This window comes from Arvicola amphibius, chromosome 2, assembly GCF_903992535.2.
Source record: "Arvicola amphibius chromosome 2, mArvAmp1.2, whole genome shotgun sequence".
Lineage (NCBI taxonomy): Eukaryota > Metazoa > Chordata > Mammalia > Rodentia > Cricetidae > Arvicola > Arvicola amphibius.
In genome coordinates this window covers 107,918,957-107,991,045 of record NC_052048.2, presented here as the reverse complement: position 1 = coordinate 107,991,045, position 72,089 = coordinate 107,918,957, and the positions used below count along the sequence as shown (strand labels likewise).

Genomic DNA, 72,089 nt, shown 5'->3' with positions numbered 1-72,089 from the left:
ATGGAGGTGAGCTGGAAATGGAGGAAACAGACAGACTTCTCTAGAAAGTGGAACTGTTCCTTTAATCAGAGCCACTGAAGGACCACAGTCTCTCCCAGGGAGTAGAAACTGATCATGTAGCACAGAGGGTTGGGGTTTTATAGGGCAGACAAAGGAACTTTGGGGATGAAAGATTCCAGCTGTAGGTTACTTCCTGTACAGTCTCAGAGTGGTTGAGACCTACTATGTGAATCCTCTTATTAGAAGATTCTAGAAGCTTAACACAGCCCACAGGTGTTATCGGGCAACTTTCTGTTTGGAGTTTCTCTGTCCACCTATGGCTGTGAGGTCAAATGGTCCACTATCCTTTTCAGAAAGTCAAGGAGCCCAGCGATGGAAGGGAAGGGGAGGAAAGAGCTAGTCTTTTAAATTATTTCTTCTAATTTTTAAATTTAAACTTTGTGGGGTGTGTGTGTGTGTGTGTGTGCGCGCGCGCGCGCCAGTACACACAGACATAGGTTGGTACCATGGCACATCTGTGGTTGTCTGAGGACAGCTTGGCTAAATCAGTAAACCCCTTCCAGCTTGTGGGCCTACAGACCAAACTCACTCAGGGCTTCAGGGTTGGCCCAAAGAAGAACTTGGTTCTCTCTGTCTCTCTGTCTCTGTCTCTGTCTCTCTCTCTCTCTCCTTCCCTCCTCCCCTCCTTCCCTCCTTCCCTCTCCCTCTCCTTCTTTTACACACAGCATTTAACCATCAATTAACATTTATTTAGAACTTAGTGCTATGAACTAGGTCTCAGTTTAGAAACTGTATTTTCTTTTAAAACAGTTTTAAATGTATTTTTTAACAACGTCGCACACACATATCCTATTTATCCACATTCCTTTCTCCTGTCCCCTTCCAACTCACTCAGAACTCTTTCTTCCAAACACATCCTCCTCCTACTTTAAGATTTTTTACTCTTTTAAAATAACCCACTGAGTGCAATTAGGACTCTTGCATGTGAATGGGTGCAGGGTTACTCTCTACAGGGAAAGCAGACTTCCAGTTACAAGCCCCTCCCTTTTCCCTTTCTTCTGTGGTCCAGACCATGCACCTGCTTCATCACTCAGTCCGCAAGGTAATTGTCTTCTTTGTGGGATCTGACCTGGGCACCAAGGGTCTTCACGGGAGGTTCCAGGACTGCTTGAGCAGCTGCAATCTGATCATAGCTAAGCCTGGCACCAAGAAGGCTCTAGAGGCCTAAAATTATCTCCAGGGTACCCAGGGAAGCCCAGAGTGCATTCTGCCTGGGGATCTCCAGAGAACGTTTTGTGAGGAATATCTGAAGAGTACAAGGATAAAGCCAGGGCTCAGCCTTCAACCTGCCCACCCCCTTATAAAACTCATGGTGTGAGCTGGGAGGGAGGTGTCCAGCATCTCCTCTGCTACCCCTCAAAGCTGCTCCTGCTGTCGCCAGTCAGTGTGTGACTTCCAGGTTGCTTCGCTGAAGAGCTAGAGCATAAGGGGTGTGGGTTAGGGAGACATGAGGACTGTTGAGTGTGACCCTTGGACCCAGTATGAAGCAGCGATCAACATACAAGTGTGACTCCCTATTCCAGGATCCAGCACCCTGGACAACCTTGGGCTTCTCGTCACGGATGGTAGCGTAATGCTTGTACTAGAGGACTATAAGTTACCAACCTCTGTATTGCTCTGAGAGTGGGTGTGCCTATGTGCAGCCACAAGTGCTTAGGGGCGGGAGGGGCTGGTACTGGGCAGGTGTGCGTGTATCTCGGTGGGTGAGACCTTGCTGTTTGTGTAAGAAGAGTTCGGCTTTTTATGTAGCTCATGTGCACGCGAATCCTGTGAGCGTTCTAAGTTCGCTAACAGTCTACAGGTCAATTTGTGAGAGGTGGGTTAGCGGGTGTGGGCGAGGGTGCTGCACTCCTGCTCCCAAGGCTGCACAACTCTAAAAAGTGCTTCCCAAGAGTCCTCCCACCGCGACCACCCACCAAGGCTGCGTCCTGGAACTGAGATCTTTTTCTCTCTATCTCTAATTCCTCCTCTCCATCTCTCGTATTCTCTCTCCTATTTTTACCTCCATGTCTTTCATTCTCCATTTCTCTATTCTCTTGTTCACTTTTTTCTATCTCTAGTTCTCTTGTCCTCGCTATCTCTCTGGTTCTCTCGCATTTCTCTCTTCAAAAGCCCTCTCACGCCCCCAACTCTTCAGACTCTCACTATGTAGTCCAGGAAGGACTGGAATTTTCTATCCTCCTGCCTTCTTCACCCTCCCGTGCACAGTGCTGAAATTGCAGGTATAAGCCACTACCTCCAGATTCTCACTTTGCTTTTTTAAAAAGTGAGGTAAAAGCCACATAATGTACAGTTCACCTGTCTGAATGCATCAGCCCTGAGGTATATACCGCACTCACTGTGTTAGGCAACCATTATCTCCATCCGATTTTAAAAACTTTGCATTATTCTTGAGGTACCAGTAGCAGTCACTCCTCCTTTCTGTCCCTCTAGCCCTGGGATCTGCTTTCCACCTCTGTGCACTGCCTGTGAAGGACATTTCCTAGGGACAGATTCAGAACTCACATGGCCTCTTTTCTGTGTTCTTTTACTTAACATCAGATTTTCCACCTCAGTCATGTTGTGCCATGTATTCTATTCTTTTGAGATTCACAATGATATGTTACATATCTATGGCATTCATTATTGCCAAGACTTTATTTTACTAATATTAAAGAAAATGTTATATTCAAAACAAAGAAAGCCATAAAACAACAGAAATTTTAAAAATTAAATTCTGACAGACTAAAACCCATTAGCAAGTACTTCCCATTCTACTTTACCCCATTTCCTGGCACTAATCTGCCTTCTCTCCCTGTGGATTTACCTAGTGAGAACATTCAAAACAAAAAAAAAAAAATCACACACTATGTGCTCCTCCCTGCCTGGTTCATTCACTCAGTACCCCATTTTCTAGGGTCCTTACACTGCTGCAGGATCTGTACTGTATTCCATTACTGAATGACATTGTTCAGAGGGTCCCCCTTTTTTAAACCATTCACCTACTGCTTCATCTTGCAATTTGAAGTAACTGTGCTTTGCATCAAGACAAAGAACCAGCAGGGGAAGCAGAGAATAAGGATCCTGTTAGGACACAGAGGAGGAGAGCTCCACCCCCCACCCCCTGAAAATTGGGGCAGATGTGACAGATGCCACTGGGGACAGAGAAGAGAGAATCACTGTTCTGCATCAAACAGATTGGTGATGAGAAGATCCTGGTAGGGATCAAGAGAGAGAGGAGAGGCAGAGACTAGCTTGGCTGTCAGTGTGCAATGGGCATTTGTGAAAGCGATCAGGAGTTCCAGGTCTGCTTGGACTAGATGCCAAATTCCAGATCTATATGGTGAGAATCGGTCCCCCAAAACATAATGTAACAGAAGTCGTGGACAAAGAGGGAATAGCACTGGCAAAAAGCCAGAGGCAGAAGGCTCAGCTAGTGTCAGAGGATGCAGCTCCACGAAGCTGCTGTCATGCCACTCCACAGCTCAGCACTTAGAGCTCATCAACTCAGTTACACACCCCACAACATCACTCTCACAGATTGTTGCTCATTGCTCTGCATCTCAGAGATGGGAGCAGTCAGTCCTAGGTCATGAAACTAGTGAGCTGTTGTGACTAAGCATAGCCTGCACCCCTCTTCCACTCTCAGTGAAGGGGCGACTTCGCAGCAAAGCTGCCAGTCAGACGGATATGCTACTTAGACCTTGAAGGGTTTGGATGTGTGAAAATAGGGAGAAGAGTGGAGAGCTTGATATGAGTAAAAGCAGAAAAGCGTGGAGGGGATAGAGAGTGTGGGGTTGATTGTATAGTAACACCAGTAGTCATGTAAAATAATAATCATTCATATTGTTTATTAAATTCCCAGTGTGCCAGGATCGGCACTGATCACTTAAGATGTCATTTAAACCTCAACACATTATTGTTTTTTGTTTTACACGGTCTTGTTATGTAGCCCAGGTTGCCCTTGAACTTATGAGTTTACTGCCTCTACTTCCCAAGTTCTAAAAGTATAGTCACATACAATGAGTAACACATCCTTTTAACTGATCACTTGAATGGGTATACTACTTTCTCCGGGAAACCTGCCCTGACAGCACTCGGGGATGACATGCTTCTAAACAAGTGGTTTAATTCCTGCTCTATCAGGTGCAACCAAGATGCTAGGATCAAACTACACCACAGTGTCTGAATTCATCTTCATTGGCTTCTCCAACTTCCCACAGCAGCTCATGCCTGTCTTCTTTGTGGTGATCCTACTAATGTACCTCTTCACACTGCTGGGCAATCTGCTCATCATGGCCACCATCTGGAGTGAACGGAGTCTCCACACGCCCATGTACCTCTTTTTGTGTGTTCTCTCCATCTCTGAGATCCTCTATACCTTGTCCTTCATCCCACGCATGCTGGTTGACTTGCTCTCCACCCATCATTCCATCACCTTCCTGGCCTGTGCCAACCAGATGTTCTTCTCCTTTATGTTTGGATTCACCCACTCTTTGCTGCTTACCATCATGGGCTATGACCGCTATGTGGCTATCTGTCACCCACTGCGCTACAATGTGCTCATGAGCCCCCGGGGCTGTGCCTTCATGTTGGCTGGGTCCTGGGCTGGAGGCTCAGCTGTTGGGCTGATAGTGACAACCTCCATTTTCCACCTGTCCTTCTGTGGACCCAACCAGATTCAACATTTCTTATGTCATGTGCCCCCTATGTTGAAGCTGGCCTGTGGAAGTAATGTGCCAGTTGTAGCTCTGGGTGTAGGTCTGGTGTGCATCACATACCTCCTGGGATGCTTTCTCCTCATCCTCCTCTCCTATGCCTTCATTGTGGCAGCCATCTTGAAGATAGCATCAGCCGAGGGTCGGCACAAAGCCTTCTCCACCTGTGCATCCCACCTCACAGTGGTGATTGTGCACTATGGCTTTGCCTCTGTCATCTACCTCAAGCCCAAAGGCCCCCACTTTGAGGAAGGTGATACTCTCATGGCCACCACCTACACGGTCCTTACCCCCTTCCTCAGCCCCATCATCTTCAGTCTCAGGAACAAGGAGCTGAAGAATGCCATGAAGAAGGCCTTCCTCAGGAAATTATGTTCCTCAAACAACTGAGTGGTCCTTACGGAATGATTGGCAGATGTGGTTCATCACTTTATCAATGCCCAGTAAATGTATAGAGCTTCTCTTTGGTTTATGAGTTCTCGTTAAGTGTTTACTGGGATGTAAAATGTCTGTTGAGATATAGTTCATGTACTATGTAGTTTACTCATCACAGTGCATATTTCACCTGTTTTAGTATGTTTGGAACTAGGAAATCATCAACACAATTAGTTTGAGGAAGATGTTCATCACTTAAAAAGAAAACCAGGATGGAGAGATGGCCTAGCAGTACCAAAGTTGAGTTCCCACTGTCAAATGACCCACAATTGCCTGGTACTCCAGATTCTTGTGGCCTCCCTAGGCACTGGCATATATTCATATAGACACACATGCATACATAGAAATATAAATAAAAATAAAATAAATATTTTAAAAGAAAGGCAATTATACTGTTAAGTTGTTCCTTAGTTCTTTTTCTATGTGTATGTTTATTTGTTTTGTTGTGCACATATTTGTGTGTGGATGTACATGCACATTCACGAGGGCCTGTGACAGACATGAATAAAATGGTATCTAACCCGACATGGTAGTGCACACCTTTAATCCCAGCACTGGGGAGGCAGAGGCAGATGATCTCTGTGAGTTCAAGGCCAACCTTGCCTACAATGCAAGTTCCACGGCAGCCAGAGCGGTTACACAGAGAAACATTGTCTTGAACTCCCTCCTCACCAAAGAGCCCAAACCCATACCCAAAACAAAACAAAACAAAAATACTGGATATCTATCTCAATCTGACTTCACCTTATTTTAAACAACAACAGCAACAAAATATTGTTATTGTTTTTGAGACAGAATCTTTCTGTTATGTTCCTGGTTGTCCTGGAACTCACTCTGTAGACCAGGCTGATCTCAAATTCATAGAGATCCATCTGCCTTTGCATCCCAAGTGCTGTGATTAAAGACGTGCCCCAAAATGCCTAGCTTAAACCAAAATTTTAACTTAAATTTTTGTGTGTGTGCCCATCTATAAACCATGGGACAAGTTATGCAAATCTACTTTCTCCTCCTACTTTTTCGGTTCTGGGGATCAAACTCAGGTCATTAGGTTTAGTAGACCTTTCTATTATTTGCTCAGAATTTTTTTTTTTTTGCCACTTTCATTTTATTTTAGAGATGGAAATGGCTCTTTTGTGGAGCGTAGAGATTATCAAATCAACTAGGCTCTCTGCTGGTCTCCTGAGGTCTGCAGGCCTCTGCCCACCCACAGCACTAGTGTTACAACAGAGTATTAATGCACCCAGTTCTCTGCCCATCCACAGCTCTAGGGTAACAACAGAGTATCAATGCACCAGTTTTTTTTTTTTTTTTTTTTTTTTTTTTTTTTTTTTTTTTTTTTTTTTTTTTTTTTTTTTTTTTTTTTTACATGAGTGCTTGTATAATAAGGACTTTACTGGCCGATTCATCTCTCAAGATCCCCATTTTTTCCTCCATTTTCTATTTCTTGAAACTCCCTTATCTTCCAGTTGTACATAGCAACAACCCACTCTCTATATAAATTTCTTGGATATTTCACTCATGAGAGGTCATAAGAGGAATCACAGTCTTTTCCACCTACTTATTCCCCATCATACTATTTCAAGGTTCTCCTTGGTCAGTTTTTTTTCCGTGTTGCACTGCTATATTATATTTTAATCATCCATTAATGATTGATGAGCATTTTAGCATTTCTAAATTTGTTGCTGCTTTGGTTAATGTTGCTGTATGTGGCCATATGCAAGTTTGGTTTCTTATTGTTTTTGTTTTTTCAGAATGTTTTTTTTTTTTCTTGAAGTTGGATTGTGTCAGACACTATGTCTGATGGTTTAGGAACTCCCAGATTATTTCCAAATGTAGAGTCTGCACCACTCTACATTTATGCCGACAAAGGCAGGGGCTTTGATTGCTCCAGGTTGCTGGTGGGAGTGGGTACACAGTAGGGCAGGGTAGCCTGTTGGTTCTTTGTAACTGTGCCTGAAAGAGGAGGTGGAGAGCCTGGAGGATGTGTGTAGCCTGATCTACCAAACAGCAGTCAATCTCTCTTCCCCTCCCTTCTCTTTTCCTCACTCTCCCTCCCTCCTCATATGGTATACATATGGAGTTCCTAATGTGAGGTAAGTGTCACAATGATTTTTTTTTTCTCCACTGTGGGCTCAGAATCCAAAAACCAAAGACTATGAATGGAAACCTTTGGAGCCAATCAATAATTAATCTCTCCTCCTTTTAAGTTGTTCTGCTGGGAATTTTGTCACAGTTAGCACCCTGCCCTTTTTGGACAAAGCAGAATTTCCCTTAAATCTTAAAAGGCCTTTGTAACCCTGTGGGGTACCCAGATAACAAGATGTGAACTCAACACTCTTTCAGTTGGCTGAGAACAAACCAGTCCATTAACCACCCTCTGAATAGTATCAACAGAGCACTTCTATTTCTTTTTATTTTCCTTTTTTGAAAAAACTTATTTTTAATGGTGACTTAATGGAACATGCCTTTAATCCCAGCATGCAGAGGCAGAGGAATCTCTGTGACTTTAAGGCCTGGTATACATATGGAGTTCCAGGCCAGTTAGAACTACACATTAAGACACACACACACACACACGCAGACTGTGCCCAAGAGGTGGGGACTTTGTAGTTTTAGAGAATGAGATGGAAGATTTCACCTGCAGATCAGCTCCCCTGCTGTCTCAAAGTGGTGATATCAGCAGGGGTCATTGTTGATCACCTTACCAGAAGGTTTCACAGCTGTTCTACTGGAAGCCTACTTTCCTGTCCTGAGTTTCTCAGTCCACCTGAGGCATCAAGGATCTTGCCTTAATATAACCCTTTGTTTTTCCTCTGCTACAGTTTGAATCTGAACAGTTTCTTACAGGTCTTTCCATGCTTTGAAAGGTTGGCCCCCTTCTGGTGGTTTTACTTTAGAAGGTTCCAGAAACATTGAGAGGCAGGACCTAGCTGAAAAAAGTAGGTCACTGAGGGTATACTATCTCTACCTTCTTTCTATGCTGCCTATGCTGTTTTCTACTTCCCAGTGCATACATGACATGACCAGCCTCTTGCACACACTCCTTCCATCACAAACTAAGCTGGTCTGCCATTCCCTCCTTACATTATTCTTGCCATCACAGGGCAAGGGCACCTAGTACCACCTTCTCTCCTGTTCTCTTCTCATTGCTCTTCTCTTCTTCTCTTCCCTTTCCCTTTGCTTTCATCTCTCCTTTATTCTCTTCTCCTCTCCCATCTCTGAATTTTCTTCTTCTGGTATTGGGTCTCATTATTTGAGACAGATATCAAACTTTCATTGCTGCCCATTTTAGCCTCCAAAGTTCCAGGATTTTGGGAATATACCACCAAATTGTCTCCTTTCTTTATTGTTCTTCACTACCAAGTTTGTTTCCTGGAATACATCTTAATGAACCCTCACCTCAGGTCAATCTTGACTCATAAGGACCATGGGGATTCATAGTTAGAACACTTTGTTTATTTGGAAATTTATCACAGATATTTTTCCTGTTGTACGTGGATGTTTCTTTCTTGCCCACCAGTTTCCAAATAACTGACAGGGAGACTTAATTAATTACAAATGTTCAGCCAAGAGCTCAGACTGATTACTAGCTAACTCTTACATTTTAAATTAACCCATATTTCTTATCTATGCTTTGCTACGTGTCTGGGTACCTTTTCTCAGAACAGCACATTCATCCTGCTTCTGTCTGTGTCCCCTTGATACTCCTCTGACGCCACCCTTCTTCCCACCATTCTCTGTTTGGTTCTTCCTCAACCTTATCCCATCCAGCTATTGGCCCATCAGCTTCTTTATTAAACCAATCACAGTGGCATTCACACAGTGTAGAGGAATACTCCAAGAGTATTAGAAGGTAGAGATAGTATACCCTCAGAAATATTAAGATTGTCGTCAAAGTGACATTCAATCTTTGTAAAGTCTTAGGAAAGTTCAGATTTCCTGGTCAGTCATTATGTTATGTTATTTTTTCAAATGAAAGAATTAATCTTATGAAACTAAATACTCGGAAGTCTGTTTTGCTGCCTGAACCTTTTCAGTTTTCTCTCTGTATGTCTATCTGTTTCTCTCTCCATTCCTCCCCCATCTTTCTCCCCTCCCTCTGTCTGTCTCTCTCCCTTGCTCTCATTTTTGGGGGAACTGGGTCTTGTCCATACTAGGAAAGCCATCTCTATTTGAGATACATCCTCAATTCTTATGTTGATTCTTGATCATCGTCCTTCACTGCATTATATTAGTCATTTATTTCTAAATTTATTCTTTGTCAGGTATCAGCCTTGATAAAAATACCTCTTGCCAGGACAGAGTCTTGGGGATTTAGAAATATAGTAAAGAATATGAAGACATGATTGAAAATAGTAAATGAAGAAATATATAGGATAGTATTGGGAGGGAATTCCAGTGAGTACTGAAATTCACTCACATTTAATTTCCAATTGCTTAAAATACCCTTCACCCCAAAAGGTAGGAGTAAGACAAAAACTGCAAGGAAATGAATAGACCAGTTGAAGATCATGATGGGCTACAACCATAATTAAACATTCTGTTTCTAGAACAAAACAAGTTACACACACACACACACACACACACACACACACACACACACACCCTAGACCAAAACATTCTGTAGGCAAACCACTCCTTGGATGGAATTCAAAGTTATCTCCAAAAAGGAAGTGGACCCTTAGTTGGATCCTTAGACTTTTATTTGAGATAGGAACAGATCTACTTCTCTATTCTTGGAATACAAGGTCTGGCTATTAGCCACACATGTTGACCATAACCTTAAGAGAGCAGAACTCTCTGGTCTGCGGCTAGGTGGGATCTTTGTTTGAGGTAGAAGCACAAGAACCTTGAAGGAACTAGAGGTAAGTTCCAACTCTCTGACTTTTGGTCAACATAGAAATAGGTTCATATTTTTGGGCCTCCACAATTCTTTCCATCAAGTAAGCTATTAATTTTTTTTACTGTAAAATACACATTTTTCTTGCAGTACTGGCAATCAGAGTCCACATATTAGGAAAGTGTGCCTAAGTAACACTTCTAGCCTGTGCGCATTTTGATTATTATTTGAAGTTTAAGATTTCTCTGTTTTGCAATTTTATTGTGCATTTTAATCAACAGATAGTTGCACATATTTCTCGGGTGCTGTGGGATTTTTTTTAGTATGTATAAACTTTGTATATAATCAAGTCAGGGCAATCAATAAATCTCTGAATATTAGTATTGTTGACCATTTTCTCATGTGACTGCTGTCTATTAGTATGTCTTTTTTGAGAACTGTCAATTCATTTACACATCTGGAAATTGAATTATTTTTAGTTTTTCTTTCTATTGTTTAGTTTTTAAAGATTTATTTTACATATTAATTTATCTGTTTTTATGATTTATTTATTTATTATGTGCATTGGTATTTTGCCTGCATGTAAGTATGTGTGAGGGTGTCAAGTGCCCTGGAACAGAAGTTAGAGGCATTTGTGAGCTGCCATGTGGGTACTGGGAATTGAACCTAGATCCAGTGCTCTTAACCACTGAGCCATCTCTCCATCCCTGATTTATTTTGTTTTTACTTATGTGTGTGTACGTACATGTGCCTGTGTGTGTATGTAATGATGAGTCTGTGAAATACATGTCATCGTACACATGTGGAGCTCAGAGGACAGCTTTGTGGAGTTGGATCTATCCTTCTCCTTTACAAGGGTTCCGGACATCCAACTCAGGTCATTATTATTAACCACCTTTAACAAAGGATCCATCTGACTGTCCAGTCTCCTCCCTCCCTTTTTGAGACATATAGTCCAGGCTGACCTCAAACTCACTCTGTAGCCAAGAACCTTAACATAAACTTTTAATCCCCTGCCTCTACCTACCAAGTGCAGGAATTACAGGTGTGCACAGACACATCCAGTTTATGTGGTATTGGGAAATGAACCCAGGGCTTTGTTCATGTTAGACCATCATGATCACCTTGCCAATTGAAATATATCCCCAGACAAAAACAAAAATTGGCAATAAGGCACTTCAAATATAAAAAGACAACACATAGAATATAAAACATTTGAATATTACATATCTGATAACAGACTTGAAAGTCAGAAGAAGAACCATTCTTGTATCTCAAGAGCAAAAATACAAGACCAATTAAAATGGATAAAGCATCTCAATTCATATTTCTCTAAGAAGATATAGAAATGACCCAAAGGCACATGGTAAATTCATTAGGTAAATGCAAATCAAAACTACAAGATGGTACTGTTACATAGCCACAAGATATGGCTATAATCAAAAACAAAGGTCTGCGCACCATGAGTCATGCCTGTAATCATAACACTCAGGACCCTGTGTCAAGAAGAATATTTTGACTTTGAAAACAGCAGGGACTATATAACAAGACCCTGTCTCATTAAAAAAAAAAAAAGGGCAATAACAAGAATTGGAAAAGTTATGGAAACTTTTAAAGTCCTGCTAGAAGGAATATAAAGTAGTAGAAACACTATGGGAAACAGTCTGATCATTTCTAAAAAGCTAGAGGTTCCATTGATACAATAATTCTACTTCAATATATAGATCTGAATAAGAAGGAAGAGATGTGTACATGGTCATTAATAGCAGCATCAATCCAAAAGAGTGAAAAAAATACAAATTCTGAACTATTCAACAATAAATAAATAAAAAAGATGCAACACAATAGAACATGACTTAGCAATTAAAGGGAACAAAGTACAACACAGGAGAGCCTTGATGATATTATGTTCAGGAAATAAGCAGGTTGGGAAAACCCTAAATCCTCTTATGGCCCCACATTTGTGAAATGCCAAGGACAAACAAAGTTATAGAAAGAGAAGTTGGGTTCTTAGTATATACAATTGGCAGGTAAGGGAGTTAGGAAAAATAGAGAATAAAAAGAGGGGAATTGTGGGTGATGGATCTCTTAGTAAAGTGCTTATTATGCAAGTGTGCAGATCTAAGTTCCATACTGAGTGCCCATCTTAAAAACAAACAAATAAAACCCAAAATAAAAGAACTTCCTGTAATGGCACTGCTTTTGTAACACCAGTGCTGTGGGTAGGCGGGGAAAGGTGGCTCTCTGGAACTTGCTGGCAGCCAGTCTAACTGAATTGATGAGCTCAAGGGTAAGAGACCCTGCCTCAAAATAAAAGGTGGCAGAGACCAGCAAGAAGGTTTGGCAGAGAAAGCAACTTGCCAAGACTTATGACATGAATATGCTCCTTGGAGTCCACAGGTGGGAGGAGAAAAAAGACTCCCACAACTTGTACTCTGGCTTTCATTCATATGCATATGGTGGTGTGCTAATAGGGACATGAACACAAAAATTAAATGAATGCTTAAAAATTAAAGATATGAGGGGGTCCCTACAGGTGTCATGGTAGGGAGGTAAATGATCCAAGAAGAGGTGAGAATGAAAACTCAGTTCAGCCGAGCTTACTCTGCCAGGTTGGATTAAACTCCTAGAGAGTCTGATGCCTGGCTGTTTATTGCCAGCATATTTAAACACAATAGCATTTGGGAAAATATCCAGGCAAAAATCACGTCCATTCTGTAAGCTTCCAGTTTGTACTATTAATAATGTCCTTTGCCTTATAAAAGCTTTTCAATCTCATGAGGTAACTTTTATTAATTGTTGATTTTAGTGCTTATATTATTAGTGCTCTTTCTGTCCAGGAAGTTGTCTCCTGTAGCAATATATCCAAGGTTATTCCCCACTTTCTCTTTCATTGGGTTGAGTGTAACTGGTTTATATGTTGAGGTCTTTGAACCACTTGAACTTGAGTTTTGTGCAGGGTGATAAATATGGATCTATTTTCATTCTTCTACACATAGACGTCCAGTTAGATCAGCACCATTGGTTGAAAATGCTCCTTTTTCCCCTTTTGTTTTTCTGACTTCTTTATAAAAAATCAGGTGTCCATAGATGTATGAATTTGTGTCTGGGTCTTTGATTTGATTCCATTGATCAACACTTCTCTTTTTATGCCAGCAACACGCAGTTCTTTTATTACTATAGCCCTGGAAGTACAGCTTGAAATAAGGGCTGTCTGTATGTAGAAGAATAAAAATAGATCCATATTTATCACCTCGACATAAAACCAGGCAAAGGACAAAGTCAATAGGACAAAATGAAAGCTTACAAAATGCAAAAATATTTTCCTTAACACCAAATTTGATGGAGAGTTAATATCCAAAATACATTTAAAAAAACTCAAGAAACTAGACACCAACAAACCACTCTATTCACATACCCCATGTAAGTACTCTGTAGCAAGAACTCTTGAAAGATCCAGAGCTGCCAGCATGAAATGTAAAGTTTTTGGTGCCAATGCTGAGTCAGGAAGCCTTCTCTTAAAAAAGTCACTCCTCTGCTTGCCGTCAGCAAACAGAGCCTATCTGAAAATATGTGGCTACCAAGAAGCTCCAATTGATTCCCATTTTTGTAGGTCTAGAAGCCTTTCCTAAGCTTTCTTAGGCTTTATGTGAATGTATGTTGCCAAACAGTGGGCTCCATTATGTAAAAGGAGACTGCTTTTGTTTCCTGGCCACCTAGACCCAAAATAATCACAAAAATACATTAATTATAACACAGTTTGACTAACAGCTCAGGCATATTCCTAGCTAGTTACTACATCTTAAGTTAACCCATTTTGTTATGTTTATATTTCACCATGAGGCTCATGGTTTGTTACCTCACATCTTGCTTCTTAGGTGGCTACATGGCATCTGCCTGACTCTGCCTTCTTTCTCCCTGCATTCAGTTTAGTTTTCCTGCCTAGCTGTATTCTGCCCTGCCATAGATCAAAACAACGTTATTATCATTGGTTAACTTTATTAACCAATGGTAATAAAATATATTCACTGCATAAAAAGGGCAATCTCATATCACACATCTTTGAAGAAGCTCACTATGTCACTGTCCTTTTGGGGCTGTGAGTCTAGTGGGATACGGGACATTGATGAATGAGTTATTCACATGACAATGTGGAGGAAGAAGTGTCAGAGCCCTGCAGGACATCCCTGAGTGCCAGCAGCATGAGTTGCTCATGGAGACTATGCTTTGCAAGGCAGAGTGTCACAGTACTGTCTCTAGCAGTTGACTCTGGGACTTCTGTGCCCTGTGGAAACAGAGGGCCACCTCCATTACTTAACTGTAGGTCTTGCTTGCTAAACAGACTCTCAAATTTAGGCTGGAAACTAAGCAGAAAAACTACCTGGGGGACCATCATTGCTCTGGTGCTCTGGTGTGGGTAGCATGGTTTCTCCATCTTAGCCTGGGGCTGTGTATTCATTAGCCTCAGTTGCTTGCATCTCTGTGGCTGGTCCTCAGAGGCTCTGTAATTTGTGCAAATGAAGTGGAGACTGAAATTGTCAACTTTTAATGAGTCCCCAGGGGCCACTGAAAATCCCCCTGCTATGAGCTCTAGAAAAGCTTGGATGGAATTGGCTTCCTGGGGACTGTTATAGAAAGGAAGTTTGGGAGTCTGTAAGAAGATGTCCCTTCTGACTATTTAAAGCCAGTGAAAACAACTGAACTTTGTTCTAATGTGTCCTCCAGGACAGAAGCCCAGAGGCTTTGCCTGATGGGCACAGAAATTTTCTAAGCATGGTTAGAGATGGCAGGTTCTTACAGAGCACTGTGACTGCTGGCACATGAATGCCAGGGCATCACCTCAGCTGGAGTCTCCTGGGGCTTTTGTGTTTAAACTGTGACCCAGCTGAGAAGTATTTCTGTTCATGCTTTTCTTTTATTGTGTGGTGTTAGGGATGGAACTCAGGACACAGCATTTTGGCAAACACTTAATATCAAGACACACCCTGAGTTATATTCAGCTACTTAAACATGGATCAATTATCATGGACTGGCCTCAACAAAATATCTTTTGCCAGAGTAGGGGTGTGAGTTTTAGGAATATTAGTAAAGAATATGAAGACATGTGTAAAAATAATAAGACAGAAACCATAGAAAGTACTGGGAAAGCATTCCAGTAAATCCTGAAATCATTTGTGTTTATTTTTCCGTAGCATTTATACCCAATATAAACAGGGAGTGGAAAGTATATAAAAAAAGACTTTATTAACATGATACAAAAGACAACTCAAACAGTCAATTGCTTTAACACTTTGAGAGATCAAATCATTACCATTCTAGTGTTTAGGCAGTAAAGCTGCTTTAGACAATGTATCCTGAAGGCAACCACTCCCCAGGTGGCCTCATCCTTACAAAAGAAAGAGCAGAAGTGCACTCTCATATCCTGACCACCTGTCAGAATGGCATGGATCTACCTGTAAGAGCTATCTTAATGTCAAAAGAATCAACTAATTACATCCTGAGTTGGCACATGCAACTATACTTGCCAACAACTTAGAGCAACCTCCAACTCTCTGACTGGCAGACAAGGTGGAAATAGGCTCACATTTTTGGGACTCCACAATTAGTAGCCAGGCATTACTACAATAATCAGATTGGGATCAAGAACAACTATGATCCCTATATGAAATTTTGCAGTACACAGCATGCAAGAACAGAGAGGAATGGGTGGGGATCGTTTTCTCCAATAGTGTAGTTAATGATTAGTTACCCATGCTCTAATAAATAAATGACTTTGTATCCATGTTCACTAAAGCAATCCCAATAAAACTCAATGAATCATTAAAGGAAAACAATACCAAAAACCAGACATGGCATTGCCACTGTGAGGATCCCAAGTGAGGATCTGCCTACTGTCCTTTGAGTTATTAAAGGTGTTCTAGGAAAATAATATATCATACACTCTGATGAAACATCTATATCTTAGAAATGTCTTGTGCTTTCTGTCCTCTCCAGCTGCTGTGAATATTAAGGGAAATGTGAGAAGAAGATCAAAAGAAAGACAATAACAAGTACCTCAGGAGAGCTGCAGTACTGAAGTGAGGTTATTAATCTGTGGTACGACAAGACAGTGTAGTAAGAGGACAAACCTCCCCCAAATGCAACGCCTCCACTACAATTCTTCAATTAAGGACATGAGCATTTGGAAGACCAATAAATCATCCTGCCTTCATTTTATGGTAAAGAAAAACTAGGTTCATTTTTGTTTATAATTAAATTCCTGTTTCTCAAAGATTGGGCCATGCTTCTTCTGTAACCTTAAATAATTTCCTGTCTACTCCAGGAAATAGCAGTCATGCCTTTGTTTCAAAAAGTTATTATGACCCACCTGTTGTTATGACTATCTTCTGATCATCTTGCAATCTTGCCTTTGTTTCAGAAAGTCATTATTACTAACTAGTTATACTATTATTACTCTGTCTATTTGCCTGTCAAATTCCCCATTTGGAAATCCCATATCCTGGAGCTATAAAAACACTGTCTTGTCCATGTTCAGTACTGACTTTTTGAACACTGTCTTAGGGAGAGGCAGCCTGTGTGCATGAGTAAAAAAAGATTTCTCTAATAAATTGCTTGCTTGGATTAATTTGGTCATAATGATTTGGGTAGATAATCTTTCTCTTGTATCTTTGGGATTAGCAAGACAACATAACAACAGCTAAGGGAGAAACCTATGGGGGAAGAAACTGACACCAAAGTTGAATTGTTGGGCAGTAGATGAGATGAAGAAGTGAGAAGGACTTAGGATGTAGGAGGTAAGGATGTGAGATGAGTGGTACTCAAAATGGTAGCATTGGATGGTACCATCATGAAGAGTTTAAGATTACATGGGATGGGGAGATGATAGATTCAGGTAGGAAATATAAGGGGTCATATGTAGGACTGTGATGTAAGGTTGTCTCTTAGGGAAACTAGGACAACTGAATATCAAGGGAAAGGAGCATCGAACACTGGAAGAGTTGAGTACACTAATTGAAAACTCAGGGCTATTACCCACAAGAACCTGGTGTGGGACAATTCTTTGTATTCTGTCAATTATATTTTAAATAAATGCTGATTGGCCAGTAGCCAGGCAGGAAGAATAGGTGGGACAACAAGACAGGAAGTAGAGACAGGGCAATGAGAACAGAAGAATTCTGGGAAGCAGAAAGCTCTCTCTGCATTCCTATCCAGACACTTAAGAAGCAGGATGTGACCTGCCCCACTGAAAAAGGTGCTGAGCCGTGTGGCTAACATAGATAAGAATGATGGGTTAATATACATTACAAGAGTTAATGAAAAGCCTGAGTTAATGGGCCAAGCAGTTTCTGTGTGATTATTTCAGGGCTAAGCTAGCCGGGTGACTAGGGCGACAAGCAGCCCCTCATGTCATAAGAACCATTGTTAAGGTCAATGTGGTTGGTCAACTCACAAGCACCTAAGACCTTGAGGCCCTAATCAGTAAAGTAAAGATAATAATAATTGCTCACTTGATTCATTGGAGGGACAAGAGCATAAAATGGTACTTAGCCAAGTGTAGGGTAGATGGATGAGGATTGTTATTATAGATGCATGGCTTAGTCAATTCCTAGTATAAATTTCTCCATGAGACAGTTGGGTTCCACTGACACACATGAAATCCTGTTTGATGTCTAGACTGGGTTGAGGCATGTATGTGCATCACATGCATGTAGTGCCTTCAGAGTCCAGAAGAAAGAGTCAGATCCCTTAGAGCTGGAATTATAGAAATTTATGAGCTGCCATGTGAGTGGTAGAAACCAAACTTGGTGCTTTGCAATAGCAGTTTGTTGGGGTTACAAAGGTCCATGTGCCCACAGCCCACAAGGGAACCAGGAATGTCAAATATACAGGGGCTACTCCTCAATGGAGGATATAAAATACCTATTTTCTCACACAGAACACTGAAAGTGGATTCTATTAATCACCCTGGTGACTTTCTGCTATGGAGGCAGACTTCACTCATATTCTCCAGAATGTTCCAGACTTTCACTCCCTAGGCCATTATCTTTAGCTCCCAATTAAATACATCCTCAGGGGAGATGTTGCATCTTTTTTATGACTTGCTGATCTTTATCCTACCAGTCAGAGATAACACTAGATTCTAGACCTTTTAACTAAAGAATGCACCCTGTACTTTGTAGAGGAGTTTCTATATAGTCATACTTTAAGCTTTATTGTATACCTGGAATGGGAATGATTGTTGCCTGAATATTTTTTCACAAATTTATTGTGTTTTAAATATAGTGATAATCTTAAACTGGAATCTGACTCCCCAAGTATGATCCAGGTGGACAAAATCAATTTGAATAGACTTTTCATTCTCATCTCCTCATGGGTTAGCTTCCCTGCCTGGACACCTGCAGGAACCCCCTCGGCAGTCAGTTTAACCATTGAATTTATTGTAGCTGATCATAATCCCAGTTATCCACCAATATGTAATCACCTGAAAGACTTGAACTCTGTGACCTGAAGGTCTTGAGACCCCTATAGCCACAGAGAAGGCAATACAGGTATAATCATAGTATGCAAGAATGTTTCCTATGGCATGTACTACTATTGTAGAGCAATTTCCTTCAAATCAAAACATTAGAGTCTAGAGAAAGGCTTAAGACCTAAGAAGAAAACAAAACTTACAAGGTTCAAAGAGTGAACACCTTACAAATCTCAGGAAATCCCTGAAAGAAGAGACTTAGGAAAGTATTGGAGAAAATTTAGCCAGGTATCTTTAGAAGCATTTTCTGAAGTAAACATGTCCAAACTCAAAAAATGCCTTTTAAAAAGCAATCTTCCCCCTGTACTAAGGCCATCCACCCAAAGGGGTCAGACTCTGGCCTCCAGGTAGGTCTGAGGATTCTTGCAAGGGAGTGCGGGCTCCTTCAGATTGTGCTGCCAGGTTTGGTGTGTGATATTCCATCCCGCCTTGCCCCCACCTCGGCCCTTTTGTCCGGGCAGCATCCCTGGGCTGCCAGGAATCCCTGATCCTGTGCAGTGGAGTTCCACTGGACTGGTGAGTGAGTGCGACCCTGGGGCAACCTGCCCTGGAAGAGAGAACAGACCCCCTACCCCCCAGCTCCTGCTGCAGGCTTGTCTCTGTTTCTCGCGTCCCAGCCTCTCCCAAGCCTTCCCTAGTGTATTCAGGTGTCCTGCTCCTGTACTAAGGCCATCCACCCAAAGGGGTCAGACTCTGGCCTCAAGGCAGGTCTGAGGATTCCTGCAGGGGAGTGCGGGCTTCTTCAGATTGTGCTGCAAGGAACAGCTCCTGCTCGGGCACTGAGAAGATCCAACCAGATTCAGTCACAGCAAAGATTGGTCTCAGACACGAAGCACCTCCCTGCTCCATTTGAAGGAAGAGATGGGCAGGCACAAATGTAAAAACTCCTCCAACAACATGAAAGGCAACATGACATCACCAGAATCCAGACATCCCAAAACAACAAGAATTGAACACCCTACTCCAGAAGATATAGAAGAAACCGACCTTAAACAGTACTTTATGAAAATAATAGAGGACCTTAAACAGGAAAGCTGCAGAAAAACCCTGTCTCAAAAAAAAAAAAAGAAAAGAAATGGAGATGACAAAAAAAAAGGTAGAAGAAATAAATAAATCTCTCAAAGATACCCAAGAAAAACAAGAAAAACAAGAAAAAGCAATCAAACAGGTAAGGGAAACAGTACAAGACCTGATAAATTAAATGGAGGTATTGAAGAAAACACAATCTGAGGGAAGACTGGAAATGGAAATTCTGAGTAAACGAACAGAAACTTCAGAGACAAGTATTTCCAACCGAATACAAGAGATGGAAGAAAGAATCTCGGACTCTGAAGATACTATAGAGGAAATAAATTCACAGATCAAAGAACAAAACAAATCTAACAAATTCTTAAAACAAAGCATCCAGGAAATCTGGGACACCATGAAAAGACCAAACCTAAGAATAATTGTGAAAGAAGGAGAAGAATTACAACTCAAAGGCCCAGAAAATATATTCAACAAAATTATAGAAGAAACTTCCCCAACTTAAAAAAGGATGTTTGTATGAAGGTACAAGAAGCCTACAGAACACCAAATAGACTGGATCAAAAGAAAGCATCCCCACGCCATATAATAATCAAAACACAAAACATACAGAATAAAGAACAAATATTAAGAGCTGCATGGGCAAAAGGTCAAGTAACATATAAAGGGAAACCTATCAGAATTACACTGATTTCTCACTGTAAACCATGAAAGCCAGAAGAGCTTGGATAGATGTGTTACAGACACTGAGGGAACATGGATGCAAGCCTAGACTACTATACCCAGCAAAGCTTGCATTGATGGAGAAAACAAGATATTCCAGGACAAAAACTGATTTAAACAATATGTAGCCACAAATCGACCCTTGCAGAAAGTAATAGAAGGAAAATCACAAACCAAGGAGTCCAACAACCCCCACAATAACTCTAGCGACCTTTCACCAGCACAACTAGAAGAAGGGAAATACACAAACTCTACTACAAAAAAAGTGACCGGAGTTAACAACCACCGGTCATTAATATCACTTAATATCAATGGACTCAATTCACCTATAAAAAGGCACAGGCTAAGAGATTGGATACGAAAACAGGATCCAACATTCTGCTGTTTACAAGAAACACACCTCAACCACAAAGACAGACACCTACTCAGAGTAAAGGGTTGGGAAAAGGTTTATAAAGAAAATGGCCCTAAGAAACAAGCGGGTGTGGCCATACTAATTTCCAACAAAGTTGACTTTAAACTAAAATCAATCAGAAGAGATGGAAAGGGACAATTTATACTCATAACAGGAAAAATCCATCAGAATGAAGTCTCAATCCTGAATATCTATGCCCCTAATATAAAAGCTCCCACTTATGTAAAAGAAATACTTCTAGAACACAAGGCAGCCATCAAACCACACACACTAATAGTTGGAGACTTCAACACTCCTCTCTCACCAATGGACAGGTCAATCAGACAGAAACCTAACAGAGAATTGAAAGACTTAATGGAGGTAATGAACCAAATGGACTTAACAGACATCTATAGAACATTCCACCCAAATAGGAAAAAATATACCTTCTTCTCTGCGGCTCATGGAACCTTTTCGAAAATTGACCATATACTTGGTAACAAAGCAAACTTCCACAGTTACAAAAAAATACTAGTAACCACCTGTATCTTATCAGATCACCATGGATTAAAATTAGAAATCAACAACAATGCTACCCACAGAAAGCCCACAAACTCATGGAAACTGAATAGTCAACTACTGAACCACACCTGGGTCAAGGAAGAAATAAAGAAATTAAAGTCTTTCTTGAATTTAATGAAAACAAAGACACAACATACTCAAACCCATGGGACACAATGAAAGCAGTGCTAAGAGGAAAGTTCATAGCACTAAGTGCCCACTTAAAGAAAATGGAGAAAGCACTCATTGGAGACTTAACAGCACACCTGGAAGCTCTGGAAAAAAAGAAGCAGACTCACCTAGGAGAAGTAGAAGACCGGAAATAATCAAACTGAGGGCAGAAATCAACAAAATAGAAACACAGAAAACAATCCAAAGAATCAATGAAACAAAAAGCTGGTTCTTGGAGAAAATCAACAAGATTGACAAACCCTTAGCCAAACTAATCAAACGGCAGAGAGAGAACATGCAAATTAATAAGATCAGAAATGAAAAGGGGGACATAACCACAGACACAGAGGAAATTCAGAGAATTATTAGATCTTACTACAAAAGCCTGTAAGCCACAAAATTGGAAAATGTAAAAGAAATGGACAGTTTTTTAGATAAGTACCATATACCAAAGTTAAACCATTACCAGGTAAATGCTCTAAATATTTCTGTTAGTCGCGAAGAATTAGAAACTGTTATCAAAAACCTCCCTACCAAAAAGAGCCCAGGACCAGATGGTTTCAATGTGGAATTCTACCAGAACTTCCAAGAAGACCTAATACCTATACTCCTTAAGGTATTTCATAATGTAGAAACAGAAGAGTCACTGCCAAATTCCTTTTATGAAGCTACAGTGACCCTGATACCTAAGCCACACAAAGACTCAACCAAGAAAGAGAATTACAGGCCAATCTCACTCATGAACATTGATGCAAAAATTCTCAATAAAATGCTGGCAAACCGAATCCAAGAACACATTAGAAAAATTATCCACTATGATCAAGTAGGCTTCATCCCAGAGATGCAGGGCTGGTTGAACATACGAAAATCTATCAATGTAATCCATCATATAAATAAACTGAAGGAAAAAACCATATGATGATCTAATTAGATGCTGAAAAAGCATTTGACAAAACTCAGCACCCCTTTATGATAAAGGTCTTGGATAGATTAGGGATACAGGGGTCATTCCTAAATATAATAAAGGCTATTTACAGCAAGCCGACAGCTAACATCAAATTAAATGGAGAGAAACTCAAGGCCATCCCACTAAATTCAGGAACACGACAAGGCTGTCCACTCTCTCCTTATCTCTTCAATATAGTGCTTGAAGTTCTAGCAATAGCAATAAGACAACATAAGGGAATCAAGGGGATTCAATTTGGAAAGGAAGAAGTTAAACTTTCATTATTTGCAGATGATATGATAGTATACATAAGCGACCCCAAAAACTCCACCAAAGAAATCCTACAGCTGATAAACTCCTTCAGTAACGTGGCAGGATACAAGATCAACTCCAAAAAAATCAGTTGCTCTTTTTTTTTTTCTCATGGTTTATTTTTTTTTATATTTAAAAATTTCTATCTCCTTCCCTCCTCCTCCCCCCTCCTTCCACTCCTCCTCCCCCTTCCCTCCCCTCCTTCTCCCCCTTCCCTCCCCTTCCCTCCACCCATACCTCCCCTCCCTCCCTCTCAAGGCCAAGGAGCCATCAGGGTTCCCCACTCTATGCTAAGTCCAAGGTCCTCCCAACTCCCCCCAGGTCCAGGAAGGTGATCGACCAAGCTGAGAAGGCTCCCACAGAGCCCGTCCATGCAGAAGAATCAGAGCCCAGCGCCATTGTCCTTTGCTTCTCAGTCAGCCCCCGCTGTTGGCCACATTCAGAGAGACGGGTTTGGTCGCATGATCCATCAGTCCCATTCCATCTGGAGTTGGTGATCTCCCATTAGTTCTGTCCCACCGCCTCCATGAGTGAACGCACCCCTCTCGTTCCTAACTTTCTCCCTCATGTTCTCGCTCCTTCTGCTCCTCATCAGGACCTTGGGAGCTCAGTCCAGAGCTCCAATGTGGGGCTCAGTCACCTTCCCCATCTGTCGCCAGCTGGAGGTTCCCTCACGGTCCTGACTTTCTTTCTCATGTTCTCTCTCCTTCTGCTCCTCATCAGGACCTTGGGAGCTCAGTCCGGTGCTCCAAGGTGGGGCTCTGTCATTTTCTTCATCTATCGTCAGGTGGAGGTTCTATGGTGATATGCAAGAAATTCATCAGGACATCGAGCCTATAAATTTGGGATCCTTGAGAAGATAATAAGAAGGTGAACTCCCAAAAAAAAAGATATAGTAATCCTCCTGGATATTGGAAGTAGACACGATCGCCAGGCAAAATTGGGAACTTGAGGGTTGGGCGAGACTGGGCCAAGGGAAGATGGGGAGAGAAAAGTGTGAAGGGGAGAATGGGGGGAGCTCGGAGGAATGGGGTGCTTGGGATATAGGAAGGGTGGATATGGGAGCAGGGAAGCATATATCTTAATTTAAGGAGCTACCTGAGGGTTGTCAAGAGACTTGACCCTAGAGGGGTTCCCAGGTTTCCAGGGAGACGCCCCCAGTTAGTTCCTTGGGCAGCTGAGGAGAGGGAGCCTGAAAAGGCCAGTTCCTATAGTCAGTTGCTCTTCTATACACAAAGGATAAGGAAGCAGAGAAGGAAATCAGAGAAGTATCACCTTTCACAATAGCCACAAATAGCATAAGATATCTTGGAGTAACTCTAACCAAGGAAGTGAAGGATTTATTTGACAAGAACTTTTAAGTCTTTGAAGAAAGAAATTGAAGAGGATACCAGAAAATGGAAGGATCTCCCTTGCTCGTGGATTGGGAGGATCAACATAGTAAAAATGCAATTCTACCAAAAGCAATCTATAGATTCAATGCAATCCCCATCAAGGTCCTATCAAAATTCTTCACAGATATTGAGAGGACAATAATCAACTTTATATGGAAAAGCAACAAACCCAGGATAGCCAAAACAATCTTATACAACAAATTTACTTCTGGAGGCATTACCAACCCTGACTTCAAACTCTATTACAGAGCTACAGTATTGAAAACAGCTTGGTATTGGCATAAAAACAGAGAAGTCGACCAATGGAATGGAATAGGAGACACGGATTTTTAAACCACAAACCTATGAACACCTGATTTTTGTTAAAGGAGCCTAAAGTACACAATGGAAGAAAGCGGGCATCTTCAACAAATGGTGCTGGCATAACTGGATGTCAGCCTGTAGAAGAATGAAAGTAGATCCATATCTATCAAGATGCACAAAACTCAAGTCCAAATGGATTAAAGACCTCAATATTGATATGAACACACTGAACTTGATAAAGGAGAAAGTGGGAAGTACTCTACAACAAATGGGCACAGGAGACCGTTTCCTACGTATAACTGCAGCTGCACAGACATTAAGGGCAACATTGAATAAATGGGACCTCCTGAAGCTGAGCAGCTTCTGTAAAGCAAAGGACACTGTCACTAAGACACAAAGGCAGCCTACCGACTGGAAAAAGATCTTCACCAACCCTGCAACTGATAAAGGTCTGATCTCTAAAATATATAAGGAACTCAAGAGACTAGACTTTAAAATGCTAATTAAACCAATTAAAAAATGTGGCGCTGAACTGAACAGAGAATTCTCAACAGAAGTTCAAATGGCCAAAAGACACTTAAGGTCATGCTCAACCTCCTTAGCAATCAGGGAAATGCAAATCAAAACAACTTTGAGATACCATCTTACACCTATCAGATTGGCTAAAATCAAAAACACCAATGATAACCTTTGCTGGAGAGGTTGTGGGGTAAGGGGTACACTCATCCATTGCTGGTGGGGATGCACACTTGTGCAACCACTTTGGGAAGTAGTGTGGCGGTTTCTCAGGAAATTCGGGATCAACCTACCCCAGTACCCAGTAATTCCACTCTTGGGAATTTACCCAAGAGATGCCCAATCATACTACAAAAGCATTTGCTCAACTATGTTCATAGCAGCATTATTTGTAATAGCCAGATCCTGGAAACAACCTAGATGCCCTTCAGTGGAAGAATGGATGAAGAAACTGTGGAATATATACATGTTAGATTACTACTCAGCGGTAAAAAACAATGACATCTTGAATTTTGCATGCAAATGGATGGAAATAGAAAACACTATTCTGAGTGAGGTAACCCAGACCCCAAAAGATGAACATGGGATGTACTCACTCATAATTGGTTTCTAGCCATAATTAAAGGACATCGAGCCTATAATTCATGATCCTTGAGAAGATAATAAGAAGGTAAACCCAAAGAAAAACATATAGTAATCCTCCAGGATATTGGAAGTAGACACGATCGCCAGGCAAAAATTCGGAACTTGAGGGTGGGGCGAGACGGGGCCAAGGGAAGATGGGGAGAGAAATACGTGAAGGGGAGAATGGGGGGAGCTCAGAGGAATGGGATGCTTGGGATACAGGAAGGGTGGATATTGGAGCAGGGAAGCATATATCTTAATTAAGGGAGCCTTCTGAGGGTTGTCAAGAGACTTGACTCTAGAGGGGTTCCCGGGTTTCCAGGGAGATGCCCCCAGCTAGTTCCTTGGGCATCTGAGGAGAGGGAGCCTGAAAAGGCCAGTTCCTATAGCCATACTGATTAATTTCTTGCATATCACCATAGAACCTCCACCTGGCGATAGATGAAGCAAATGACTGAGTCCCACATTGGAGCACCAGACTGAGCTCCCAAGGTCCTGATGAGGAGCAGAAGGAGGGAGAACATGAGAAAGAAAGTCAGGACCGTAAGGGGTGGGTTCACCCATGGAGACGGTGGGACAGAATAACGGGAGATCACCAACTCCAGTTGGAATGGGACTGATGGAACATGAGACCAAACCGGACTCTCTGAATGTGGCCTACGGTGGATTTGGACAGAGAAGCCAAGGACAATGGTGCTGGGCTTTGATTCTTCTGCATGGACCGGCTCTGTGGGAGCCTTGTCAGCTTGGTTGATCACCTTGCTGGACCTGGGGGGAAGTTGGGAGGACCTTGGTCTTAACATAGAGTAGGGAACCCCGATGGCTCCTTGGCCTGGAGAGGGAGGGAGGGGGGTATGGGTGGAGGGGAGCGGAGGGAAGGGGAAGGAGGAGGGGAGGAGATGGAAATTTTTAAATACAAAAAAAAACATATAAAAATAAGAAAATCTTCCTTTGGTAAGGTCAAAATCAAAGAACTAAGAGACAAAACACATATCTTGTTTGCCATTTTGGAAAGTTCATTTATCCTGTTGCTGAGGCTCTCCTTCACTGGTTTAAGAACCTTCTTCAGGAGTCCAATGCAGACTGGAGACCAGCAGTTCCCTAAGAATCCTGCAGGACTCAAGTACCAGATTAGGACTGCTGAGACATCCAGTTTTTGGACGGAGCAACTATAGACAGCCATTGTCTGGCTACCCATATGACCTGTAAGTCACTCTAATAAATCTCCTCTTAAATATATGTATACAAATATATATTAGTATATATTTTCTATCAGCTCTGTTCCTTTGGAGAACTCTGACAAATACAGCATAGGTGAACTCCTTCAGTTAACCTTCCCCTTTATACTCCAGCACCTCCTCCAATGTGGGCAGAATAACTTACAAATGTTGGAAGGAGTAGCTGGAATCTCAGTGAGCGTCCATCCAGTGACCCTCCCCACCCTGCCTTCTCTGATGGAATGTCTACAGTCACAGCTCCATTGTGATGATCATTTACAAGTAAGTACAAATGATCTAAAGAAGATAGTAGCTATTAGTTCAGATTCAGATGACCGTGTTCTACAGGACCACTCGAAAGGGTATACTGATTCAAAGATTAGAAGCTGTGTCTGTGATGGCAGATGGGCAAAGACAGATTAAAAACAGAATAGATCTTATTCAAGCAAGAGCTAAAGGAAACATTACAGACTAGGAGTTTCTCTAAACAGAGTCAAGCTGCTGGCACACAGTGCTTCACACTACACCCAACAGTGAGTGTCAAGTGTAGCCCCACAAAAGTATTCCCATGGGTGAGTGTTTCAGATCCAGAGAGAAGGTCTGGACCAAAGAAACTTTAGAACGCAGTGGCTGAGGCCCACAGGGTGAGTAGGCAGTAGTAGAGAAGATGCTGGGGAGAGCAGCGAATGTGTGGGTTGGGAATCTGAGTTTGAGCCCAACAGGAAAATTAATTGTCCCTACCCCACTGTGTGGATTTGAATGAAAATGGCCCCCATAGGCTCATGCATTTGAATATTTGGTCCCCAATTGGTGGAATGGTTTGGGAAGGATTAGGAGGTGTGGCCTTGTTGGAGTAGGTGTGAGACTAGGGGAGACCTTTGAGTTTCAAAAGCCCATACCATTCTTGCTTAGTTCTACCTCCTCATGCTTGTAGATCAGATATAAGCTCTCATCTATTGCTCCAGTGCCATGCCTGCCTACTGCCATATTCCCCTCTATGATGGCCATGGACTTACCCTTTGCAACTGTAAGCCCTAATAAACACTTTCTTCTATAAGTTGTCTTGGTCATGGTGTCCTTCACAATTGAAAAATAACTAAGATAAAAGTTGATACCAGGAATGGTGTATTGCTGTTTCAGGCCTGACCATGATGGTTTTTGTTTGCTTGTTTGCTTGGTTGATTTTATTTATTTATTTATTTATTTTGGTTTTGATTTTTATTTTGTTATTGTTTTGAGAAATGTGAAAGACTTTGGGAGTTTGGACTAGAAAAGTGGTTGAATGTTTTAATCAGGGCTTAATGGGCCATTCTAGTAGAAGCATGGAAGACAGTAGTAGTGAAGACATTGTGAACTATAAAGGCCTGGCCTAAGAGGTTTCAGAGGGGGCAATATAAGCAACTGGCCTAGAGAATATTCGTATGACATCTTGTCAAAAAATGTGACTGCATTTTGTCCTTGTCTAAGAATCTTCCTGAGACTAAATTGAAAAGTTTTGAAATAATTTGGTGACAAAGAACATGAAGTAAACATGTGACATGAATTAGGGTCTGATAGGCCACAGTATGGCATTGTTTCTTAACTCTGTCCTAAAGAAAAGAAGTTGAATGCTAGACAGGGTAGGACCTGATTTCTTCGGGATGTGAGTCCTGGCCTTTGAAAATGACCACCTCCAACAAATAAAGGGGCAGGCCCCATTATCTAGCATCCTCAGCTTTTGGGACCCACTGTCTTAAAGGCTGTGGATCATTGAGAATGCAGGCCCTGTGTGATGGCAATTCTTAGTTGTAAATTTGACTACATCTGGAATTAACTAAAACCCAAGCTGCTGGGTGCACCAGTGAGAGACTTTTCTTATTTAGATCAGGTGATATGGGAAAACCTACCCTAAATCTGTATTATTTGAGGTGGAAAGATTCACCTTAAGCCTGGGCCACACCTGGTAGTAGCCTATATGAAGGACATGGAAGAAGGAAGCTTTTGTTCTTTGCCTGTTTGCCCTCACACTCTCTGGCAAGTCCATTCTTTCTCTGATACTGGAGCCTAGTTCTTCATGATTCTAGTGTATACTGAAGACCAGCTGAGGCATCCAACCTTGTGGACTGAACAAATATTGAATTCTTGGAGACAGCCATTATTGGAATAGTCAGACCACAGACTGCAAGTCACTCTCACTCTAATAAACCATGTACATGTGCATACACACACACACACACACACACACATGCACACACAGCCCATTCTATCAGTTCTCATTCTCTAGAGAATCCTAACTAATACAACCTGGCTGGCAGAAGTAGGTGAATGGGGCTAGTATTTGAAGGTAACGCTGCTCACTCTTCTAGCCCAGGAACCATCCAGGCCATGTGAACAGCCATCACCTCACACTATTGCCACCATGCCTTCCCTACAGTGGTAGGCATAAGCCATGAGCTAAATAAACTCTTTCCCCCATGGGTTATTCCTGTCAAGTAATAGGTCCCAGTGACAGATGCAAAGGCTAAGGGATGTAGAGTTCCATTGAACACACACACACACACACATGAGTGTGCACTTAAGCACCTGATTTTGTTGTGTTTCTACTTACCTAGTAGATCTGCAGGATCAAGTTAAAGTCACCAACCACAAACTGCCAAACTATTTTCTTAGCAGCTTCAGCATTTTGTTTTCCCTCCAGGAATGTGTGTGGCCCCCAAACTACTCATCCGTATCCCTCAATACATGTTATAGTCTATCCTTCCAATGAGTGTCATGTAGCGTCTCAATGATTTTCTCTACATTCTGTAACTCTTATTGATGCTGAGCTTCTGTTCAAGTACTTTATACTCAACAAAATAACAGCTTTAATGAGGTCAGTTCATTAATATAATGCTATTAGATGCTAATAAAAATATCCACTACCATGCATAATTAATAAATAAAAACTGAAGCCATGCATAAAAGAATATTATTAGTGATTATTTGTGATATTTTGTGATTATTTGTTATATTGTGATTATTTGTTATATAAATAAAGCTTACCTGAAGATCAGAGGGACCTAGCCACTAGCTAACCACAGAGGTATGGAGGTCTGCATAGACAGACAGGAAGTGATATGACTGGGCAGAGAGAGGAAGTGATAAGTTGGGAGGAGACAGGAGCTCAGTCTCTTTTTGGTTGGAAAGTTGAGTAGGAAAGATATTTTGCTCCTTAATTTCTCTGATCTCTCAGCATTTTCACCTATATCTGACTCTGGACTTTTACTACTAAAGCCTATTAGAAGTGATGCTACTATTATTTAATATGTTTCAATTATACATTATATTCCCTGTTCTAAAGAAAATTTGTTTTTATTTATTATAAATATGTGGGGATACACATGTGCCATGTTTGGTGTGAAAGTCAGAGGAAAACTTTGCAGAGAGAATCATCTTTACATAGTGTCCTTGTTTGCTTTCTATTGCTGTGTGGTGGTTTGAAAGAAAATGGCACCCAAAGGAAATGGCACTGTTAGGAGGTGTGGCCTTGTTGGAGAAAGTGTGTCATTGTGAAGGCAGGCTTTGAGATCTCATATATGTTCAAGATACCACCCAGTGTCTGAGACCACTTTCTCTTGCCTGCAAGATGTAGCTCCTTCTCTAGTGCCATGTCTGCCTGCATAGTGTCTTGCTTCCTACCATGACAAAAGTGGACCAAACCTCTGAACCATAAGTGAGCCACCCCAATTAAATGTTTCCCTTTATAAGAGTTGCTGTGGTCATGGTGTCTCTTCACAGCAATTGAATAAAGACTATACCCAATTGATAGTCCTCTTACTAGATGACCCTGGTTTGTGTCAAACTGACAGACTAGCCAGCACTTATGGGTTCCAAGAGTGGAACTAATACCATCAGGTGAGTTTTCCTTTACCCACTGAACCACCTTGAAGCCCTTTAGTTTCTTTTTTGATTGTACTTTGTTTTATGAGTGGGTATTGGAATATTGAAAACATTTCAAATGAGAAGACTAGAAGCAAACAAATATTTTTCCATCTCCTTTAGGAGTTCCTCCCTTTGGGGATCTCTGCAACCTCCATGGCAAACAGAGAGATGACCCAAGGGAGGCAAGAAGGCAGTTTGGTTCAATACAACTAAGTAGCTAGTTTTGATTCTAACTTTGTAAGTTTGACCCCAAGTAGTTTATTTTAAGCATATTTAAAAACGGCAAAAATTTGGTGAAAACTTTCCTAGTGATAATTAATTCAATCCAATTTGCTTAATAAAGCTCTTTGAGGAACAAAGCAACATTAAAAAATTCAGATGTGACTACATTAAAACTCTTTGTAAAGTACATGTGACAGCTTCCATAAAATTGGATTTTATAGATTGACTTATAAAAACAAGCTTACAATAAGGGTCTTAGGGATAGTCCAGTGTATTCTCTGACCACAAAGATAGCACAAAGGTTGTCAGGCTAGAATATGCATTTGCTCCCAGCTTTCTGGGCATATTAACAGGGTATGCATTCTTTCCCTTGAAGGAACAATCCTGTGTACTAATAGTTCAGGTTCCCCTGGTGCTTATCTGTGAGCATGTCTCTCTCTCTCTCTCTCTCTCTCTCTCTCTCTCTCTCTCTCTCTCTCTCTCTCTCTCTCTCTCCTTCTTTCCCTCACTCACCCTCTCTGTCTCTCTGTCTCTCTCCTTCTTTCCCTCCCTCACCCTCTCTGTCTCTCTTTGTCTCTCTCTCTCTCTCTCTCTCTCTCTCTCTCTCTCTCTCTCTCTCTCTCACACACACACACACACACACACACACACACCCCATCCCATGTGTTGTTCTGATCTCAAGACAGTGCATGGGTTCTGGACACAGGGCTTTACCAATGCTCAGCAACAGCTTTATCTTTAAACTACATGCCTAGTCATCCAGTGTCCCTTTCTTATTTGAACAGCATTAGTAATCCTAGGTCTCCACCAGTCTATAATTACCCAATAAATACAGTCATGGATCCTTTTTTGAGAATCTTGAGATGCCCCCTACAGCCACAGTGTGGGAAGTTCAGGTACACCCACTGGCCATAGTGCCAAATGGAGTGATTTTCATCTGCCCTACCTTTTTTGGTAGAGAAAATCTATACCACATGAGCAGATATATTACAGAACAGCCCAGTACTATGTTACATAAGCTCTAGTCCCAGTTATGAAAGACTGAGGCAAGATGAGTTTTTAAAGCTGGGCACATGAGACCATGCAGGGAAATATAGTGATATCTCAACTCAAACACAGCAACAAAAATGCCACACTTTTAAGATTTACTAAGCCTAGTAACTTATTTCCACAAAACCACTGAAGAATCCAAAGGTGAGAGAAGGTGGACATATGAGGAGATTAATAATGGGGGTTAAGGTGGTGGTGTGTAGCACAGATAATGGTTTGCCTCTGAGATCCCGAGCCTCAGCCTTGCCCTTCATGCTGGTCCCTCTATACTCAGTCACCAGCTCCTGACTCCCTATTCTAGACTGTTGTCCATAACATAGTCCATTTAGGCAAAAGAAGAATCACCCTCACCATAGGTCCTTGTGGTCAGTTAAAGAAGTCAGGGGTCTTTGCTTTAGATACCCAAAGACCTCCATGATTCAGACCACTTGATCCTTAGCTTCCCCTGCTGGTACTCAGTGATGCTTGGGCACAGGTGGCAGTTCTATTTATTCTAGAATCCCATGGAGTAGACACAGATTCTGCCATCATTGCCTGTAACCTGGATCCTGTTATGCCTGAAGGCCATATTGTTTGATCTCTATAGTCAGTAACAAACTCTTTTTTTCTAAAACCAAATGACATGAGTTTCCACCACTCACAAATGACAGAGAACTAGGCATCCAGATGGAGCTGCAGAATTGCCTAGCAAATACATATGATGCTTAGCATTTTCTGTCCTAGAGCCATAGTCTCAGGTGAACAAAGAACATGCAGCAGGACAGTCACATTAGAGTAGGGTGAAGTGGAATAGTAGGCCCTATTACACACTAACCACAGCCCTCTCAATCTTGTTGCTGCATAGTTTACTCTTGCTTTGAACATTTCTACCGAAGGCTATAGAGCTGTATCATTACAGATGTCTGACTCTGTCTCTCCTGCACCTTCACTGATCTAACCTCTGGTTATATCTGGTCTGGTCATGTCCCCTCCTCCAGGAATTCTTTCTCCATAACCTACAGAGAGCTCATTCCATTCAAACATCACAACCCAACTCCTCTGGTCCATTTATAAAGATTTCTCTTCTCAACCTACAGACATTTTCTCCCTAGGGACTTGTAACTGAAGCCATGACCATTTTTGAGGGTTGAATGACCCTTTCACTGGGGTTGCCTATTATCATCAGAAAACAAAGTAAAAGTCCCTAAGGGAATCAAAAACCCTTCCCTGGAATAAAACAAACTATAGGTGAATGACAGAAAGGAATGGAGCAATCAGGAAGCTGACCCTGGGCCGGAGCTCCTCAGAAGACCTAAACAGCAGAAATACAGGACTGCCCTGGGTCCTGACTCTGTGCATCTCATGCTTAGAGTCCCTCAGTATGTACCAGAGGTAGAAAAACAGGTTGGAAGTGAATCCAGAGTAGACTGGGTGAGGAGGACCAGGATGTGAGAACTTGAGGTAGAACACCCAAAGACTCCAGTCCATCCTGCCCCCATCTTCTTGACCATTAGGAGGTCCCTGCAGTCTCATACTCCAGACTACAGCCATCCTGTTCCCAACTCCCTGACTCTTAGGAGGCCCCTGCACCCTCATACCCCAACCCAAGGAAGCTAACTGCACCCCCCAAAAACAGGCATCTGATAACCCCACCAGCATAACCCAAAGAAGGGAAACAAACACTACTACCAAAAAATAACCAGAATTAACAACCACTGGTCATTAATATTGCTTAATATCAATGGAATCAATTCACCTATAAAAAGACACAAGCTAAGAGAATGGATACGAAAACAGGATCTAGTCTTCTGTATACAAAAAACACACCTCAACCTCAAAGGCAGACATGACCTCAGAGTAAAGGGTTGGGAAAAGGTTTTCTAACCAAATGGACCTAAGAAACAAGCAGGTGTAGCTATCCTAATATCTAGCAAAATTGATTTCAAACTAAAATCAATTAGAAGAGATGGAGAAGGGCACTTTATACTCAAAAAGGAACAATCCATCAAGATGTAGTCTCAATTCTGAACATCTATGCCCCTAATACAACAGCACACACATATGTGTACAGACCCACATCAGAGCACTGTACTAAGCTCCCAAAGTCCAGTTGAAAAGTGGAATGAATGAGAATATGAGAAAAGCAGTCAAGACCATGATGGGTTCACTCACTGAAACAATTTACCTGAGCTAATGGGAGCTCACTAACTCCAGACAGACTGGGAAGGAACAAGCATAGAACCAAACTAGTCCCTCTGAATGTGGCTGACCCTTGTATGGCTGGGGCAGACTGAGACACCACTGGCAATGGCATCAGGATTTATATCTACTGCATGTACTGGGTTTTTGGGATCCTGTTCTCTTTGGATGTATACCTTGCTCTGTAACATGAGGGTCGACTTGTTCGGGTTTCTGTCCCACCCAATACCCCACAGCCAGCAAGCTCCAAATAAAATCACACAGAGGTCTCCATAAGATTATAAACTGATTGGCCCATTAGCTCAGGCTTCTTATTATATAGCTTATATTAACCTATTGTTCTTATCTATGTTAGCCACATGGCTCAGTATCTTTTTCAACAAGGCAGTTATATATTGCTTTTTCTGTGGATGGGCCAGGACTGATGAGAAATGGGCTTCCTCCTTCCCAGCATTCACCTGTTTTCTTTGCCCTGCCTCTACTTCCTGTCTGGTTGACCCACCTATACTTCCTGCCTGGCCAATCGGCATTTATTTAAAACATGATGGACAGAACACACACAATTCTCCTGCACCATTGCTCAGCCTAGATATAGTAGGGAGGGCCTTGGACCTTCCACAAAGCAATGTGCCTTACCCTCTCTGAAGATTGGATGGGGTGGGGAAGGAGGGTGTGTGGAGGGGATGGGGGGAGGAGAAGGAGTGGGAACTTGGATTGGTATTTTTTTTAAAAAAAAATCTAATGGGACTGAAGAGATGGCTCAGCAGTTCAGAGTACTTGACTACTTTTCCAGAGGTTCTGAGTTCAATTCCTAGTGACCACATGGTGGTTCACAGCCATCTGTATACTTTAAAGATGTGCTGTCTTTAGAATAGAAATGAGGACATGTGTTACATTGGGGGAAGAGGTTTTGGTTTGGCTCTCACAAGAGAAGGAAAGCTATGGATACCATCACAATTGATAAAGGTTCAATTTGAACAAGAGAGACCTCTTGATTAGAAGAGGTGATAGTTTATCAATTTGATCATTCAACATAAATTAACTTATATGACTAACAAATGCTTTTCATTTGATTAGATATAATTTGCCAAAAGGGAACTTCCCCAAAATTAGGGTTGGGTAAGGGTTTTGTTTTCATCTTTTCAGGAGAATGAAGGCATCCACCTAAGGGATCTGAAGGCCCCAGAAAATATGCCACATCTGAAGAAAAAGGACAAATCATCTAAAGATAATGTCCCATGAAAAGAATAAATTGACTTATTTGTATATTAATCCTCTAAGAATAAAACTTGAAAAACCTTCCCAAATGTTTGTTTTTGCTATTCTCTATAGATCTATAATGCAAATGGTCTTTTTTGTAGTGCCGGTATAATTAAAAATCAAAGCTGTTTTTGGAATTGGATTGTGTCTCACTCCTTCTCTAAACCCAAGCATGTTTGTTAAAGTAAAATCCAAAATATATGCCTCATGTCAGAGGAGTCACCTGATATGGGATAGAAGAAAACCCAAAATTTAGGAACTATTGTATTTCCACTGATGTCATAATTCTCTGATTTTATTTTGATTCTTTGAGACTTTTCTTCAGATATAAATATTATCTCAAAATTTTTAAGATTGGTGTATATATATTTTAAACTGTTTGTCATAATATTAATGACTATATAGAGTACTAACTCATTCTAGAAAAAAACATTCATCTGACTTCCTGTAAATGATTTCAGGTTCGAGTCTCTATCAGGTAACAAGGAATTAAGTTTCTACACTCTAGATGTACATAACAAATATTGATCCTTTAACCAATCTGATATCTGCTGCACATGAAATTTAGAATGTTTAAATTTTCTGCAGTGTACCATAGCCTCACCTAACAGCGACCTTTGAAGTTTCCAAAATGAGGATGGGGCCCCACAATGATGATTCCACCAGGACTATCCAGGACAATGATAACACAACTAAGCTGAAAAACACCATGTAAAGATCAGTTTTAGACTATAAACTGTGCAGGACAATTTCAAGGTAGCTAGCTGAGAGGATCCAGCTTTACAGATTACTCTAGCCATTGGGTCAAGCTCTGCACTTTCCCATTATGCAGAGATCAGACTAGACAACAAATGATACAGCTACCTCTCCCGTGACTTGATAATTCACCCCAATTTTTATTTTCAGGATACCGTAAAGATGTCTCCACCCCCAAAGAACAGAAAGTAACAAGAATATGACACTCACATTCCCAAGAGGTGGGGTGTGTGGTTATTGGTCATTCAATAGGTTATAGATATTTGACATAATTTAGGGAGATTGGATTCAAGTTATTATTGGGAATAGTCAGGAAAAAACTCGAACAAAGGAGAATAGGTTCAGGGATCTCATTCTAAAATGCAAAAGGGGGAATATAGATATGATATAAGGGTAGATTATTGAATCTACTCTGAAAAGATAAAAAAGGGGATATAGATATGATAGGATGTAAAGATAGATTATTGAGTATACTGTGAAAAGAAAAGGGGGTTACAGAATAGAATAGAAAGGTAGTATATTGAATCTGCTATTAAACCAAAATAGCAACTACTTGATTTATATATTTTACATTGGTATGGAAAGCATGTTTTTTAGAAAATATGGAAAATTTTTTCTTTTTAGGTTTTCAGCATGCTGTTTAATCTAGCATGTTGCTTAGAAAGGCTTGTTAGCAAGAGTACAAATATGTCTCCAGCATGTGTCTTAGAGACCATTTCACCCACTGCTCTGTTTGGCTGCTAGTCTCTTGTCTCTCAATTGTGAGGTGGATTCCTTTTCCTCGGGGAAGAGTAATCCATGGTTTGTTGCCCTTGCCAGTAACAAAAATGTTGGAAAGCCGGGTAGCAAAGCTGTTGCCATTGGCATCTTTCACATGGACCACACCAAAAGAGCTTGGATGTCTCTCTCTGTTGGTGATCACACCAATTCTTCCCATGTTAGCACCCCCAGTCACCATACTTAGGTTACCAGTGTCAAACTTGATGAAACTGGTTATTTTGCCTGTATCCAAATCAATCTGAATGGTGTCATTCACCTTGATGAGGGGATCCGATGTGGGATTCCTTTTGTTCCCACAAAGATCTTTCTCACTTTGCACAACTTGTACTTGGCCTTCTCATGTGTAATACCATGAATGGCAAAGTGACCCTTGGTGTCATAGATCAGATGGAAGTTCTCTCCAGTCTTGTCAATGCTGATGACATCCATAAACCCAGCAGGGTAGGTTATATCAGTCCTGACTTTGCCATCAATCTTAATGAAGCGCTGCATACATATATTTTTCACTTCATCTCTAGTCAGGGCCTACTTAAGCAGAGGCAGACATTCCCTCAGCTTGTGAGGGCCAGTGGATGGACAAGGTGCAAACACGCCAGTTAGTTTATCCAGCATCCAAAGTTTTGGAGCTGCTACAAGCTTCAGGTGTTTCTTGGGACCACCGAGCCATGGCTGCGCTGAGATTGAAAAGAGCAAAAGTATTTTCTATAATATCTACTTATCACTTTAAAATAGATACTTCTTCCAATATCCAGGAGGATGACTATGTTTTTCTTTGGTTTCACCTTCTTATTGTCTTCTCAAGGATCACAAATTATAGGCTCGATGTCCTTTATTTATGGCTAAAAACCAATTATGAGTGAGTACATCCCATGTTCATCTTTTTGGGTCTGGGTTACCTCACTCAGAATAGTGTTTTCTATTTCCATCCATTTGCATCCAAAATTCAAGATGTCATTATTTTTTACCACTGAGTAGTACTCTAATATGTATATATTCCACAGTTTCTTCATCCATTCTTCCACTGAAGGGCATCTAGGTTGTTTCCAGGTTCTGGCTATTACAAATAATGCTGCTATGAACATAGTTGAGCAAATGCTTTTGTAGTATGATTGGGCATCTCTTGGGTAAATTCCCAAGAGTGGAATTGCTGGGTCCTGGGGTAGGTTGATCCCGAATTTCCTGAGAAACTGCCACAATGCTTTCCAAAGTGATTGCACAAGTTTGCATTCCCACCAGCAATGGATGAGTGTACCCCTTACCCCACAACCTCTCCAGCAAAGGTTATCAATGGTGTTTTTGATTTTAGCCAATCTGACAGGTGTAAGATGGTATCTCAAAGTTGTTTTGATTTGCATTTCCCTGCTAGCTAAGGGGGTTGAGCATGACCTTAAGTGTCTTTTGGCCATTTGGACTTCTTCTGTTGAGAATTCTCTGTTCAGTTCAGAGCCCCATTTTTTAAATGGGTTAATTAGCATTTTGAAGTCTAGTCTCTTGAGCTCCTTATATAATTTAGAGATCAGACTTTTGTCAGTTGCAGGGTTGGTGAAGATCTTTTCCCAGTCAGTAGGCTGCCTTTGTGTCTTAGTGACAGTGTCCTTTGCTTTACAGAAGCTGCTCAAATTTCCTTTAGAATACATACATTGAGAATATTCACTATTAGCATGATATTGGAGCATTCATGATGACAATAAAGGTGATTCTGAACTACGAGAATGATGTTCTTATATCCCTGCCAGAAGTAAATATGAAGAGAAACCACTGCTATTGACAACTTGTCCATATAAACAGACCTCTTTCTATATCCTCTGTATTGATAACTTCCATTTGAGGGGGATGAGGTACAATATACCATAAATCCTTTATCATTATGAGAAGAAACTCATTGTCTATATATTGATTCACATTTTATTTATAAAACTTTCATGGTGGGGAAATTAACATGAAAATGCAAACCATGTCTACACTAGAGTACAAAGAATTTTCACAACCCTAAAATTGTCTTATGTGCTAGCAAATATTCCCTGCTTGTGAAATATTTATTCAGTAATTTCGTGGTAGGAATACAGAGATTCTCAGCAGCTTTTATGTTCTTTGGGGAAATGGCGGTTTTCTCTGACACCGTTATAAAAGGGCAAAGAGTAGTGACAAAGACCGTAAGGAGGACACTGAACACTTATCGATTCAGTGTTCCAGCATGGATAAAAATAGAGAACGATAGTATACAAGATCAAAGCTAAGGTGCAACCAGGAACTTGATTCCTACAATGAGATTAAGTAACTGATCTGTCGTGACAAATTCAACAGCATAGTTGGTTTCCCAGGGATGAGGCACAAACTATCTGGAGCAGAGGATGGACATAATATTGATAAGTAGATATGCATGCATCATAGACAGAATGCTCTCTGAATCCTTAGATCAATAGGAAAATAAAATGCAAACATAAGATCAGAAGTATTAAGTTTGGGGACTATGGGCCCCCCCTTTAATTTAACTTAACAATTGCTAAGGTGAGACTTCTCTTGCCTGCTCATTTTTTTTTTTACCAAACATGTCTTGCTCTGATGTAATATGTTTACATTATCCTCAAGGGCTCTCACATGAACTCTTCCTTAGTAAACCCTTGTGGTAAAATACACAGAAGAACCCAACCCAGGAAGTATGAAATCTTGGAGGAAATACTTGTTATTGTGGCTGGAAATGAATATGTTACGTAATACAATTACTTGTTTTTCACTGAGTATGGTGCCTCAGATGCATGGCCTGAAGGAAAAAGAATCACAGAACTCTCAAGTGATAGTGAAAAGGATCCTTGGAAATATCTCAGGCTGATTAGAGTGACAAATTCAGTCATCAACAAAATTACAAACATACATGTACACAAGCAGTTGAACTGTGTGTATATACAGGTGACACACTGTGCATCCCAGATCCCCAAGACTTGCATCTTGGCAGATACATCTATTAATATGCTGGTATCTTGGATTATTATCTCCTGCTTTCTGCAGATACCAACTCTCATCTGTACAACTATAACCTCTTCCTGCCTAGCAGAAAAAAAATACCGATTCCACAATAATAGTTCTATGGACATTGGTGCATTTTTCTCTATTTATTTTTATTTCCCAAAAAGGGCAAAAATAGACTGGGAAAAAAGACCTTTGGATGGAGAATATCTGGAATTGTAAGTGCATATATTGATTCACACTTTTTTAAGATTCATGTGTCCTAGGATATGTGTGGCTTTGAACAGTTTTACTGCTTGTATTTTCGATAATGAGGTTCACTATCTGTCCTTCCCAGATCCTCTATTTAATTTTGTTTTCCCAGTGACAGTGGGAAGAAACAGATTTGATTTCAGTGGGTTTTTTTTTAAAAACTTACAATCTGTGGATATATCTTGTGCTTCCATTAATTCCTCAGACTCTGAGAACATTCATTTCTAGCTCTGCAGTAGAAGGGTGGTTGACAGCAGTTTGGCACAGCACTTCAGGGAATTGTGGAATTTCAAAAGTCTTTCTGTTAGAAGAGATAAATCCTTTGAAAGCAGTGACTTTGAAATCCCTCCTCGTGTTCTATATAGGATTTGCCTGTGTCAGTTACTTCTGACAGGAATTCCCAGATTAAAAGTTTAAGTCTCTCACCTACTATTTTATATCTTTAACATTTCTCAGAATATTGAATATAAACATCCCCCACATTTTAGATTCTCAGGCATTTTTTGACCATTTACCTATTTGACGCATATTTTTCCATTTTATCTTTGCTTAATTTTTATTTATGTATTCACACAGAGAGATTCAGTGAGATCGTGTCCACTAAGGGCTCTTCCTTAGACACTCAAATTTTTGGGCAGATATCTAGATAGTGTGTTTAGTATGCTTCAGGTAACTTGGAGTATTTACAGAGAAATAACCATGTGCAGTTCTTTTTAAAGGAATTAAGGCATATTAGGTATCACTCAGATAGTTCTATCACTGTAGGGAATACATAAAAGAAAGATCTGAAATGGAGAAATAAAGCAGGTACTCAACTCTGAACTCAACATCAGTAAATAATAATACATAATCAAGGTTTACCTTTGGTCAGGTGATAGAGAATGCTGAAAGTGTTGGGTGGATTCTGGTGTATGCGACACTACAATATGTTGCTAGCACCTTGGTATTGTGATGAAGCATCAAGTCAAGACAGCAGAGAATGGAAACAATTCAGATGTAAAACATTGTAAGGCAGTGAGTATATCCTTTCACATTTTGTCCAACATTGAAACACAAAGAAATGATTAGAGAAATCCAAAATTTTACAACTAGGCAAAATATTTCATATTGACCTCTATGAGAGATGATGATCCATTTAAATCTTCTTTTCTTCTGCTGTCAATTTCAACATCTCAGGCACTGCTATGTACTGCCCCTCCACACAGTAAAGCAATAACAATCTTCCTACAGAGAACACACTGCAGTAAAACAGATTTCTAAGTGTTCAACATGTCAAATATGAGCAGGATATAACGTGTCAGGTGATATAACATGTCATGAGATAAAGAAATAGTATTCTAAGATAGGATGTTTTGATTTCCTGTGCATGATAAATATATTTGCCTTATGTAACACATTTTCAAAATATCTATGTTTATACAAGATAGGGTATATGAAGAGATATACATCAAAGTATACAAAGCTTCATTCATGCTTCTGAATAAATCCTTTATATTACTGTTAGGGAGTGCATAGTCATTTTGAAATCTGACTCTTTTGACTGATAGTCATCAATCCACTTTCTCACATTTTGGTTCAATGTGCACAGATGTAATTGTAACTACAATTATAAAAGAGATCATGGACTGTGAGACTGGCATTATCACTCACAATAATGATGTTTGTATTTATCAGGTTGTAATTCAACTTTATTTTCCTATTGTCATTCTTCAGAGATGACAAATTACAATTCAACAAATATGAATTATAAAGTAGAAGCATTTACTTTCTGATTACTGTAAATTAATTCATAATAGCACAGTAGCTTGCTTCATGTTTATATAGACTGTTACTCTGATACTGTGCTATGCCTTCTCAGATTGTCAACGAAATGCTGTCATAGAGGAAACATATAGAAACACAGAGGATAGTTTCAGTTTACCTTCTTTTCCTGTGGATTGAGCTTTAGATTCTGTATTAGATTGATTTTTTCTGAACAGTCATATTTTCCACTTTTAAATCTATTTACATTGAATTTTAAGCTTTCACATTGACAAAATCCTCAAACATAATTGCACATGTTAAAAAAAATATTTTTATTATTGTCATCAGGTAATATCACTTAACTCATTGCTTTCCTCACCTAAAGTCTCCATTGTTGTATCCTTTTATACATTCTCATATACCCATATTAATCCAGTCAGATTTATGGGCGCCTTTTCTATAGTTATTACTGCTACCTATATAACATATAAGCAACTATGTAACTATTACCCGTTAAGTCCCTTTAATGTTGCTTGTATGCCTATGGTTTGGGGACTGAGTATTTGGGGTTAAGTAATTGATTAGGTGCTCATCCATAAAATGATTATTTTATCCTGTTCTCAACAGGAATTAGTTGCCTGCTGTCCTATATCTAAGAGTGGCTCATCATGAGAATACTTCCCTTTAGGACAATGTCGTATTTGAGTTCTTTTATAGGCAGCCATATTGTTAGGGTATCATGTGTGTACCTTTTCTGTTACTTCTAAGGTAAATAATGTCAGATATTTCCATGTCACATGACTCTCAGAGTCTTCTGTCCATCTTCCACAATGCTTCCTAAGCTTATTTGCAAGAGAATTGTGGTAGATTCATCAGTTATCCTGGGCACGCCTGAGTATAGGTCACGCTGCCTTGACAACTGCTGTTACTTTTTAGTTCTCTTTTGTTGTGCTGAGTATTTTCTCTAGTGCGTGGTGAGAACTACGCTTATCTGTGAGGATAAGGAAGAACATTTAGAATGCCTTTATGAATGGTTCAATCTTAAAAAGCTCTGTCCTGCATTTAAAAGGTTTAGGAACCAAATAGGAAGATCCAGATGCACCATTTGGCACTGAGAAATTTGTCTGTTTTCTATTAACATAAAGTTGAATAAATTAATCTCTTTGCCAATGGACATTTCCAACATGAAAAAAAAATTTTGCATTTTGTTAAGCAACTAAGGTGTCTTAATAAAAACAATCATTTTGGGTTGCCCAGCACAGAACAATTTAAAAAATAGACAATACTGAAGCCTTGTTTTATATACATTGCATGTTGAAATTTAATTATTTGCCTCCTTGTAGATGTATTTTTAACCCTCCAAAGTATACTATCTTCTTCACTACAAGGCATTATATCGTAACAATAATGGGATGCCAGAGCATGTAAAGTGGTGACAAAACCTGTGAGGAAATTGGCTTTGGATCCAGAGAACCCACATCACAGTGGGCATGGTAGTGTATAGTTGCATTGGAAGTTCTCTATCAGGGAGATGCAAATTTCCCAGAAGCTCCATTGGCATGTCAAGTAGCAACAAGTAAGACACATAATCTAACATGGACTGAAAAACAAATACAGTCAGAGAAGTTATCATCTGCATTTCATGCACAATCATTGAAAAGTTTTCCCCACAAGAGATGTGTATCCAAACAGATATCAGAGATAGAAACACGGATACACAGCATAGACAACAAGCAATCTATGATAAATACATAACTGTTAAACATCCAACTATTGCCACAAATAATTTAACTTACTGAGGGTGGTTCATTCATAACAATCTGTCTCAGGAGCCTTGTGGCTTAATAGGGAAACAATTGCATTTCATAGTTTTAGAGAAGGTCATATCACACAATTTTAATCAAAACCATTCATTAACAGATGTAAAATTATGATGTGTTCTAACAAAATTCAAGCTTTCAAACTGTAGAAATGTTAGCATTTAAATTTGTTCATTTGATTGTTGTGAGTTCTCACCTGAATGCTGTAACTTCTATGCAGGCTGATTGAGCAAAACTATCAGCTTATTTTGGCCATGTTATTTGCCATCGAGGAAATCAACAGGAGCTCCCATCTTTTACCAAACACCTCTCTGGGAATTGAGGTGTATAATCTTCTACCTGATGAAAGGAATATTCTAGAGAGTGTGTTTTATTGGCTCACAGGTTTGAGCATCTTCATCCCTAATTACAACTGTAGAAAAGAGAGAAAACCAGCTGCCTTACTTACAGGAACAAGATGGAAAACATCTGAAATCATTGGGACAGTGTTGCATCTTTACAAATTTCCTCAGGTGAGTGGGAGTGACACAGCCGACAGATCTCTTTTCACACATTTTAACTCTGTGCAAAATACTAGTGAGAGATTTTAATTACTATAAAAGAAAACCTAGAGATACAGATGAAGACACAACCATGTTTTCTACTTTAAAATGTGGGAAAGTAGATGACCAGTGAAGAGGGTAGATTGAAACACTGAAACCTTCCAGTAACTCTCTGGGAACTTCATAGAGTGATACATGACTTTAAAAACTGTTGAGCAGATGTTCATCCTGCCATGTCAATCTATTGGCCAAGACAAAGATTGTTCTTCATGGCAATGCTGGTTCTACTAGTAAAAATACTGTATTCCTTTCAGCTTACTTTTGGGCCTTTTGATCCTGTTCTGACTGAAAGAAGCCAGTTTTCATCTCTGTATCAGGTGGCTCCAAAGGATACAGCTCTAACGCATGGCATTGCATCTTTGATGCTTCATTTCAGCTGGAACTGGGTTGGAGTGCTCATCTCAAGTGATCACAGAGGTGCACAGATTCTATCAGACTTAAGGAGAGAACTGGACCGGAATGGGGTCTGCATAGCTTTTGTGGAAACAGTGTCATTTGTAGGGGAATCAGTATATTATAATCCTGTGTATTCTAAGTGGCGTATTCTGGAATCATCAGCAAATGTGATTGTAATTTATGGAGACAGTACTTCTTTTTTAACTGTAATAATAAACAAATGGGGAAAATTAATATCTAGGTTTGTGTGGGTCATGAACTCAAAATGGTGTGGTAACAGGTTTCATGAATATACCATGTTAGATTCATTCCATGGGAGCCTCATCTTTTCACCCCATCATGGGGAGATTTGGGGTTTTACAAAATTTATGCAGGAAGCCACCCCTGTAAAATACCCAGAAGACATTTACCTTCATGTCCTTTGGAACCTTTATTTCAATTGCTCACTTTTGCATTCTAATTGTCAAATCTTTGAAAACTGTCTGCCCAATGCCTCTTTGGGATTGTTGCCAGGGAACATTTTTGACATGACCATGACTGAAGAGAGTTACAATGTGTACAATGCTGTGTATGCAGTGGCCCACAGTCTCCATGAGATGATTCTCAGTCAAGTTCAAGATCAAACAGAGGCAAATAAAGATATAACTCTGTCATTCTCTTGGCAGGTAATGTCCCTTTCATTGCTTTGCACCATCAGAAACAGGACACCAGATGCTGTAAATGCTGTTGATCTATTCATTATAGATTCCCGTTTTTCTTTAATTATACTAGAGTTGATTTTAAATATTTTGGGGATTAGATATCAGTGCACCCCCATGTCAGTGTACACAATGAGTGGGGGTAACACTGCTCAAGTTTTTATTTAAGAGAATAATACTCCTTTTGGTAGAAACAGCATCAATATCTTCTCTTACTAATAACTCAATGTGATAATACAGCCTAAATATTCCTGATTGTCCAACAAACTCAAGTGACTTCAGGCCCTAACTGCAGATCTGAGAAATTTGGAAAATTCAAGGAGGTAGCTAATTTGTATAGAACTTGAGATTGGTTTGCTGTATACTCCTTAAGTAATGAAGGATTATAGATGGTAATGCTTGGGTTAACACATTTTATAGAAAAATGACACTTTAGAAACTCAGTGGTAGCTAATTCCTCCTAGGCTTTCCTTTGTTCAATGTTGTGGATACTTTCTCTAAAACAATATTACCGTCTTACATCACAATCAGGAAGCAACTTAGTATTTGTAGTTCTATTACACATCTGTGATACCAGTTTTATGACAGGATTTCACATCTCTTTCAGCTTCACCCTTTTCTGAAGAAGATTCAAGTGAAAAATCCTGTAGGAGACCTTGTGGTTCTGGATGAGAAAAAGAAGTCAGATGCAGAGTATGATATTAACAACCTTTGGAACTTCCCAACAGGTCTTTCACTACAGGTGAAAGTGGGTACATTTTCTCCAAGAGCTCCACAGGGGCAACAATTGTCAATAACTGAGCATATGATTCAATGGCCCACAGTATTTTCAGAGGTGGGTATGGGTCTTTTTAAAATGCTTCTAATGTATGTTAATAACAAAACAATGTTTCTGGGTCTGATGACTTGCTTGCTAACTTGGGCCTTATCAATATACCCACAATTCTCAATGTAAAAAAATTACTCTTTGCTCACTCTAGTGAATGTATTTTCCCATATATTTTGACATTTAAAAACAAGATATGATTTAGTAGTTTGTGACATCATAGTCACACAACAGCTGACAGGATGCCTATTTTGACTTTCAGGGTTTTAGTTAATTGTTCTCAACTTGACATAAATTAGAGTTACCTATGAAGAGGAATCTCAGTTGAGGAAATAATTCCAAAATACTGGCCAAAATGCAAACCTCTCAAGCATTACCTTGCTAAAGGATTGATGTGGGAGGAGCCATAAAAATGAGAGTGGTGGTGGTAGGTAGTTCTTAGTTGTTTAAGAAATGCAGCTAAGAAACTCGTGTTTAGCCGACCAGAAATTAAACAGAAATCCTACATTGTCTTCATTTCAATTCCTATCTCCATTTTTTTGCTTTTAACTCCTGTCCTTAATTTCATTGATGATAACTGGTAGTGTATAAGTGAAAGATGAAATAAGCCTTTCTGTCCACAATTTGCTATAGGAATGCTGTTTCATCACAGTTATGTAAACTGTAAATAAGACACCTAACTTAGAGTGTTACAGTCAATCCTTGGGTGGCATTTTGCTTTTAAGTGTAGGCAAACAGAACAACAAAGTGAAAGGGTGCCCATTTTTTACATACATAAACTTTTATTCAATATCTATGAATTTTCATTTAAAAGATAAAATTACATACATTTAGATATACCTTTTTTATTTTAAAAAACTATCTCTTCTCATTTTACATATCAATCCCAGTTCCTACTCCCTCTCTCCTTCCTCTCCCTACACCTTCCTCCCCCCGACAACCCATCCACTCCTCAAAAAGGGTAAGGCTTCACATGGGGAATCAATAAAATCAAACACATTACTTTGAGGCAGGACTGAGGCCCTCACCACTACATGTAGGATGAACAAGGCATTCCTTCAAAGAGAATGGGTTCCAAAAAGCTGGTACAAGCAATAGGGATAAATTCTGATCTCACTGGCAGTGCCCCACAATCTGCCCTAGCCATACAACTGTCACCCACATTCATAGGGCCTTGTTTGGTGCTATGCTGGTTCCCTCACTGTCAGGCCAGAGTTGGTGAGCTCCTATTAGCTCAGGTAAGCTGTTTCAGTGGGCATCCCCTCATGGTCTTGACCTCTTTGTTCATATTCTCACTCTTCCCACTCTTCAACTGGACTTTGGAAGCTCAGCCCAGTGCTCTGCTGTGAATCTCTGTATCTGCTTCCATTAGATTCTGAATGAAGGTTTTATGGTGACATTTAAGAGAGTCATCAATCTGACTACAGGGCAAGGCCAGATCAGGCACCCTCTCCACTGTTGCTTAGGGTCTTAGCTGGGGTCATCTTTGTGGAATCCTGTGAAATTCTCTACTGACAGGTTTCTTGCCAGTTTCATAATGGCTCCCTAAATCAAGACATCTCTTTTGTAACTCTCATATCTGGCCTTCCCCCATCTCGACTGCCCAGTTCCTTCATGTTCTCCTTCCCCTCCACTTCTCCCCTCCTCCTTTCCTTCAGCCCTCTCTACTCCCCCTATCCCCATGTTCCCAATTTTCTCAGGAGATCTTATATATTTCACCTTTCTAGGCAGATCTATAAATGTTTCTCTTAGAGCTCTTGTTACTTGCTAGCTTCTCAAAGGTCATGGAATGTAGGCTCATTATCCTTTGGTTTATAGCTATCATCCACTTACTAGTGAGTACCATTGTAAGGAGAGGGCCCACTTGCTTTTCCCAGCTGCCTGGCTAGCTTACACCTGAAATAACCACACAGAACCTTTGTTAGTTAAAACACTGCTTGGCCCATTAGCTCTAGTTTCTTATTGGCTAATTCTTACATCTTAATTTAACCCATTTCTATTAATCTGTGTATTGCCACATGATTGCGGCTTACTGGCAAGATTCTAACCAGGGTCCATCTCAGGCAGAAGATTCATGGAGTCTCTTACTCTGCCCTTCTTCCCAGCATTCAGTTCTGTTTTCTCTGCCTACCTAAGTTCTGCCCTATCAGGCGCAAAGCAGTTTCTTTATCCATTAACCAATGAAAACAACACATGAACAGAAGAACTTCCTACATGTTCATACCATGTTCTTCTTTCTGGGTCTGGATAACCTCACTCAGGAAGTTTTTTTCTAGTTTTTTTTTTCTAGTTCCATCCATTTGCATGCAAATTTCAAGATGTCATTGATTTTTACTTCTGAGTAGTGCTCCATTTTGTAAATGCACCACATTTTATTTATCCATTCTTTGGTTGAGGGGTATGTAGGTTGTTTCCAAGTTATGGCTATTACAAATAATGCTGCTATGAATATAGTTGAACAAATGTCCTGTAGGGTGTCCATATTTTACTTATCTGTCTTTTTGGAAAATGTAGGTGATTAAATTAACATGAGACAAGAAGGTGTTTTTTGTAGTTTTTTTTTTAACATCGCAGTCTGCGGGTAGAGTCCATCATGGTAGGAAAACATGACAGCACTGATTGGAGGAAACTGGACAGATTTCATCCCAAAGCAGCAATGAGAGAGTGATGGCTGTTACTACCAACCTTTCCATTTTTGTTCAATTGCCCAAAATGATAGCACCCATTTGAGGAAAGTGATTAAAACTCCACTAATATAATGTAGGAAACTGTTCTCAGAAATGTCTAAGAATTTGTTCTTATTTTGGCACTAATTCATACTGAGCTGACAGAAGAGACCACAGTCACAATAGAAGAAAAACATCCTTATTTATCCAGCCAGAATGATATAAACTGGACCAATCTGGATTTCCAACATGCCTTCCACAGACTTTTCCCCAGTGACCTAACTTATACCCCTTCATGGTCCTATCTTCCAAAATGTCCACAGATCATAAAGAGCTTTATAGTCTAAGGAAATAGCTTAGGAAAGAATGATCTTTGTATGTCATGTTACATAGAAACCTGGAGTAGCACAGCAAATTCCTACATTTATAAATACAAATTTTAATTGACAAAAGTTCTATATTCTAACCATATTTACTTAGACTGTGATAAAGAGCTATATGTTTTGTGTCTTATATTAAACTTTCTTTAGATTCCTCAGTCTGTATGCAGTGAGAGCTGCAGTCCCGGATTCAGGAAAGCCATCAAGCAGGGCAAGCTTTCTTGTTGCTTTGACTGCACTCCTTGCCCAGAGAATGAGGTTTCCAATGAGACAGGTAAATGCCCAGTCCTTCAGGGGACTTTCTGTCCTTTCCATAGTATTCTGAAAATCTAAGCTAAAGGAAAAAAGTTTCAACATGGCCATTTATTTACCTTAAATTAACAATTGAATTCTTTCACATTTATTTCCTCTTGAGTAACACACAGGCTTGATTTGTTTTGTTGACTCATTGCAGGTACTGTTGCCTCAAGAACCAACTTTCTGCAAGTAGAGATTAATGTTCCATTTCACCAGGGGACTTAATTGACAGTATTTAGAGTATCAAGTTTTCATTTCTCCAAATCAAATTTCAATCACAGTTATGACTCATCCAAAAATTGTATGTTTTCAGCCTTACAATCATAGTTTCCTTACAGCCTTGATTAATACAGGAGATCAGGAAGGTTTGTTTCAGTTCCCCAGTAGCATCTTTTGCTGTACTGCTTACATACATTTTTAAATTACCTTAATAAGAAAATTTTATTGTCAAGCTTTTTCAAATACTATGTAAGTATATGAATCCTTATGTTACTCAGAACGTAAGGTATTGTGAACAGTCCAAAGACAAAGATAGTAAGATATTTGTGGGATACAATGGAAAACAGAATCATATTTAGCATAGTAGTTCATAAACTTATTCACATTTTTCCATTGTGACTTAATTATTTTAAAATTCAATATTTGCACATCTACTAATGAAGTTGAGGCTATAATTATTTTATATATAAAATTTTTATTATAGCTGTAGCAACATTCATGATGTTTTCAGAGACTAAAATATATATTATTCGATAACCCATCAATTCCCAAATGTCAATAGTGCATTAAAATTCTCATTAGAACTATTATTTTGAAGAAAATGCTAAGTATTGACCACAGTCTTTTGATAGCAATTTGAGATGAAAATAGCTGGCTTAGGATCACCCATTCAATATTTCTGGAGTGAATATTCCATGCTCTGCTGTACACCCTTTTGTCAATACCCCAGGACACCTAAGTGAGCAGCAACTATTTTGGTGCAATTTTGAGTAAAAAAACGGGAAATTGTGATTAAATAAGTTGAGAAAACATAAAAAAATTACAACATAAATGCAATCAGATTATTTGAGAGTAAGCACTGATATACTGCACAATGAAATCGTTTTCATGCATGTGAAATAGGTGGTGGCTATTTGTTAATTCCTTTGGTGTTTTTCATAATATAATATTCATGTTTAATCATTACAGAAGATTAGAAATACCACATTTATGAAATACGATGAATAACTTTTCTTTTATATCTATGAATTTCCATGATTTCACAATAAAAATCAATTTTAAAATAAAAATAAAATGTAAACTTACATTCTTTTTGAAACTGAACATAGATACTGCTTAACTGTTAACTTGTTTATAGTGGCTCTATAAATACTGAAGTCAAAGAAAATTTATTTTTATGTTTGATGTGCCTGTAGAAGTAGCCCAGCATATGCCTCGTCCACAGTTTACATGGTTACACAGGAACTTTTACACTCTCCTGGGATGTTTACATTTGGAGGGATCGCAGGGAATGAAGAAGTGCTTAATTATATAAAAATCTCAGTTTTTACTTATTTAATAAAGAAAGGCAGCTGCACATGTGTCAAACACTCCAAAATTATAAAGAGTACATATCAAATAAAGGGGAACATGCTTAACATTTATTTTAATACAAAATCCTAATAATATAGAAAGTAGATTTTGTGTCTTACATGTAATAGCCAGTAGTGAATAAGAGTTGGTATTCTTCATATGATTCATTGGAAGCTAAAATAACCCAGCAACAAAAATAAAATAAACATGGAGCAGAATGTGGTCACATGAGAGTTTTACATTAGTTTGGGGAAAAAAATCTCGACAGAATGTCAACTAGAATGTCAACTAGTACAGAATTTAGTTAGATTAGGGAAATAACCCAGCTAGCTAAAAGGTAAAACAATTATATTTTTATTTATTACAAGGGGAAAACTTACCAAACAGGAATGAGAAGTCTAAGCTCAGCTGTGCTATGAGGGAACCACAGAGAGAAAGCACCTGGGCTGTGTGCCCATTTTTCTCGGGGTCCCAAAAAGCCACACCCTAACTTGGTCCCACCTCTTAAAGATCATTGGTTAAAAAAGCTTCCCATCACCTCCCCCTTTTGTCTAAACAAGAGTGATCCAAACCCAATACAAAACTATATACAATGGGCACAGATATCAAGAATAAAATTACAACCAACATAAACAATATTAAGTAAAGAACACATGACAAATGTTTTAATAAACACTCTATTCCAAAGTATCTAAGTCTTGTATCAGAAATAAGCTTTGTTAAGTCCTAAGAGGAAGGTAACTATGACTATCTAATCTTCAGCCCCTTCAAAGGCATGAGAAGGGAGATAATATTACTTCAGTAGTAGGAAATGCAAACAAGCAGCTTCCAAAGCAAGTAGTACATTACAAAGACCATTTGCTACCTGAGCAATCACCCAAATTCTCATTTGCAACATTGAAGCAACCAACTTTGGCTAAGGCCTAGCATAAGTGACAGACCATTTTCAGAGTAGGGAATTCTTCAGAACCATCTTAACCTCTCTTGGCAAGGTTTGGCAGTTCTTTTCCTTGTGTCCTGTTTATCCAGTCTGTATATCATGTTCTTTGTAAGTGGTTGAAGCATGGACAGTTCCTTGTCCAAAGGCAATTGTGACAAGAAGAAAACAAACTCCGATGCTCAACAGTCTCTTGGGAATAGAAGAAATCATGTATCATGTCAACAGAACTGCAAGTTATTTAAATGTCATGTTCTACAGATCCTTAAAGTGGTTGAAGATTCGCTATCTAGGCAGAAAACAATTTCTATGTATCTCAAAAACCTAATTGATCTGACTATATGTATAACAACCATGAACAACTATTGAACTATAATATTCAATACCTGTGTAACTTAAAGACTAAGACTTTATGTCAGAATATTAAATAATCTGTAAACAAATGTGCAGCAAATCAGGACAATGATCTCAAAATGTAAACATTGTATAAGTATCTTAATCAGAGGTAAGAATAATATATAATGCAATACAAAACTATATCCTAAAAGTTGTATCAATACATGAAATGTATTAAACAGAGGTAGAAACATCAATCTGACAATAATTTTGCATAAGAGTACAAATATTATAAACAGAAATAACAAATGTAATTTGAACTTTTATCAATATACAAAAACTATACCAATGTAAATTATCCATAAATAATAGCTCACAAATATTCACTCTATTACAAACCATTATTATCTCCCTTTTTTAAAATCTCTGAACCTAAACAGTTTCCACCCCAACCTTCTACCTTATACAAGTAATAATCAACAACCCCTAAATAGTGTTCCCAATCCTAAGGACAAACTTTTTTGGGAGAGAGGATACTATCCTCTAGAATTGCTTCCTGTTGTCATGGGGCAATGTCATGTTCATGACATTATTTATGCAAAAGTAAAGCAATGGTTAAGTTTCAAGATTACTGTCTAATATAGTTGCAAACAATTTCTGAGCAGTTAATAGAGACTTTTCCAAAGTTCTTATTTGAAGTTCTGGCCAGAATCTCATAAGAAGGTGCACCATTCAACATCTGATACCCCAAAAAATCAGTTTTATCAGCATTATGATGTAATCTCAACCAGGTGGAGTTGTTGCTGTTGGGCCCCATCTTCTTCCTGGAAACTTCAAAGATTACTGCAGAAAAAAGATCTATAAAAAACTCTATTGTTCATTTTGGAAAACTTAAACATTATTCATATAGACATACATTCAATGAAGAATAAGATATAGAAAAAATAGGCATGGAGAAAGTAATATTTTTGCTAAAGTCTTTCATCTGTCCCATACCATATGGCTCCTGACATGAGACAGAAACTCTGCATGTTCCTTTTAACAACATGCTTGGATTTAGAGAAGAACAGAGGCATTGTCCAACTCCAAAACCAGTTCTATATATTCATAAATATATATTTAAATGTATATGTTCTGATTACCTGTCCTCATAAGTTATATTCCTTTTTCTTTTTTAAAAAAATGTATTTATTTATTTATTATGTATACAATATTCTGTCTGTGTGTATGCCTGCAGGCCAGAAGAGGGCACCAGACCTCATTACATGATGGTTGTGAGCCACCATGTGGTTGCCAGGAATTGAACTCAGGACCTTTGGAAGAGCAGGCAATGCTCTTAAACGCTGAGCCATCTCTCCAGCCCTATATTCCGTTTTCTTGATGAACCTTATTGAATAGTTATTTTTCCTTCTGTCAGCATCCAAACATCCAGGGTCTCTTGAATTTTTTAAGATGTATATTTTCCTGTAAACACAAGAGCATGACCCTGTCCCAACCCTATACGGTCTCCTTACCACCTGTATAGTTGTCAACATTGTAGATGAGCTGTCATTTCTCTTTTTCAAGAGGTTTCCGTTTTCAAAGGGAATCTTTATTAATTTCAATGGTATCCATAGTTTTTCTTCTCCTGTGGAAACAAGAGCAAAACCCCTTCCCCAATGTAACATATCTCCTAGTTTCCATTGTGAGGTCAACACATCCTTGAAATTTACAGGTTGATTATATTCAAAAGTTTTCTTTTCCATTATCCAATATCTCTATGTTGTCGTTGTTCCTTTCTCATTAGCATTAAAAAAGTCAAGGTTAATAAAGCATTATGCAATCTATTTCTTGGCATATTTTTCATCACTTTCTGGTTGTTTAGCATATCCTTTATAGTTCAATTTGAACTTTCTATAACTGCCTGGCCTGTAGGATTATGTGATATACCTGTAATATGCTTCATATTATAATAATCAAAAAAACATTTGATTTTCTTAGATACATATGATGGACCATTTTCTGTCTTTATTTGTGTAGGAATTCCCATGATGGCCATAACTTCTAATAAATGCATGATTACTGAGGCAGCCTTTTCTGAGCTCAAAGCAGTTGCCCATTGAAAACCTGAATAAGTGTTTATGGTGTGGTCCACATATGTTAATTTTCCAAATTCCATGGAACAAACCACATGCCAGATCTCATTCCTTTGAGCATCCTTTGTGTTACTCCCTACAGTCAATGGTGTTTGGTTATAGAAAGGGCAAGTAGGACATCTCTTTATAATCTCCTTAGCTTGTTGCCATATAATAAGAAAGTCTTTCTTTAAACCTTTGCTGTTGACGTATATTTAATGACATTTTAATGACATTCTGAGGCCTGCAATATACTTCCAATCAATAATTTATTAATTTCTACATTACCTTGTGATAGAGGACCTGGCAGACCCATATGGGACTTGATTCTGTTATGTATATAGGACAAAGCCTACTCATGATTATGTCTTGCACCTGAATGAATAATGAAGTCAATTCTGTATCATCTGGCATAAATTCAGTGGTTTCAATCAGCAAGATAATTCTTTCTGCATAATGAATCAGTAACCATATTTAGAGGTTCTTTAAAATCCCTTAATACCATAAGAATAGCATGTAATTCTGCCTTCTGGACAAAATTATAAGGGCTTTGTTCCACCTTACTTAATTTTTCTGATTTGTAACCTGCCTTTCATGATTTATTAGCATCAGTATAAAATGTACAGGCTCCAGTAATTGGAGCATCATGTACAATTCCGGTAAGAATCCAAGAAATTCTCTTTATAAGGTAAAGTCTATCACTTTTGGAATTATTGCTATTAATTTCTCCAAAAATAGTACAAGCTCTTTGCCATGGTTCATTGTTTTTCTATTACTTTTTTATTTCATCAGCAGTAAAAGGCACTATATTCTCTGCTGGGTCTATACTTGCTAAATGATAAAGTCTTAATTTACCTTTCATAACTAATTGAGAGACTTTTCCCACATAAGGTTTTATTGGTTTGTGTGGTTAAAAAAAAAAGGTCCATTCTAAGATAATATCATCCCTCTGCATTAAAATTCCTGTGGGAGAAATTCTGGAAGGCAATGTGACTAGAATACAATTAAGATTTGTCTTCACCCTATCCACATGTGCCTCCTGTAATTTCAACTCATCAACCATCAATTCCTTTTCCACTTCAGCTGTTAATTCTCGGGGACTATTTAAGTTTTTGTCTCCATCTAAAGTTTTGTTTAAATGAATTATTAGATCAGGTGTTATCCCAACAGCCAGTCATAGACTGGAAATGCCTACTAACAATCTTTGAAAGGCATTAAGAGTCTGCAACTAGAGTCTCTTAATTTGTGCCGTTTGTGTTCTAAATTTCTGCAAACCAATTCTGTAGCCTAGGTAATTAACAGAATATCCTCTTTGAATCTTTTCAGGAACAATTTGTAATACCCATTTAGGTGTATTTCTTTATTTCTTCAAACATTTTTCTAAAGTATCTGCATTTGAATCAGATAACAAAATGTCATCCAAGTAATGGTAGATTATAGACTTAGGAAATTCCTTATGTATTACTTCCAATGGCTGGCTTACAAAGTATTGGCACAGGGTAAGGCTACTGAGCATTCCCTGTGGACTTATTGAGAATTATTATAAGTAGGCACTGTGAAGGCAAATCTTTATACTTTTCTTGTAAAAGTATAGTGAAGAAACAACCCTTTAAATCAATAACTATGAGAGGCCACCCTTTTGGTTACAGAGAATGCAAAGGAAATCCAGATTGTAGAGGGTCCATAGGTTTAATTACCTTGTTGATAGCTCTAAGGTCTGTCACCATTCTCCATTTTCCAGATTTCCTTTTTAACAACAAATACAGGAGAATTTTAAGGGCTGGTAGATTCTTCAATATGGTGAGCATCTAGTTGCTGTTGTACCAGCTGTTCTAAAGCCTGCAACTTTTCCTCAGCTAGAGGCCACTGCTTAACCCATACTGGTTTTTCAGTTAACCATTTTAAAGGCAGGGCTGTTAGTGCCTCTGAAGGTTTGTCAATTGCTTTGTGTTCTTGTACAGCCCAAATGGCTGTGACCTTTGTCTATAATATTTTCTAATATTTTTCTCAGAAGCATAAGTTTTTGGGTCTGCAAGAATGTTAATCTGGGTATTCCATTGCTGTAAAAGGTCATAACCCCACAAATTCCTTGCAATAAAAGCTACCTATGGCCTCAGCCTTCTTCTCTGTCCTTCTGGCTCTCTACATTCGACCCATCTCGTGCTTTGTTTCACTTGAGATAAAGTTCCAAGTCTTAAGAACTGAACATTTGCAAAGTAAAAACATTTACTCTTGTAAAGGCCAATTTGGATGTCAAGATTTGGAGGTAATGATGCTTACATCTTCACCCATGTCTGGTAAGCCTTCAATAAAAATGCCATTTATATACTATTAGCTTTGTTCTTTGATCATTTATAGAAGTCTACCAGAATATACATTTTTTTTATATCCTACTGGAGTGTTTGGTTTATCCTCCACATCTATTCCATAATCCAGACAAGTATTTTTTTAATTTTATTGATTTTTACTGAACTCTACATTTTTCTCTGCTCCCCTCCCTGACTCTCCCCTCTCCTGCAACCCTCTCCTACCAAGTCCCCATGCTCCCAGTTTACTCAGGAGATCTTATCTTTTTCTACTTCCCATGTAGATTAGATCGATGTATGTCTCTCCTAGGATCCTCATTGTTGCCTTGGTTGTCTGGGATTGTGATTTGTAGGCTGGCTTTCTTTGCTATATGTTTTAAAACCACTTTTGAGTGAATACATGTGATACTTGTCTTTCTGGGTCTAGGTTACCTCACTCAAAATGATGTTTTCTAGCTCCATTTGTTTGCCTGCAAAATTCAAAACGTCTTTTTTTCTGCTGTGTAGTATTCCATTGTGTAAATGTACCACATTTTCCTTATCCATTCTCCGTTCGAGGTTGTTTCCAGGTTCTGGCTATGTCAAGCAATGCTGCAATGAGCATAGTTGAGCACGTGTCCTTGTGGCACAATTGGATATCCTTTGGATATATACCCAAATGTGGTATTACTATGTATGAGGAAGGTTGTTTCCTAACTTTCTGAGAAATCAACACACTGACATGCTAGGGTGCTGTATCAGCTTGCACTACAACAGCAATGCAGGAGTGTTCCCTTTACCCCACAACCTCTCCAGCATAAGATGCCATCAGTGTTTTTGATTTTGACCATTCTTTATAGGTGTAAGATGGAATCTCAGAGTTGTTTTGATTTGCATTTCTGATAGCTAAGGATGTTGAGCATATCCTTAAGTATCTTTTAGCCATTTTAGAGTCCTCTGTTGAGAGTTCTCTGTTTAAGTCTGTACTCCATTTTTTACTGGATTATTTGATGACCAATTTTTTGAGTTCTTTGTATATTTTGGAGATCAGACCCCTCTCTGATGTGAGGTTGGTGAAGAGCTTTTCCAATTTTGTAGGCTTTTGTTTTGTCTTGTTGACCATGTCCTTTGCTTGTCAGAAGCTTTTCAGTTTCAGGAGGTCCCATTTATCAATTGTTTCTCTTAGTGTCTGTGTTACTGGGGTTATAACCATTATGGTTTTTTTATAGTAAGCACTGGTTTTTTTAATTTTCCTGGAGAGACACATTCTCCACAGTAACTGGGAATGATTACTCTAAAACTTTCACTTCTTCTCTCCAATAACACTTCCAAAGCAACTGAGGTGCATTTTCTAGGACAGCCAAGATTAACTGAATCCAGTTTTGTGTCATTGCTTTGTTGTTTGAAGCCCACATTTTGACCATTTCCCTAAAAAATGACAAATGTATTCCATAAGATACAATTGCTTGTTTAATTTTCCTTAAATCAGTCATATATATGGGCTCCCATGTGTATTCTTTGACTACCTTAGGGTATTGGGTGCCAGATGCTCTTTCTGATATTACCAGAAAGGCAGGTAGAACTCTGGGTAAGTTATCCCAGAGATTGGTGCATACTGATGAGGCTACATTTTGTCTTTGTTCCTTTTGTCCCTGGTTGTCAAATTCAATAAATTTCTCAATCTTTTCAAATCTTTTTACCACGGCCTTTTCTAAAGTCTGGATCTCCTGTCCAGTGTTCTGTTCTAATGCCCTAATTGAGGATTCCAAGGTGTGAATTCTGTTCAGTAAAGATAATGTCTCATCCTTGGGCATAATTTTTATAGTGTGCATATTACCTTTCTGGAGAAACATTCTATCAGTCAATCTATCATAACCCTTTGACAGAGTCCAATTAATACATTCAATGGTACTAATTCTCTCAGATAATGTCTCAGCACTCTCTGTCATTGACTGGGTTTTGTTTGTCAAATTGGTTGTATTCTTCTCCAGAGTGCTGCATTTCCCTTTTAGTTGATGATTATCGGTCTGCAAGGAATGTATCATTTCTAAAAGTGCCTTGTTTGACTGGATTTTGTTTGTCAAATTGGTTGTATTCTTCTCCAGAGTGCTGAATTTCTCTTTTAGTTGGTCATTAATAGTCTGTAAAGACTGTATCATTTCTAAAAGTTCCCCATTCTTGGCCCTATTATCAAACCTTGTTTTTAAGGAGAAAATATGAAGGACAAAGCGAATCCCCAGAATCAAATAGAGGGATATAGAAGGGAAATCATATACACCTTGTATAACATCGATCATGGTATAAGAAAAAACCTATTGAAGTCCTAGGAAGGGGAAGCCCAGCCAATCATCTTGTTTGTAAGGCGTGTCCCCCTTAGGCTAATATTTACTTATAAAATCTTGTGGTCCTGCAGCCGGCCTGCTCTTTGTTTTCCTGCACTCCTCACTGGAACCTTGGATTTCTAAGTTCCCTGTTCTTTCCTTTATTAAAGCTGAATATTATATATTAAAGCTAGTCTGGTTAATCATAACTGCCAATCAACCATGCCCCTTCAGTCCTATATTGTTAAATTATCTGTCATCTTGCCCTTTCAAATCATAAATTTATAATTTATATTTTAAATTAGAAATATTACTTGTGGTTGAGTTTGAGATGGAGTAGGTAAAATAACCATTACATGCCAGTAGGTGTTGCGGTGCTCTTGTAGCCACATGCCCAGTTTGAATCTGATTTTAGCACTAAACTCTGAAATATATATTCAGATTAAAAACAGTTATTTAGTGTAAATCACAGACTGTGGCTCCATGGAGGTACCTGATTAGTCAGCAGCCACACAAGCACAAAGAACAGTAAGGTAGCAATGCCGAACAGAGGGACCTAGGGAAGCCTAGAAAAGCCCGCATCCTGCCTGAATTTCTGTGGCACAGAAAAAAAACTGGACCCAGAAGCCAGTTGAGACATTTAATGAGAAAATACAGAGGACCACATCTAGCACCTACTCAGAGCCATTGTGCGGTAGTGGGACCTGAGGGCGGCTGGCTAGAGCCACTGGAGAGCCAAGCCCCATGATTTGGGAGCCAACTGTAGAAGTTAGCTCAATTCAGGAAATAACCAGGCTAGCTAAAATGTAAAAAAAAAAAAATACATTTTTATTTATTATAATGGGAAAACTCATGAAACAGGAATAAGAAGTTCAAGCTCAGCTGTGTTGTGAGGGAAAAAGAGTGAGAGTACCTGGGCCATGCACCCATTTTTCTCCAGGTCCCAGAAAGCCACACTCTAACTTGGTCACACCTCTTGAAGATAATTGGTTAACAAAGCTTCTCCACCAAACTAATGTGACAGGACAGTATAAGAAAAGATAAGCAAGATCCAACATGTGCACAGATGCTTGAGATCTGTGTATTTTGCATGTATGCCTGATATTCCTGGAGGCTAGAAGATAGCACTGTATCACTTGGGACAGGAGTGCTGGGATTCAAACTCATGTTCTGTAGAAGAGCAACAAATACTCATATCCACTGGGTCCTCTCTCCAACTCTCTTTTTATTTTCTGAACAAAAGTTAAAAAAAAAAAACCTGAAAACACATGTTGAAAAAGATAACAGAAATATTGACAATTTTATCATGCATGTTGTGTGGCTTTAAGTAACAATAAGTGGATATGTCATTTCTTCTGAGTTTAAATAACAAATATTTATTCAGAGAGCCTTTAAAAATCTGTTCTAGGAAGAACAATTAAATCTAAATTGAACTGCTAAATAGATATTTTACTCCAAATGGTTTTCAAAACATTAGTAATTTAATATCCATGAAATTGTCTCAACATGTCAAGAGGCTTAAAAACTACCAACCAACCCAAATTTGATCTTAGAACCCAGAAGGGGGGAATCAAGTCCTGATTATTTTTTGCTGACAATTGCATATGTGAGACCTCCCTGTTATAAAATACAAAAGGGGAAGGAGATAAAGATAATAAAAAGTTTTGAACACATATTTAATGATATTCAAGTTGTTTCAAGATCCAGATGAAAATAAATGATCAAACCAAGACAAATTTATAAATAAAAGTGTGTGTGTGTGTGTGTTATGGTTGTGACCACCATAATTAATAAAATTTAAAGTACATCACTATTCTTAAAACTGATCTATCAGAAATTAAGAATTATTTTTGAGAAATAATATAAGGAGTGAATTTGTTTTTGAAGTGTGATTTTGTATTCTCATGATTAATATGTCACTTTTAACAATGTGACAAAATAAAAATAAAACTCTTCAGTAAAAACAGAGGAAAATTTGTAATAGTTTAATATACAGCTGAAAGAAATGGGCTCAAGAAATGTAGTGTCTTGGCCATTTTCTTTATTGACTTGGCAAAAGCTCAATTTATGGGATAAGAAGGTATCACAGTTAATAAAATGCATCTAATGGCAGGCCTGTAGCCAAGCCTCTTGAATATATTCTTGATTAGAGGTTTCTATGGGCTGGGAGAAACAACTGTGTGTGGAGCCATACCTGGAATGGTGATTCTGAGCTGTATATCAAAGCAGGTTCAGCAAGACAGTAGAGGCTAATCAGGAAATATCACACCAGCATGGACTCAGCTCTAGTTCTTCACTATTTCTCCTTTGCACTGTAATGTGAAGGATTTCCTTCATCAACCAAGTTGCTATTGGTCTTGGAATTTTTTGAAAGTAGAAATTCTAACTTGTGGGATTATTCATCTCCGAGTACTCACTTATTTTTGACTAAATAACAAGGAACATGGTTGTGATAACAATTCAATGAGATGGTACTTTGAAATGTGTTAGGGTAAAGAGAAAACTTGACCATACATTCATGATCAACTCTGTTTCTGCCAGGTATGGGTCAATGTGTGAAGTGTCCAGAAACTCACTATGCAAATGCAGAGAAGACACAGTGCCTCCAGAAAACTGTGACCTTTCTGAATTATGATGATCCCTTGGGGAAGGGACTCACTGTCATCTCACTGGTATTCTCTGCACTCACAGCTGTTGTTATCGGGGTCTTTGTAAGCCACAGAGACACGCCAATTGTCAGGGCCAATAATAGATTTCTCAGTTACATCCTGCTCATCACTCTTATGCTCTGTTTCCTCTGCCCCTTGCTCTTCATTGGCCTTCCCAACACTGTAACCTGTATCCTGCAGCAGAGCTTATTTGGACTTCTTTTTACTGTGGTTCTCTCCACTGTGTTGGCCAGAACCATCACTGTAGTTATGGCCTTCCAGATTACTGCTCCAGGGAGAAGGACAAGATGGCTATTGATATTGCAGGCCCCTAACTTCATCATTCCAGTTTGCACCCTAATGCAAGTACTTCTCTCTGGAATATGGCTGGGAACATTTCCTCCATTTATTGACATAGATGCTCATTCTGAACATGGACACATCATTATTCTATGTAACAAGGGCTCAGCTGTTGCCTTCTACTGCAGTCTAGTATACCTGGGAGTCCTGGCCTTTGGTAGTTACCTCATGGCTTTCTTGTGCAGGAACCTGCCTGACACATTTAATGAAGCCAAGTTTCTGTCTATCAGCATGCTTGTTTTCTGCAGTGTGTGGGTCACTTTCCTCCCTGTCTACCACAGCACCAAGGGGAAGGTTATGGTGTCTATGGAAGTCTTTTCTATCTTGGCTTCTAGTGCAGGCATTCTTTGCCTAATCTTTGCCCCTAAGTGCTATATTATTTTGTTCAGGCCAGATAGGAACTCACTTCATCACATCAGGGACAAAATACATTGTAGGAGCAAAATTTGCTGAAAACTGAGTCTATATGTTTCTAGAATTATACTGAATTGTGGTAGTTCTCTGCCATTCTAGAAGTAACATTTAAAATTTAATATGGTGTTCTAAACTAAGCTCCATGAGTACAAATTCTTCCCACCAAACTTACCCTTCTGAGCTTGATATCCTAGAACCACAAGGTGAAAGGAAGGAATGAATTTTCTGAGGCTGAATTAATGCATGACCACATCTGGAAAGAAATAAGCATGTATAATAAATCTTTTGGAAACTTTATAGTTTGAAATGTGACTGTATAAGTTTTCATTGTTTTCACTGACAAAAGACACTATGTTTTTGTTGTTGAAATCTGTTACATTTTAGATGCCTGACTCTCTATGCAACAAACCATGTGGTTGTTCAACAGATGCTTTTTTCTTCTTTTTTATTTCTGATTTCCATCTTAGTAACTTAGACCAGTGGTGTCTTTCCTTTGATGACTTTTGGTATACTCTCAGTGCTGATCAGGCAGTTAATATCTGATGGTATTAATTTCTGATCCTTTTAGATGTGGTATATTTCATACTGTGTGATGTCAACTTTAACCTATGTAATACAGTATTCATCACAAAGTTTTATGTAGGTGTAATTATGAAGGTCCATAACAGTCATGAATAAAGGAAAACAAGTATTTATTTATTTGGGGAAAAACTCAGTAAGTGTAGAGAGTCATGGTCCTCTGTTGTTGCTGGAAGCTGTGACCCCAACTCCAACCACCAACCAAGAGAAAGCATGAACATGTTTCATGCCTGCTCTTATACTACCTCAGACCATACACTAATGGGCCTGTATCCAAAAACCTATTAATTGAATAAATTTCCACAATACCTCCCCCTTTGTCTAAATAAGAGGGTTCCAAACCTAAAGAAACTATATACAATAAGAACAAATAACAAGTATTATCCAGGAAAAAGAAAAGGCAAAAACATACAAAAATAGAACTAAAATTAACATGAACAACATCAAGCTAGAAACACATGCTAAATGTCTGACCAGTCTAAGATAATTAGCAAATAACAGAGAATACCTCAATAGTTGTCCTATCTTGAGGCATCTAAGTCTTATATTGAAAATGTCTTAGCTAAGTTATAAGAGGAGAGGAGAGTACCTATGACTATCTAGTCTTCAGCTCCATCAAAGACCAGAGAACAAAAATAATAATATCTGAGTAAGCAGGATCACAATTGTGACAACTTCCAGAAGGTGCAATATATAAGAGAGACAGCTGGATAGCTTGGCAATCACCCAAAGTCTCCTGTGAAACATTGGGGCAACTAACTTTGGCAAAAGCCTAGCGTAAGTGACAGACCACTTTCAGAGGCAGGAAAATTCGAGACTGTCCATCTTGGCAAGATTCGGTGGTCATTTTTGCTTGTATCCTGCTTGTCCAGGTTGGACAGCATTTATTTTGTCAATAGTGAAGGTAAGGGCAGTTTTTTTTGCCCAAAGGCCAGTTTTGCCAAGAAGAAAACAAGCTCCAAGTAGAATGTCTTTGGTGCTCAACATTCTCCTCAGAAATAGATTGATGTTCCGAGAAGCAATCATGTCTCATGTCAACAAAATATTGAGTTATTTAAATGCCATATTCTACAGTTCTTTGATGTATTTGAAGATAACCTATCTATGAAGAGAAAATCTCTCTGCATCTAGAGAACCTGACTAGCCTAACTATAAGTATGACAAAGTTGGATGACTATTGACTTGTAATTCTTAAAATCTATATAGTTTAAAGACTAAGACTTCACATTATAAAATTAAGCAATCTTTAAGCAGATATGCAGGAAATGAGGATAATGACCTCAAAATGTAAACAATATATATGAGCATCTTGATCAGAGGTAGAAATGTGTAGTTCAATATGATAAATATATCCTAAAATTGTATCAATATATAAAGTATGTTAAGCAGATGTATTAACATGAATACATGCAATATGACAAAATAACTTCACATAGGTGCACAAATATTATAAGCAGAAATAGAAGCATATTTAATATAACAAATATAAATTTGAATCTTTATCAATGTACAAATTATCTTAGAAGGAATACAAAGTTAATTTTTCCTCTGTATCAATATACAAGAATATATACTATTGTAAATTGTCTATACATAATAGTTTACAAGTAGATATACTAATCTACCTATTAGCTCATCCCATCCATTTTCCCTTTTTTCTTTCCTAAAAGAGATCCCTGAGCCTATATCATTTCCACCCCAACCCTATACAACTTATAACCTAACCGCTCACAGATGACAATTGTCTCTAACCATGAAAATAAATTCTGTTGAGAGAGGGGAACGTTGTTTTCTAGAATTACTTCCAACTGTTATGGGGACAATGCTATTTCTATGGGATACTGTAAGCACTAAAAATCTCAAGGTTACTGACTCTTGTACACATGTAGATAGTATCTGAGTAGGCTATAGTGTTTTTCTGAAGTTATTTGAAATTCTGGTCGTATCACTGTAATAAGATGCACCATCTCAGCTAGCCAGGTTGAAATAATCTTGAGTAGTTCATAGCTCAAAACGAATCTTTGAGTGGTGCTATCAGCTCAATGGCATCATATAAAGCAGGTGGAAACATTGTTGTGGACCCCATTTTCTTTCTGGAGACTTCAGAGCTTACTGTAGGAAAATTTATTTGTCATTGTGGAAAATTTAAACATTATTTATATTAAAATGTAAAGTTTGAATTTCAATAGACATATATTAAAATAAAGGTACCATAGAGACAAAAATAGGTGTGGGAAAAAGAAGAATTGTTGAAAACAGAGTTTTGATAACCCTACTCCCTAGATTTTTTTTAAACCTTCCTTCTTTCCGACACCAGCTGGTTCTCCTGATATGAGACAGGAACTGTAAATTTTTCTTTTAACAACATGCTTGGATTTCGAAAAGGAAAGCCACAGTCCAACTCCAAAGCCAGCTTTGATTTTTAAGTGAGTTGAAACTACCACTATACTGAGAAGTAAGAAAATAGGTATGTTTAGGTAGTGAGGTTTTTTTTTTTTTTACCTTGAAGAGAACATTTGTATCATAAGTCATATTTTTTCTTTCTTTGGTGATTCTTTGTGAACAGCTATCTTTTTTCTTTAGGTGTCTAGATGTTCAAGGACTGTTGACTTCTTGAAGATGGATATTTTCTATTTTCCTTGAGAGATAAGAACAGAACCCTGATCCAACTATTGTAAGGTTTCCTTACAATTTGGAAGATTGTCACCTCAGTGGATGAACTGTCATTTCTTTTTATTAAGAGGTTTCTGCTTTTCAAACAGAATCTTCATTAATTTTGATGGTATTCATTGCTTTTCTTCTCCTGTGGAAACAAGAATGAAACCCATTCCCCAGTGTATCACATTTTCTTGCTTTCATTCTAAGGTCAACACATCCTTGAAGTACATTGGATGATTTAATTCTGAAGTTTTTTCTGTCATCCAGTGTCTCTCTGCTGCTTTTGTTCCTTTTTCATTAGCGTTAAGACAATTCTTTAATAAAGAATTTTGCAGTCTATTTCTGGGGGTATTTATCATCCCTTTCTATTTGTTTAACATATCCTTTATATTTCAATTTGCTCTTTCTCTAACTGCCTGACCTATGGGATAGGTTATGCCTATATGCTTAATATTATAATAAGCAAAAACTCTTTTCATTTTCTTAGAGACATATTTTGAAGCATTGTCTAATTTATTTGTGCAGGTATACCCATGGTAACCATAACTTTTAGTAAATGTGTGATTACCTAATAAGACTTTTCCAAACTCAAAGCAGTTGCCCATTGAAAACCCAAAAAGAAATCAATGGTGTGGCATACATATTTTTGTTTTCCAAAATTCTACAAAATTGAACACATCCATCTGCCAAATTTCATTCCTTTGAGTACCCCTTGGGCTACTTCCTGCAGGTAGTGGTGCTTGGTTGTATAAAGAACAAGTAGGACATTTCCTTACAATCTCCTTGGCTTGTTGCCATGTGATATAAATGTTTTTAAAACATTTGCTATTGACATAATTTTTAAAATGAATTTCTGGGGCCTTCAGCACATTCCCAATCAATAATGGGTCAATTTCTGCCTTACTTTGTGCTAGTTGCTAGAGGATCAGGCAGATGAATATGGAATTGGATATGTGTTATATATATATATGGGATGATGCTTATTCCTGATTATATCTTGTACTGAATAAATAATGAAGTCAATTCTGTATCTCTGGTATAAATCCAGCTCCTCCAAAAGCAAAACAACTCTTTACACATCACAAATCAGTAACTATGATGAGAGGTTCTTTAAAATCCTTTAGTACCATAAGAATAGCATATAATCCCAACGTTTGGACAGAATCATAAGGGCTTTGTTCCATTTACTTAAATCTTCTAATTTGCAACCTATGTTTCCTGATTTATTTGCATCAGTACATAGAGCAGGGGCTCCAGTTATAGGTGTGTCCCCTACAATGTGAGGAAGGATCCAAGTAGTTCTCTTTATAAGTCAAATTCTCTTGCTTTTGGGATAGTTATGTTAGTCTCTCACAAAAAAAGTTACTACAAACTCTTTAGCCAATTTCATCATTATTGAAAGATACTATAATTTCTGCTGGGTCTATACCTGCTAATTGACAAAGTCTCAATTTTCCTTTTAGAATTATGTCAGACAACTTTTCCACATAATTTTTAAATTTTTTTACTTGGTTTATGTGCTAAAAAATGCATTCTAAGATAATATCTCCCCTTTGTATTTATATTTCTGTAGAAGAATATTTGTAGGGGGAATGTGATCAGAACATAGATAAGATTCAGATCCACATGATCCACATGTGCCTCCTGTAATTCAAAGTCAGTTCTCTGTCAGTTTCAGCTGGTAATTCTCTGGAACAATTTAAGTTCTTGTTAGCATCTAAGGTTTTGTTTAAATTAATCAGTACATTAGGTTCCAAACCAATAGTGGACCATAGATGGGAAATGTCTTCTAACAACCTTTGGAAGTCATTAAAAGTCTGCAATGGATTTTTTTTTTGGTATTTGGAACTTTTGGGGTCTAGTTTCCTGTAAATCTGTTTTATAACCTAAATAATTTTTTTAAAAACTCATCTTTGTATTTTCAGGAGCAATTTATAATCTCCAACAATGCAAAATTTTCTTTGCTTCTTCGAGCATTTTTTCTAAATTATCTACATTTGAATCAAATAATAAAATGTCATCCATGTATTGGCAAATTATATATTGGGCAAACTGCTTACATATCATTTCTGATGTCTGACTTACAAAATATTGGCATAGGGTGGGTCAATGGTAATGGGTTGTTTTGTTTGTCTTTTATTGATTTATATTTATTGGTCCAATGTCAGCCTTTGCTGCCTCTTCTGCATAATCCAGAGGTTGGGGCCTTCTATTTGGGTTATTCCCAGAAGAAACATTATATCTATAACTACCATGTCTACAATACCTTCTCAGATAGCCTATTTTACTACAATTAAAACATTTGATATTTTGATGTCTCTTTATACCTTTGGAAATCACTTCTCCTATCCAATCCTCACTATTATAGTCAAAGGACTCAACATTGGCTGTGTGCAGGATCTATTCATCCATTGGTGCCAATTTTCTTTTTTTATTAAAAATATCCACCTCCTCTCCTCCTCCCAGTTCCCTCCCCCTCCCCCTATTTCCCCTCCCCCTCCCTTTCCATCCAAAGAGCAGTAAGGGTTCCCTGCCCTGTGGGAAGTCCAAGGTCCTCCCCTCTCCATTCAGGCCTAGGAAGGTGAGCATCCAAGCAGACTAGGCTCCCACAAAGCCAGTACATGCAGTAGAATCAAAACCCAGTGTCATTGTCCTTGACATCTCAGCAGCCCTCATTGTCTGCCATGTTCAGGGAGTCTGGTTTTATCCCATGCTTTTTCAGACTCAGTCCAGCAGGCCTTGGTGAGCTCCCATTAGATCAGCCCTACCATCTCAGTGGGTGAGTGCACCACTTGTAGTCCTGACTTCCTTGCTCATGTTCTACCTCCTTCTGCTCCTCATTAGGACCTTGGGAGCTCAGTCCAGTGCTCCAATGTGGGTCTCTTTCTCTATCTCCATCCAATGCCAGATGAAGTTTCTATGGTGATATGCAAGATATTAATCAGTATGGCTATTGGATCGGGCCATTTCAGATTCCCTCTCCTCAGCTGTCCAAGGAACTAGTTGGGGACATCTCCCTGGACACCTGGGAATCCCTCTAGGGTCAAGTTTATTGCCAACCCTAAAATGGCTCCCTTAATTAAGATATGAACTTCCCTGCTCCCATATCCACCCTTCCTTTAACCCATCCATCTCATTCCCCCAAGCTCTCCCCATCCTCCCCTTCTCACTTTTTACTCCCCATCTCCCCTTACCCCCATCTCACCCTACCCCCCAGTTTCCAATTTTTGCCTGGCAATCTTGTCTACTTCCAATATCCAAGAGGGTAACTATATGCTTTTCTTTGGGTTCACCTTCTTAATTAGCCTCTCTAGGATCACGAATTATAGGCTCAATGTCCTTTATTTATGGCTAGAAACCGATTATGAGTGAGTACATCCATACTCGTTTTTTGGGTCTGGGTTACCTCATTCAGGATAGTGTTTTCTATTTCCATTCATTTGCATGCAAAATTCAAGATGTCATTGTTTTTTACCGCTGAGTAGTATTCTAATATGTATATATTCCATAGTTTCTTCATCCATTCTTCCACTGAAAGGCATCTAGGTTGTTTCCAGGATCTGGCTATTACAAATAATGCTGCTATGAACATAGTTGAACAAATGCTTTTGTAATATGGTAGGGCATCTCTTGGGTATATTTCCAAGAGTGGTTTTGCTGGGTCCTGGAGTAGGTTTATCGCCGATTTCCTGAGAAACCACCACACTGCTTTCCAAAGTGGTTGCACAAGTTTGCATTCCCACCAGCAATGGATAGTGTACCCCTTACTCCACAACCTCTCCAGAAAAGGCTATCATTGGTGTTTTTGATTTTAGCCATTCTAACAGGTGTAAGATGGTATCTCAAAGTTGTTTTGATTTGCATTTCTCTGATCGCTAAGGAGGTTGAGCATGACCTTAAGTGTCTTTTGGCCATTTGAAGTCCTTCTGTTGAGAATTCTCTGTTCAGTTCAGTGCCCCATTTTTTAATTGGGTTAATTAGCATTTTATAGTCTAGTTTCTTGAGTTCTTTATATATTTTAGAGATCAGACCTTTGTCAGTTGCCGGGTAGGCTGCCTTTGTGTCTTAGTGACAGTGTCCTTTGCTTTACAGAAGCTGCTCAGCTTCAGGAGGTCCCATTTACTCAATGATGCCCTTAATGTCTGTGCTGCTGGGGTTATACATAGGAAGTGGTCTCCTGTGCCTATATGTTGTAGAGTACTTCCCACTTTCTCTTCTATCAGGTTCAGTGTGTTCAGATTGATATTCAGTGGTTTTCTGACCATAGCAGTCAAGACTATTTTGTATTTACATCTAAATGATTGCCTTTGGTGGAGTCTAGTTAAACTATCCTATGTTTTTGTAATTCAAATAATGAGCTGAGTGTTTTCAAATTTACTACTATTACCCAGCATTCAGCCTAGCTTCTCCTCACCTAACTGTTCTACCCTATCAGGCCAAGCCAGTTTCTTTATTCATTAACCAATAAAAGCAACACATAGACAAAGGGACCTCCCACACCACTAGCGTGTTAGAATCTAAGTGCTCTTGTGTGCATCTTTCATGAGCAACCCTACCCACATCAAGTGAAAATAAGACATGTAACAGGCAATTATAAGTGACAAAGATGTGTCTTTTGGGCCACCTGGTACAGAGAAGAAAACTGTATATAATATCACATGGTCCAAAATAACCTGAAGAAAATATGACCAGAAACAAAGGGAAGAGAGCCTTGTCACAAGATGCAATTTCAGTCCTAAAGCACCTACATGCCATTGGGACTAAGATCTATTCATCTGGCTTGTAAGTCATACCTTAATGCTGAAGGATTTCCAGAAATTTACTGACAAAGTTCAGTGTTTCAATGATAAAAGTTTCTGTGTCTGGTCTACTCCTACCATTCTATAACAAGTTAAAAAATGTTGATGTCATAGAATGTCTGTGTACTTTGTCTTCGGGGGATGAGTAATTCAAACTTTCCTCTTTTGCCTTTGTAGCTTCCCGAAATGTCACCAAAGGAACCTTCATGTTCTCTCACACCAGTCTTCCTCACTTGTGGAAATTTGTAAAGTTCAAGCAGTGTCCCAACATTTTCAGAGACTGCCAGTGGTGTTCCTATGAATACAGTGCCGGATTTACTCTCCCTTACACATCTGTAATTAGGGATGATGCTTTTACACTCTGTGGCTATGAGCCAAAAAAGCTATTCTTCAGGTTCTCTTTCACTGAATGGAATATAATGTACCCAGATTATTCGAGAGGAGGTGAGTAAAAGATGGGGATTGTTGCTGATCTCCTAGGTGGCAAATACCATGGGCAAAATAAACAAGTAGTTTCTCAATTTGAGCCTGTATGGAAGACACTACAATGTTTATTTGGCAGACTCATAACTACAGAAGTCAGTAAATGTTATGCAGTAGCTGTTATTGGTATGATGATAGGATTTCCAAGACACCTATATTTTAAAATATCCACATGAATTTGTAAAATTAAAATGAGAGTGTCATGTCATCAGGATTTGGTAAAATGTGGAATTTGACTCACTCATCTTCTACAGCTTTCACAATAGCTTGCATGATTTGCCTACAGATGTTCAAATTTTGGTCCATGAGTCAAAATATCATATCTTTTGGTACATTTTTAGCATGCACAACTACAAAAACCAAGTCTTTCTGTATTAAGCTAACAGTTTATTAATACACTGCATTTCTAGCAAATCAAAACCCCCACTACCAAGAACAGCTTGCCTCTCTCTAAGTTGTTGTCTACTGAGTTCACATAGGTTCCCCAAGCAATACAGTTGACTGCCAATAACCTGTATTCTTGGCTGCTCTTCAAAGCATGACAGGAAGATTTTGCTGTTAATGACACTGCATGATTAAGTCACAACATGGGAAAAATCAAGTAGTTTGTCAGTTGGAAAGTGTATCCTTATTGTGTAGCTTGTAATGCTAGAACATGCTATACTTGTTACTAGAGGAGAAAAGTGACCCTTAGTCTACACGAAACCTACATGATACAAAATGACTTATCTGAGCTGATATGCTTACCAATGCAAAAGTGGCAGGAATGTCATGGGAGTAGCCAGCTGCTTTAGTATCACATCTGAGGTCCAGCACATATTGGAATCCATATGTACTGTTAAAGGGTCTAAGAACCTGTGGCTAGATCACAGGTTCACAGGCCCTAAGGGAGAGCTCACCACTATGAGTCTGACAAAGGTATTATATGATTCCTTGAATTACTGCTATGCTCATAGATCAGTGTATCTCTCATACCTCTTCAGAGAAGTTTCTCCTTCCAATGGATGGCAGTTGACACCTGTAAGTTAGGACACAGACAGTAAG

At 39.0% G+C, this 72,089-nt stretch overlaps 2 protein-coding genes and 1 pseudogene across 2 annotated transcripts; 2 read left to right on the top strand and 1 right to left on the bottom strand.

Moving 5' to 3' along the window:
- Positions 1-4,196: 4,196 nt before the first annotated feature.
- Positions 4,197-5,147, top strand: LOC119807997 (olfactory receptor 10H2-like). Its single transcript, XM_038320274.1, has one exon. The coding sequence runs from the start codon at positions 4,197-4,199 to the stop codon at positions 5,145-5,147; it is 951 nt and encodes a 316-aa protein (XP_038176202.1).
- A 31,685-nt stretch (positions 5,148-36,832) lies between these two features.
- Positions 36,833-37,546, bottom strand: LOC119807614 (annotated as a pseudogene).
- Positions 37,547-39,862: 2,316 nt separating this feature from the next.
- On the top strand, positions 39,863-62,565 carry LOC119807289 (vomeronasal type-2 receptor 116-like). Its single transcript, XM_038319345.1, has 6 exons — positions 39,863-40,077; positions 43,895-44,186; positions 44,531-45,337; positions 45,978-46,205; positions 49,393-49,516; positions 61,646-62,565. The coding sequence occupies exons 1-6, from the start codon at positions 39,863-39,865 to the stop codon at positions 62,563-62,565; spliced, it is 2,586 nt and encodes an 861-aa protein (XP_038175273.1).
- The last annotated feature ends 9,524 nt before the right edge of the window (positions 62,566-72,089 follow it).

Excerpts from the sequence above, each read along its gene's own strand:
- LOC119807289 (XM_038319345.1), top strand. The coding sequence starts at position 39,863 with ATGCTGGTATCTTGGATTATTATCTCCTGCTTTCTGCAGATACCAACT. Across the intron at positions 45,338-45,977 it reads CTCTGTCATTCTCTTGGCAG|CTTCACCCTTTTCTGAAGAA; the intron begins GTAATGTCCCTT and ends CATCTCTTTCAG. Across the intron at positions 49,517-61,645 it reads TGAGGTTTCCAATGAGACAG|GTATGGGTCAATGTGTGAAG; the intron begins GTAAATGCCCAG and ends TGTTTCTGCCAG.
- LOC119807997 (XM_038320274.1), top strand. The coding sequence starts at position 4,197 with ATGCTAGGATCAAACTACACCACAGTGTCTGAATTCATCTTCATTGGC.